The following is a 72,089-nucleotide window of genomic DNA, read 5'->3' as shown; positions in this document are numbered from 1 at the left end:
GAGTGCCCCTGAGTCTGAGAAAAAATGCCTGATTATAGACTGTTTTGTATCACTTCAGGGTGTCAAACAATAGGATACCATGACAGCCAGGACTTATCAAAGTCCCCTGCAGAATAATTCCCCATAAAGAGGTCGTGGTGGGGAACTAGGAACCATTCCATAGCTCAGAGCTAGAGGGAAGAAAAAATGGTACACAGAAGTAAAAGAGGGTTGCCACCTACCACATCCACCCCTTCAGATGTCTGCCCAGGAGGCTAAACTGGGAGACAGATGAGACACCAGGCTTGGCGTCTCCTGTTTGGAAGGGCTAACTCTTAGAGGGTTCATCCTGGCTTCCTCCAGCCAGCACCCGCCGAGCAAAGTTCGAGGCACTGGAGCCTTAAGATTACAAACACTGGCTTTGGAGGCCATGCATCCAGAATCAGAATCCACCCATTTAGCTGAGCTACCAGCTTCAGTCACCTTTTTTAGGTCCTGAGCTTCTGTCTCTATTTCAAAAACGGGAATAATAAAAACATGCAGCTTCTAAGGCCAGGGTGCAGATCGAATTTTATGGAAAGGACTTAATATGTGCTCAATAAGAAGCAGTTGATACCATTATTGTTTATTATTATTATTACTACTACCAAGGAACTATCAGCAAGTCTGAGTCTCCTATAAATGTTAAGTCAAGCGCCACCAAGCTTCTATTATGTGGCAAGCACTGTGGTTGGTCTTGGGGACACAAGAGCAAACAGGACAGATACAATCTGCCCTTTTATGAAGTGTATGGGGTGTGTGTGTGTGTGTGTGTGTGTGCGCGCGCGTACTGGCCTGCACATTGTTTATAAACAAAACAAAACATGTAGCAAACATTTTAAAATTGGGTGACTTCACACGAAAGTCCAGATTTCTGGCTCTTTTTGAAAACATCAGAAAATCTGAGAGGAAGTGAGATCTCTCTCCACAGGCCAACCTGCTCCTCCAAAGCCCTCACAAGTCCCAAAACACAGCACCAGCCTTCCGCCTGAGACGGGCTCGCTGGTCTCTCTAATCAAGAGAGTAGAGCGCGCTCAGGCTACACGAGATGAGGGGCCCCGGGGGACATGAGAGACAAGGAAGCTGAGGACACAGACCTAGAGGACCAGAACTGAAATGCAGGGAGGGAAAGGAGGACTGGCATCCACCCTCTGTCCCTGGGTTTATTTGTCTCTCGGCTCAGCTTGCTTTGTTTGGCTGGACACAGAAAACCCTGGAGGGGAATTCTGATTCCAACTTGCTCTATGCACAGCTAATTATTTGGGGCTCCCAGAAGGTTGGAGAGAACAATGACTTCCCCAGCGGTTGCAGTTGGACTAGCTTAGTTCCTTTTCTTCGCCACAGGGGTCAGAACCATGTAAGGGGAGCTACTTGTTTTGGTCTTAAACCAAATCTGCCCTGGGACACAGACAGATGTTCTGACCTGAGACCAGGAAAGCCACTACTTCAATGCCTAGCAAAATTCTCCTCTCTTGCCTTCCTAGTCAGCCTACAGATCCATAATATGCATTTTCCCTGTTTAAACTGTTTACTTCTCTCCTTTGCAAATAAGAAGTAATGTTCAGAAAAAAAATACTATATGCCCCAAAATTGCATCCCTCCTCCCAAGTGAGATATTTCACGTTTCCTAGGAAGATGGGATAAAGACAAGCAGGGGAACTAACTTGGATGGATCAGTGAAACTACAGAGGCTCATTTGTATACAACCATCTAATAAGTATCCACAACTTCATTCTAATAGGAAATGCATGACAAGTCCCTTAAAAACAAAGAAATAGGAGAGAAAAATACATGCTCCATAGTCGTGAACACTATAACAAACTGGAACAATCTTCCAGCAACCGCACAGAGATTGTTCCTACATCCACCCAAAACTATTATCGTCAATGGTGTCCCCTCATTTTAAACGGAATGAAATGGATTTAGTTGGCTGCTACAGGCTGTTTCTAGCCTTCCCGCATCTAAAGACATTTTCATTCTCAGCCATTCCAATAGGGATTCATTTGGATTTCTTGTCAACTATCCTTCAAAGACAAGGTAAGACCTATTTTCTGATTAAACATACACTCAATTTTATTTGTTTACCCAGTCATCTAATACCTATTTATTGACTGCCTCCTAAGAGCCAGGCAGTTTGTTAGGTGCTGAAGATATAAACGTGAGTCAAAACAAAGACAGGCCTTGCCTTCAAGGAATCCAGGGGAGGCAGATAATCAAAAGACCTTGCCAATATAAAACTGACCTTCGGAAAGGTGCCCAAGGAGAGGTATCTGGTACCAGAGCGACCTATTACATAGAAGGAGTCCAGTTAAGGGGGTATAACAGAGGCAAAGAAAGTGTCCCAGAAGAAATAACACTTGAGCTGAGATTTATAGGCTGTAGGTACCAGATAAGCAAAGGCCCTGTAATGAAACTGAGTAGAGTGAATATAGGGACTGAATAAAGGCCAGCCTGATTGGAGTGGAGAATCCACAAGGGACAGAGTGATGAAGAAGAGTATTAATGGTGACCATGCAAGGCTTTATGGTTCACATCAAGAATTTTGAGCAATGGGAAGCCATTTTGGGGATTTTAAGCAGGATGCAGTGGTAGTAGTTGATATGACCATATTTATGCTTTGAAAAAAAAATGGATTTGGGTAGAGGGGAGGCAGAGTGAGTTCAGGTAGGCCAGTTAGTCTAGAATTTGGATGGTATGGTGCTGGAGGTGATGGAGTAGAGGTGACACATTCTAACAATACTTTGAGACCAACCCAATGTGCCAGATGCATCTCAATGGCCCAAGACAGGTACTAACTATTAATATACTTCCTGGTGCTGTGAAGCTGAGTAAAGATGGTTTTTTTTTTTTTTTGGCCACACCGCACGGCTTGCAGGATCTTAGTTCCCCAACCAGGGATTGAACTGGGGCCCAGGCAGTGCAAGCACCAAGTCCTAACCACTGAACCACCGGGGAATTCCCAAGACATTTAGAAGGACCAAACCAAATAGGACCTGCGCACATCTAGACTCCCTTATCCCCAGCAGCAGGGTACCACTATGCGCTCTGAGCCATCATAGCTCTGTATTTGAATTTACAAATTCTGAGAAAGACTCCACAGGAAAACCAATTAAATAGGCAGGGAAGAAAACACCACTGAGCGCTGGAAAGAAAGATGATAACAAGCAGGTCTCAGTGGAAGTCAGTAAAATGCTGAATTTCCATTCTAGTGTCATTAGCACTGTTCCTGATTTGTTTTTTTAATATTTTGGTTAATCAAAACTATGGGTCAATCAACTGTTCCATAATGACAGCTTCTGTGGTCATAAATCCTTGCTATCGCCTGCAGCTGACATGGTCTCAGTCCACGGGAGAATAAGCAGCAAAAGACTGTTTCTCTTCATTTTCCCCAAAGGGAGTTAGGCAATGCGTAGTAAAAGAATATAAGTTATTCACAATGTTTTCTTGAAGTTTATGATTCATGGTTTGGGAGAAATAATGGACGAAGTGGGGAGGTGGGAAACAGAATCCTGAATGAGAAAATTTCTTTTGAAAATGGAAGGATGAGTTTCTAAGGTAGACCCAACTCACCACACACAGGGCTTCGGGTTTCTCAGCGGTAGCTTCTGGTTCTTTCACAGAATGGTTCACTCACTCCTTACATTTGTTTGGACAATCCTTATTAAACTGTGGTCACCTGAGGAGGGCTCAGTGTCCACCGATCCAGTTTCTCTAGACTTTGGTGACGGTGAAGAGAGGGAGAGAAAAATGGAGAGGAAGTTTAGAGAGAGGTCAAGTCTAGCTGTGTGACAAAGTACTGAGAGAGTGGAAGGAAAAAAGTGTATCATCTGGTGGAGGAGAGAGGATATCTGCTTGGTTTTACTTTTAGGAAGTAACAGACATCAGTGTAGTAAAACATATGAAAGTGGATAGGAGCAGTAGGGTTGTTTGTTTGTTGGTTTGTTTGTTTTGATAAAGTTACTTCATATATCAAACCCCACAAAATGGAGGCTGCCCCAGTGGCCCAGCCCATATCATACATCTAAAGCTAGGTCAGCCCACACTTATAGGAAACACCTGTTAAGGGAACCTAACACACACACACACACACACACACACACACACACACACACACACACACACACACACACACACACACACACACACACACACACACACACACACACACACACACACACACACACACACACACACACACACACACACACACACACACACACACACACACTCACAATCCTCCAACTCAGCTTTAGAGAGCTCACCTCACCCTAGAAAACAGGACCTGCTCTCCTTACAAAGAAATCACTGACCTTCTAGCCCATCATGCCATTTCCGCGTCACTGTTTCCAATCATCGGTAAAACTCGCCCTTGCCCAAAATCCCTCAGGAAGGGTGCTCCACTGCTCTGCACTGTAATCCCCCAATCCATGAATTGTTTTCCCTTGAATAAAGGACGTCAAACTCATTACTAAATCATTTTAGTTTTGTCATTTGACAGTTTGTTTATAAATATGGCCTGGATTAGATATATAGCTCTCTTTCACAGTTTCTAAGAAATACAAGTAAAGGATTTCAACAATTTTGAAACTTTGCTCTCTTGCCAAACTAGGCTTCCTTGACAGGAAATGCTGAGACGAAATTATGTGCATCTGCTCTTTATAAAGGCTAGAAACACATTTATTGACTCTACCAGATGCAGGCACTGTACTGGGCACTATTAATGGTAGACATAATTGAAAAATCCTTCATGATCCAGCCTTGGCTTACCTTCCTAGTTTTACCTCTTGCTACTTCTCCTTCAAAACCAAGACCACAGCCATTCTGTTCTGCAATTCACAGAACATTTTGTTCTGCTTCCCCTCTTTATTTATAAACATATTTCTTTCTGCACTGAAAGCTCTCCCTCATTCATCCAGCTGCACTGAGCCTCCCCACCTGCACCTGGCCAATGCCTGTCTCCGTTAGGATGTCACTTCCTCAGAATGCTGTCCAGAATTCCGAGGTGAGTCAGGTGCCCCTACTCTGGGCTCTCAATGGGTTTATCTCAACCTAGTCTAGGTAGCATTCAATGGTAATTAGATGGTAGGAAGCTTTTTGATAGCAGGGACTAAGTCTTTGTCATTCTTGCATCCCCAGGCCCTAGCACCCCATGAGACACAAAGTGCCCACTAAATCTCCGATGAATGAATAAAGATATGCAATACTTGATGCCTAACTTCAAGGAACTTTCAGTGTAATTAGTAAAGATACAACCTTTTGAAATACAACACAGCACAAGGCATATAAAACAAGTGCCTCTTGTGTAACAAAGTAGGTATTCAGAGGAAGCAAAGATTACTTTTGGCTGGGGTGATGAGCGCAACAGCAGTAAGAACAATTCCATGTTTATAACACAAGCACTGTTAGTTCTTTTCATAAATATCCCTGTAACATGATACTATTATCCCCATTAACAAATGAGGAACACAAGGTTCAGAGAGGTTAAATGGTTTTTCAAAGTTACAAAGCTAGTAACCAGCAAAGCCGGGATTTGAATTCTGAACACAAAACACTGAGAATGAATCGGAAGGTGAGTAACCCATGGAAAAGGGAAAACATAGATAAAGGCACTTTGGAGCCATGCATATCCTGGGGACTAAAAAGAAAGATCAAGCTGATGGTATGTAGGAATACGGAGGACACCAACGCTAGAGAGTGAGTAACTAGATTGTCAGGGACCCTGCATGCCAGGCTAAGGATCTTGCATCAGTTTATGGCCACCAAGGAACCACTGGTAGCTTTAGAGTAGAGGAAACATGATTGGAGGTGAGTCTTTGAAAGATTTATTAAGCAGTGGGACACAGGCTGGACTGGGAGACAAAAGGGGGGTTTGCAGAGAAGGAAGAAACTCAGAGCCTAGTGAAACTCTTTAAAGGCACTGATCTCTGGGAATGGAGTAGAAAGGATAGATGCAAGCCATCCTGTGAGAGAAGAAACAAACAGCCACTGAGAGCTGAGTTACTGTGGGTCTGAAAGAGAAAGAAACTAAAAGAGACTTAAGAGTATTAAGCCAAAATGACAGGGACACTAATGAGGAAGTCAGCCAAAAGAAGAAGTACCATAGAAGGTACTGGTTTGAGAAGAAACTTTAACATGCTGAAAAAAGACACTGCAGGGAAAATCTTCAGGAAACAGTTGGAAATGTGGGACCAGAGAACGACCACCGTAAGAAATGCAACTTGGGGCCCATTTGCCTTAAGGTGCAAATGGAAGCAATAGAAAATGTGCCTATGTCTTCAAGGGCTGAGGAATAGAAAAAGGGGGTTGGAAAGTGTGCAACAAATCTTAGTTAACACACACATTTAGATGGCAGGAATATGAAGATTAACAAGTAAAAGATGTTAAAGAATAAGATCTAAATGCCCAATATGAACCAGGCACTATGCCAGAAACTTTTTATATGTTATTCGATGAGGGCTGTACTATCTTTATCTTATAAACACTTAGGTTGAGGAGTAATGTATCTTGCTCAAGGCCATACAACTGGTTAGTGACATAGGTGGGTTCAAAACTATGTTTATCTGACTTGGGGAGCATCTCAATCATGTCATGCTGCCTCCCTGAACAGGGCCGTGGTATGGAGGCCACTGGAGGGGAAGAATTTTCAGGAGTGGACAGGATGAACTCAGGCAAGGGCAATGAGGACTGAGAAGAGGCCACTGAGTTTAGAGACCCACCTCTCAGTGAGAGCTGTGATATAAGGCCTAAAATTGAACCTCAATATTATATGCTGCCTTGACATCTGGGGAAAATCAGGATGGCCTCCAATGGCCCAACCACAAGTTCCTCTTCCCATTCTGCTCCTGGGGATTAAAGTCCCCTAGCCAAGCAGCTCTCCTTATCATGCGGACCAGGCACAGTTCCTGTTAACCCTGAATAATGGGGTTCAGTTTCCTGTCAGCCTCTGGAATGATTCAAATAAGCCAATTACATCTTCTTGCAGGAACCAAGGGTCACCCACCCCCTTGATACTACCTCTCACAGCCTCTGGTTTTTCACTCTGTTCCCAAGCGCAAGCATCTTGGGACTTTGTGTGGTGTGCAGCACCCTCTTCCCCTAGGCTGTGAGCATATGTGACTGATAAACTGCTGTCAATCTCCCCTGTCCAGTGTTGGAGGTTGTGGGTTTGGCCATCCCCATATCCCTAGGGTGGAAATCTCTCCCTCACCAACCGGGTAAAAAGACAGTGATTAAAACGATAGAAGACTCCAAAGTGTTCCCTGTGGACATTACATGGGTAAAATGCTTCAATTTAACAAGTATTAACTTTACTACAAGTGAAGAAATCTGAGAAATGAATGAATTTTCTAGTTTTAGACAAGAGGAAACTGAGGGACAGACAGGTTAGACGGCTACCCTGAGTTACACAGTAGTAAATTCTTTCATTTTAATGCTGTATTCTTCTCCAATATTTTCTTGACAAGCTCCTGTCCAGATGCTGCATAAGAATCACATGTATCCAGAATTTACAGAAAGCTATTATAAGCAATAAGAGAAAGGCAAAAAGCCTAACAGAAAAACAGGGAAAAGATATGAATGGCTAACTCCCAAAAGTAGAAATAGAAATGGACAATAATGGGGAAATGTTCAACCTCATTATTAATCAAAGAAATTCAAACAAAAATCACAATGAACCATTTCTTTGTATCTTTCAGGTTGACAAAGATTAAGAAGATTTACACTATCCAGCGTTAGTGATGTTAAAAGGAATTGAAGACTCATATGCAGATGGGATGAGTAGAAATTAGTACCTTTTTGAAAGACAGAGGAGCAACTCCCATAAAATTTTTAATTATATTTTCATACAATTTAACTTCTAGGATTATATCTCAAAGAAACAACTTGTCAAGTCCATGAAGATGTATGTATGAGGATGTTTGTTCTATTGTTCTTTGCAATACTGAAAACCCAGAAACAATCTTAATGTCCATCAACAGGGCATTGGCTAAATAATTGTGCTTTACCTATAAAATGGATTACTATGCAGTCTTTTAAAACGATGATGTAGATGCATATTTATCAACACAGAAGGTTAAAAACATATTAGGTTAAAACATATTAGGTTAAAAAAAGAAAAACTAGCTTACAAAACTGTGTGTGGAATATTATACATATAAAATTTTCTATATTTCTATATACATGCATAGTAGGATATTTGGAATGATAGTTACACAATTTAAATATCAAATATATACAACTATCTAATTTTCAGGTGAGTCTTACTCTCTTCTTTAGTTTATCCCAAAGGCACATAACAATAATTGGGGGGGGGGAACTTTCTCATTTTGGGGGAAAAAATACTTTGAGCAATGAATATTTCCCTTCAAAAAGAAAATGTATACTTCAGGAAGAAATTACACAAATCCTACAGCATGTTTTGGTTTTGTATTTATATTTGTTTTCCGACAGATAAATGTGAAATCCTGGAAAGAAGGGACTCAACCATGCACTGGGTTTCTCATAGGAAGTACATATACTAAACTGAGGCTTTTGTGCCCCTAGTGGGAGGCTGTGGATAAAAAGTGAAAACCAGAAGAAGCCTGGGTTCAGTAGGTGCTGGTGAGCCCCTCTCTGATTGAAAAGGACATCTGAGTGGTGACCAGTGCGATTCCCATTCCGAGTTCTCAGCAGCGGCTAATTTTTTGCCTTTGACCTTGCAAACTATTCACACCTACGCTTTGATAAGTCCCACTCTTGGAGCTTTCACCTCTTGACAGCAAATGATGGTGCTTCAAAATCCCATTTGTGCCTGTTGCTGTTAGAAAGTTTTGTGTAAGGCATATGTGACCTACAAAATATATTTCTCAAAACTTTAACTCTCTGAGAAATCAGTTACTGATTTATCTCCCAATTCTATCACCCAGAAGAGGGCAAAAGGTGACAAAACAGAGCCCACAGAGAGTTTAATTCAGAAAGACAGACACTTAATTTAGTTATTCTGAAAAATAAGAAACCCTACTATGTCACTTTAGAAATTTCAAAATAGAGATCTCTGTGTATCCCATTAGGCATCTGTCATGCTCCCAATAATATTACTTGTGACAGCTCTAAGAGAAGCAATATACATTGGCCTCATAGGTCTTCAAGAATGCACAACTTAATCCATCTGGAAATAGTTGTGTGGTTGACCCTAGGGTTCTTTATATTAGAACAAAGTCAGACACGAACTCTGAGGCAGTTCCGGAATATTATATGGGGTGAATTACAGGCAGTCACACAACCTAGCATTGTCCTTTAAAGAGTTTTTATGAGGCAGAGCCAAAGGCTGGCAAACCTCTCCTTAACCACAGAGGAAATGTAGGCTAAAAAGAAAAATAAGAAGTTTATGAACTATTAAAAAAATAAAGCTGCAGAGTTAGGGAGTTATGGATTAAGTTCCAATCCATTAATTCTTTTATTCCCTGATTTAGAGGTGGCTGAAAACGTGCGGCCCTCTGGTGGGTGACAGAAACACTCCCGTGCACAGGGACCAGAAAGGAAAGGCTGGCATAGTAGGGGGTGGACCCACTTGTTCGGATGATAATTTATACGGGAATCTGGAATTCAATAATCTCACATCCCCCAGGTAAGGGAAAGATCCACTCCCCAATTTCATTTGGGAGTTCTATTACATTAAGCAATATTCTGTTTGGCCAGACATGCCATTCTTCTCCTAAGGAAATTAATTTCTTGACTCTTCCAGCTAATATAATCCCAATTCAGTGCTTAAAGTTTTCTCAGGGCGCTACTAGATGAAACAAAGTCTAAAGCACCTCTTGTGGGACCTCACAAGGCCCAGAAGGAAACAATAGAGGAAAAACAAGTTGAAGAGGGGAAGGTGGGGCTGGGCAGGGGGTGAGGAGATTCGGTGTTAACCTTCCCCTCAAAAGCCACATATGTGATTTGTTAAGTGTTCTATAATCTTAACTCTTGGCTGAGTAGAGCTGTTTTATGATTTCCATAGGAAATTTATTTTTAAGCAAGTAAGGCCTCTGAACAGGATAAATAAAAGATTACAAGAAAAAGAAGCACAGTGGTTTCTGGTTGTTTAAAAGGCAACTCAACAAGCCTTCACCTGCAAAAGGAAAAGGTCAGGATCAATAAAAGGGCCTTTCCTTTAGAAAGAGATCTGTTTTCAATTTAACACAAATAAACCCTTATGGTGGGCCTTCTGAAGACCAAGGAAACATCAAACTGTATAAGGGATCTGGCCTTGCCAGGAAAATAAAATTTCTCCATTTGAAATTCTCCAACAACGTCAAAACAAAACAGAACAAACCTAACCCCCACCCTACCCCCTTCCTCAGCCCTCTGCCTGACAGCCAAAGGCTGATTACCCTGAAAAATAGAAACAATTCCTCAAATATAAACATGTTACTACTTAGGTACAATTTTATACTAAAAGTGGCTTTTTAGAGACATCATCTAAGTGTGATGCTACAGGGGAATCCCACGTATTAGGAGAGTCTGGCTTGGAAAATACTGCAGGATACTGATGAGCATCTTTGGTGACAAAACATCCACTCTTAAAGGTACTTTGGTCAAACCACCGTATCTTGTTCTTCTAATAGGCCCAGTTGCCTTTGTGAAGTATTGGCTCAGCTACTGTGAAGAGGCACTTTTAGTATCTTTTTGAGAGATAGGCAATGAATGACATTTTTTCTCAGCCTCATTTTCCTTCACAAATCTGAATGCTTCCTGCAGTGGTACTGTTGTTCTGAACATCAATCCTTTCTACACACACATACACACATCACATACACCACACACATATGCACACACACCATACACACATACACAAGCATCATATACCATACACCAACACCACACACATCCCCCCCACACACACAATTCCAATTGATGAATTCATAAACCTGACAGTCGCCCATTGCTGTAACCTCAGTTCTGTCCCATTCCTAGCTCTTACTACTATACCTTCTCCCCTTGTCCCTTTCTCTCAAGAAAGCATATTAGAATGCAAGGGAGTCAGAATCTTAACCGTAAATCTGCTCTCAAGTGTAAGAAAAAAGTAAGTCATTTTCATCCTTAAGCAATTTAAATATTATTAAAGAAACCATCACTACCCACCAGTGAAATTCAGCATCAAAGTTAGCCTTCTGCCTGGAATGACCTCCCCCCACCCTCCCCCACACACTCTTCTTCAACCGTATAAATCCTACCAGTATCTTAAGGTCCATCTACTTGATAAATGAAAATCCTTCAAACTCCCCTCGCTAGACTCTACCAGAGCTTACAAACGCAGCTTCCAAGAGCCAGGGGGGTTAATTTGTTTGCTGCAAGCCAATTTTCAGACATATGCATTCACTGCTGAGCAGTGAAGACACGGCAACCAGAGAGCACATACCCCGCCTGAAGGGGCAGAAGCCAGTCAGCCCCACCCATTGCTGCCATATGGGAATGCAGGCCCGCGGCCACCAGATCTTCCAATGTTTTAAGAGAAGCCAAAACTCTGCATTTTATGTGAAATATCCCAATTGTAAATGTTGGCTCAATTAAGAAAGTTAAGAGGACAACAACTCTGTGATCTGCACTGGGCCCGTGAAACCACTAATTTGCAACCTCTGGTCTCTATCAAACATATGAAGCTTAACAATGAATGACACATGTGTAAAGAGGTGTGATGTACATGTGTCTTAGATCACCAGTTAGAAAGACATAGACAACTTTATGTAACATGTAACTTGAAAATAAAGCAGGGCTTTATCTAGTTGTCTTCAACTTTAGCTTAAGTTTCAAATAATGTAAGAAGGGCCTGAGATATTTATATTTTAAAAAGAAGGACATTGGTAAAAAAAGTTCAGGAACACTGAGCCTGATGGTAAGGCACTGGAGGGCAGGGACTATACCCTTACCTCTTTCATTCAGCACATATCAAGAGTGCTCACTATACAGGTTTTAATGGAACTGATCTGAGTATTTTAAGGAACCAGATTCCAGACAACCATTTCATGCATTAGAAATTTAATTTTGCAAGATTGCCTATATAGTACCAATATATTCCCCAACTGTCAGCAAAGGATCCTGTTCTTCAGTCAGATCTTACATGCACCTAAATATTTTTACTTTATAACCTTAATAGTTCTAAATTCATCTAACAGAGTAAAGAAAAATGCCTGACACAAAAAATGTATTCACAGCATATTAGTTAAACTTAAGTAAAAAGAAATAAACAAAAGATGAAACTTCCATGCCTCTTGTCTCTCTGCAGAGTAGAGTGCCCTGTGGCTTGGGCTTCTTTTATCAAAAGCATACCCATACCTTTTTGTCACATCAACTTATTTGGTTTTCCTTGTGTAATGGGGTGAGTATTGTACAAGGTTTCAATGCCTTTTGTTTCCAACTCAAATTGTCCCTTAGAGGCTCAAAGTATTAACAAAGTGCTTCGCTGCATGGAAGTGCTGTCTGCATTTGTCTGGCAAATATGATGCTAGCTAGAAAGCCTGATGGGTCTGTAACTGTCACAGGCACAACTGAGCTCCAGGCTGCTTCCACCAGAAAGCGAATTCAAGTTCATAAAGAAAACTGTGGACAGGAAAGCCTTCTAGCAAGATTCCCAGTAACCAGAATATGGACATGAGATCCAACGACTAATAAAACATGGATTGGGGAGAGGGTATTGATGAAGCAGCAGCCTAAGGAGAGAAGAGGGAGAATTTGTGCCTGTTTTTATAGAAGGGAATGTAGTGATGGGCCCAGAGAAAAGAGAAAGATTTCTGCTATCACCTGTAGTCCTAGAACAACTCTAGGAATTAGACCACATTACCCTTGCATCTACAGATAATGGAAACAGGCTCAGAAAGGCTAGGTAACTTGTTCACAGTCTTTCCCAGCCAGTTAGTGGCCTAACTGGAGTTCGGCCAGGTCTTTTTGGCTCTAAGGCTCAAGCCTAGGAACTTCCCTTGTGGCGCAGTGGTTAAAACTCCGTGCTCCCAATACAGGGGGCTGGGGTTCGAGCCCTGGTCAGCAAACTAGATCCCACATGTATGCCGCAGCTAAGAGTTCACATGCCACAGCTAAGGTGCCGGCGAGCTGCAACTAAGGAGCCCATCTGCCACAACTAAGACCTGGTGCAACCAAATAAATAAATACAAAATAAAATAAAGCTCAAGCCTAGTCACTATATAACACCAGCTTCCAAAAAGTCACCAAGACAGTCATCAGCACTCAATTAGTTATGCTGTGAAACTACAGATTGGGGATAGGGTATTGTTCCTTTTTTTAGCTTAATTTTGTTAAAGACATAATAGACCAACCATAAAAAACAATCTGCCAAGCTATAGAAAATCAGCCCTGCTGCTAATAAATGTGCTTTACTCAAACATATATCAAGTGCTTAATATATTTAAGATTCCCCAGATACTAGAGAGATAGAAATTCAAATACACTCAAGATAAGCTCAAAGGTAACCTTTCTTAAAAAACTGCATAAATGGAAAGATATTTTCATTGAATGGAATGTTTGTTCACTCAATTGCCAAATATTTATTGAGAAACTACCTGGGTCAGAAATTGTCCTAGGTTCTGAGGATGACAGAGTGACAGAGAAGACAGAGAGGGCCCACGCCTGCAAGAAACTTGCTTTGCTTTAGAATCAGACTAAACAAAGCAAAGGGGACAGAGAGGAAGAAGCCATTTATGGTTTGCAATAAACGCTGTGAAGCAAATACTAGGGTGCTCTGACAGAGAATAAATGGAGGACATCCTTTAGACAGGGAGGACAGGAAGGGCCTCCCTGAGGTGATGATGTTCAAATGATAAGTTCTGAAGCGGGAGAGGAAGTCAACCATGTAATGGGTTGAGGAAAGAAACGGTGTTCCAACCAGAGGGTTAGGAGTATACAAAGAGCCAGTGAAGACAATGAGCTTAGTTTATTCTGGGAATCAAAAGCAGACCACTGCGGGTAGGTGCAGCAAGCCAGGGTGGGCTGGGTACTGTGAGCAGAGGGGGAGAGGTGGGTGGGAGCCAGTCAGACCATCATGGGTCTCATACATCACTGGAGTGAGCCTGGATTTTATTCTAAGCTCAATGGAAAGCTGTTGAATGATTTGGTCTAAACTAGGGACCACTGTGAACAGATGGATGGTTTTATTTTAGCTGATATGTGAAGTGTGCGTGAGAAGGGGACTAGTGTGGAAGTGGGAGACGAGGCTGTAGCTGGAAAGATAGCACTTGGATGTTCTGCTGGATGCCTGCCATTCGCCCTCCAGATCTTCCCTTCACCCCTTCCTATCCTGTTGTCTACCTCAGAGGCTGGCTTATACGGATTGCAGCCAAGGGTTCCCTTGCCTTCTGACTTCCAGTTGTGTTCAGCCAGTGGGAAGCCCCAGCCAGAGATTAGAGGAAGGTAGGAGGGAGAAGCTGGGAGATTTACTCCCTCAGCTCCCCACCAGCCCAGCCCCCGGGGTTTATCATGGGTGGGCTGGTTGTCTCCCTCAACCAAGGCTGCTGGTCCTATCAGGTGGTCTCTATCCGGTGGCCTCTCCTACAGCTCTCCCACAGGGACCCAGTGGCCTTCCCTCCCCATGTACCTTCCCTCTCTTTTCGCCTTCAGTCCTTGGGTAGAACCAGAAAAGGCTGCTACTAGCCTCAAGGCACTGCACTTAGGGCCTTGTGATTTGAAACTGATACCTTTATTAAACTCTAGTCAAATTACCCAATTTGCGTATGCCATCTGTTTCCTGCTGGGTTCCTTACTGATACAGGGAAAGACAAGTTTTGATTTAGAAAAATTCAGTTACTGTGATCCTTGACTAACATCCTGTTCTGCTGATGCTCTGTGTCTGTGATGTTAAGGGTCACAAACCCAAGAACGTCAGCAAGAAATCATACACCTCTTTACTTCCTTAGGAAAACCAATAACATAAATTGACCAAAGAGATAAAATGCCAAAATCATGGATGTGAGAGTTCAGAGAACAAAATAGAATTTATGGTCACCGATACTTGACTTCAGGCCAGTTACCAAGAGCTCTTGCTTAAATATTAAGTTTATATTTCTCATTCAATTTTTCATTTATTTAATTAATGTTTATTGAGTGCATAGTACTCGGGAGACACTATTTTAGAGACTAGGGTTAAAGCAAAGACCAAATCAAAATACTTGCTCTCTCTGAGCTTACACTCTAGAGGACAGTCAGGAAATAAACAAATCAACCATCTCTTACATGCTCATTAAAAAAAAGCTAAGGAGGACAGAGTGGGAGATTTATATATGAGAGAGAATATTTCCTTTCTGAAAAGGTGATATTTGAGCAGAAAACTAAAGGAAGAGATGAAACAAGCAGTGATGATACCCAGGGGAAGCATGACCCAGGAGAGGAAGTACCAGAGGCTGAGGCAGGAATTGAACAACAGTGAAAGGCCAGTGTGGCTGGAGCAGAAGAGGTGAGGACGGCTGGTAGCCTCTCCAGTCAGGGAGACAGACAGGACAAGCCCACTAGCTTCATCTAGAATTTTTGGCTTCTATTTTAGTAAAAGAAGCCATTAGGATTTTGAGCAGAGTAGTAACAGGAAATGACTTAGTTTTAAAAGGATCATTCTAGCTGCTGTGTTGCAAATAAGGTGGCAAGGATAGAAAGAAGGAACACACTTCAACTAAAGTCTAGGACTGAGATGCTGTTGACCTGAACCAGGGTGGAAGTATTTATGTTTGAGAAGCCTTTCAGATATCCAAATGGGGATGTGTAGGCATTGGATATACAAACAATCAAAGTCTTGGAGTTGAGAGAAGGGGGCTTCTGAGTTTGGCTGGAGATAGGGATTTGTACAGTACATGCCATGAGCCTGAATGAGACCATCTAGGGAGTGAAGAGAGGGAGAAGAGACCAGTTCTAAGGATGGAATGTGAGGCATTATAGGTGGACAGGTCAAAGGAGGAGGAGGAGCCTGTGAAAGAAGCTGAAAAGGAGTGGCCAGTAAGGTAGAAGGAAAAACCAGGAGAGGTGGTATCCCCAAAGCCAGCTGAAAAAAAGTATTTTGAAAAAAAAGAAGTGATCAAATGGTCATGTGTTGTTGATGGATCAAGTGAGAACAGAACTGGGCGTAGAGCAATGGATTTGGCAAAGAAGGGGCTTGCAGTGACTCAGACAATGTTTTGAGAAGTAGTGGAGTTGAAAGACTTATGAAGAGAACATGTGTAGACAATTCTTCTGATATTCTCTGATGTCAATGGGGATCAGAGAAATGTGTGATAGCCAGAAGGCGTTAAGCAGGTTTTCTTTTTTTTTCTTTCTTATTAAATTTGAAGATATTACACCATTTTTTAACACTGCAGGGAATTATCTAAGAGAGAAGAACCGGGATGACACAAGAGAGAGCAGATAATTGCAGGAACAAGAGGGGATGGGGTCCAGGGCACGACAAAGGCCATGGGTGGGAAAAGAACAATTCATCCTCTGTAACAGAACACGTGGTCAGTTGCAGATAGGCGGGTGGCAGCTGGGGAGGTTTCTTCCTGTCTGAGCTTTTCTCAGTAAAACAGCAAGTAAGGTCGTCCACATAACATGAGAAGCAAGGAGGAGCCACTGGAGGTCTCAGGAGAGAAGAGAGTGTGAAATAGTCATCCAGGGCATGTGGGTGGAGTAGGGACAAGCAGTAGGATGGTGCTGGCCAGTGTGTTGGTCTCTAAACTGCCTTTTATATGAATCCATAAATTTTGTTAATATTAATGAAAAACATTACTATTAATCTAAGGTAGAGGAAAAAAAGTAAGATACTCATGTGAAGAAAATACAGAAGATACAGTCATCTGAAGCTACAAGAAGAGAATTCCAAATGTTGCATTTGGTGGTGTTCTCCTAAAGTTACCATGGGAGGTTCTCATTCGACCTGGGTAAAGAGAATGGGTAGTCCAGTCACTGTGACCGAAAGTGAGATGAACTAAAGGGCTTCCCACTTTCCCCAACAGATGAGCAACTCAACATTCAAATATATGGAAATGATCTTTATTTTAGGTTCTTTCTCGTTTAGCCTTTCAGGTTATGAGAATTTGAAAAATAAGTCTGAAACTCTACTTTTAAAAACTTGCTTGTAAATTATTATCCCTGGCATGGAAAAGCCCAGCTCTCAGAAGAAAAAACAAACAAACAAAAAAAACTAATGACCCCTGACATTAGAATTTAAAATGTCCTGCATGCAAATCCAGTTTCCCTCCACTCTTTTGTAATGCAATAACCAGCGAGAATTAGAATTGCAAAAATGCCAAAAGAGCTACATGAAAATTATACAACAAAGTAGTTTCACAGTGATATTGAGAAAGGAATATGAAATGAATACAAGATAATATTGAGAGACAGAATCTGGAGTTATGTATATGTAAGTGAGTGCGTGTATGTGCACACCTGTGTATGAAAAAGCAAGATAAAAAAATATTTATTTCTTTGCTTTGTTCTCTCTGACCAAAGTTTAAAATAAAAACACTACTTGGGTCATAATGTGACACATGGCTCCTATTTTAATTCTAAATGATTTTTCATTAAATGGCTTTTGAAATATTTACTTGTAAATAAATATAAAGGAGACCTTTGGAATTCCTGATTTAAAACAATAACAAAATCAAGGCAATTATCAACATAAACTTTCCAATGCTCTCTGATACTATTTTCTTCCAATTATTATTTCCTATCTTCCTAGTCACCACAGAAGACCAATATACAGATGTTTTTCTCTGGGCTTCAGTAAAACACTTGAACTGTGACAATGAAAGTGAGGTAAACCGTTTCATGACCCATAGCAGAAACATATTACATAATGCAAACAAGTTTTGAACAATCATTTGGATCATATGATACATCAGCTGCACAAACATTTACATGTCTCCCCCCTGCCTTAATTCTTCATCTTTTTTTTTCCTTTTTGTGTCCCTCCCACCCACATAATGAAAGAAAGAGTTTATCTGCTTGGGCCATGAGGAGATAAAAAAGAAAGCCAACATCTAACAAATTTCTCCTTATTTTTCTTCTGGCTTCCATTAAGCCAAGGTAATTTTGTTTAGATCCTGGACTCAAATATCCAAAGACAACTCTGTGATGAATTCAAAGGGCAGTGCAACCAAGGGTAGACACTTCCAGGTATGTACAGTGAGCAATTTGGTGTAGCACAAAGAGTAATGATGTGGCATCAAAACACCCTGTGTCGGTGACACCACCACACTCCTACAGAGTATCTATTCTCCCTTTTACTGCTATTAATAGAACACTGATTTTTTTTTCTTTTGGAGTGACATACATAAAAATACTCATCTCCCAGAACTCCTTGCATCTAGGAATCATCAAAAATATATTAATTGACCAATAAGCTCAATAAGAGGTGGCAAGGTGGGGCCTCCAGGAAAGTCTGCTGGAAAGGGAAGACTCAGATGACATAAACAGTTTGTTAGCTTTTGCCTTTTGCCTACTGCCCCTCCCTTTCCGCCTGCCTCTGATGGCCAAAGATGGAGCAGCCAGTTTGTAACCATGAGGCCAAACGTCCCATGGCAAGACACAGCCAGGCAGAAAGACAGTAGGAGCTGATGACTCTGAATTTGTTGAAGTATCCTGGAAAAAGTCAACCCCTCTTTAATCAAGCCACTTGTGATAGTTAAATTTATCTGTTAATTTGGCTTGGTCATGGTTCCCAGATATTTGGTCAAACATGTCTGGATGTTGCTGTGAAGGTATTTTTTAGATGAGATTAACCTTTAAATCAGCAGACTTGGAATAAAGCACATTTCCCTCTGTAATGTGGATGGGCCTCCAACTAGTTGAATATGTTAAGAAAAAACTGATCTCCCCAGAGGAAGAGGAAATTCTGCCAGCAGATGGCCTTCATACATGAGCTCCAACATCAAATCTCCCATGGGTCTCCAGCTTGCCAGCCTCCCCTGCAGATTTTGGACTTGCCAGCCTCTACAACCATGTGAGCCAATTCCTTAAAATAAATCAGTCTCTCCTCTCCTCTCCTCCCTCTATCTTTCTACACACACACACACACAAACACACATACCCACACACAAAATATATACGAGATATATAAATGAAAGAGAGAGAGAGAGAGAGATCTCCCTTATTGGTTCTCTTTCTCTGGAGAATCCAGACCACTACACCAGTATAACTGGGTGTCTGTTCATTGCAGCTAAATGCAATCCTCTCTGGCACATTTGAGATCTACCACTTCATGAGCTGTGTAACTGTGTACATTCCTTTGTGACCCTCAGCCTCTGGATCTGTAGAAGGAGAATATGAGTGATACTGACTCCACAGACTGGTTATAAGAGCTGCATGAGACAGTATCTGTAAAACTTCCGTGTAAGTTGTAAAACCCAACAGAAATGTTAGGAAGCATCATCATGACAGGCTCACTGTGCCAATTCATGACCATAATTATTCTTCATTCATGGCTGCATTACTTTACAATAATAATTACCTTTAAATCTGACCATTAAAAAGTCCTTATATTATACGTCAATTATATCTTAACAAAGCTGGGAAGAAAAGCCATTATAGATCACTTGGAATTTCAGAAAAGCACAAGGAAGAAAACATTCAACCATACCCCCCCCACACACACACAAAGCTACTGTTACCTACTAATAACTATCATTTATTGAGTTCTTATTATGTACCAGGAAGTGTGCGAAGCACTTTAATGCATTATCCCTACCCTATGGAGGTAGGTACTATTTTGGTGTCCATTTTGTAAATGACAAAACTAAGGATTAGATTGATTAAAAAAAAAAATTGGTCCAGGATATACAGCTAGTAAGTGGCAGAACCAGGATTCAAACTCAGGTCTGAATGATGTCAAAGCCCATGCACTTAACCACCATGTTACAAAGAAGATGATGGGCTATGTTCTTTGATAATGTATTTGCTAATACAGAATGGAATGAGATCAGGTAACCCTTACATAAGTAAAAACAGTATCAGCACATTGCCCAGCACATAAAGAAATAAAGATTCTTGTATTACAGGGCTATTAGCTCTCTTACCCAGGATTGCATTTTAATTTGAAATGAAGTGGAAGACTGTTCCATATTAGCTACTCCTTCTAACACTGCCTTTTACTTCAGATAAACATATCCTTCTGTCAGGTACCCTGAAGTTTATCTGTAGAAGTCTGGGTTTATCCCTTTCAAACTTCCCAAACATCCACGATCTCAGTTTATTTGCCCTATAGTGCTCTGAATCAAGAAGGGCAAGTATTATTAACTCCGCTTTCTAGGTGAAAGAACTGACTCCTGGAGGGGTTAAGTAAGTTGCCCAAGGTCACACAGTAAATGAGTGGTACAAGCAGGATTGGAAAGCCTATCTCCTGACATCCAGCCCAGTGCACTTTCCATTCTGCCGTGCTCCCTCCACCTGTCACTCCCACCATCCCCGAGGGACTTAGAGTCGATGGGGCATGCTATCAACTCCTCAGGGCAAAACTGTCCTCTCTGGGTAAGAAAATGTGTGTGCGTGCACACACTAGATACACTGTAATTGCATCTGCCAAAATGGTTCTGCAACAGTCCAGTCAAAGATGTATAAAACTCCCAGGCTGCCTTTCAGAAACAGATCCAGAGGGCCAATTTCATCATGAAACAGGATTTCCTCAGTTGTGAGTAGATAGGTGGTTGGGTCAGTGGACAGACTGCATTAACAATGGCACAGTGGACTGCAGGGTAAAAGCTCTTCTAACTTTCATTGCTATTAAGTTGTGACAATGCAAACCCAGACTGGGAAAGAGGCATGCCCAAGAAAGAACATGAAGAAAAGTTTCACCTTAACCCTTCTGTGAGTTTCTATTTCTAAATTGCAGGGTATTAAACACAGTTCTTTGGAAATAACAAATGAATATTTTGACTCATTCTATATGATATTTATAAAAAGTAAACAGCAAGGGAGTATTGATTACAAAGAAAATCCTAGCATGAGACTAAGGTCATACTCAGTCATACTTGAAACTGAAGAAAGTACAAATGGAAGTAAAGTACCACATTGTCAAGTCAGCATCAAAGCCAGGATTCTCAGATGGAAACATCTGCCTTTCATAAGCTAGGCAAGCAGTCAGATATCTGCCTCAACAGCACTGGCCTCAGCAAAGCAGAAGTTAACTTCCCTTCTCTCAGAGGGTCAGATGAGTGGACATCATAAGGCAAAAAGAGGAACTGTAAGATTTAAACCTCAAAGATAAAAGACTGGCACTGGGGATGGAAGTTCCTAGGAAATTGAAACAAGAAGGTTCTAAACATGCTGTCAAAACCAGCGCCAGCAACCTCGCATTAAGTGAGGAGTGGCTCTAAAAGCTGTACCGCCTAGAATGGTGTTACCTTGAAAATCATCAGAAAACCTCAAGTATCTTTTTTTTCTGCTACATTAGCAAAAGGAAGTTTAGAAAGTTTAGACGCCAGGAGAGTGGTCACCTTCTCAAAAAGGAATTTGCTGCAGACTCACAGATATTCCAAATGTGGACCAAGTTTCTTTTCAAACAAGAATTAATATCTGTGCTTAAAACAGTAAGATTTCATCTAATGATTTGAAGCCCACTAGTTTTGCCTAGGGAATGCGGATAGTGGAAAAGTTGAGGGAAAAGCCAGAAAAAAAGAAAGAAAGAAAAATAGAGACAGAATCAAATATGCTTTCACTAAAAGTTCTGGGATCCATGTGATCCAGTCATAGTACCATGTTACAGAGAGAGAAACACAATCCAGGATCCAGAAAGTTCTTCACGTTTTCACATAGACACATGACAAAATGTAAAAGGGAGGAGCCCATTTTTTATAAAGCATTTAAAGCACATAAAACACTTTAAAATTATTCTCTTGAATTGCTGCCTTTCCCAAGTTTCTTCACATGTTTGGCAGGGGCTCACAAGAGAGCTCTTTCCTGGCCCTTTACCAAACCAAATACTCTCACCTAAGCTGGGCAGACTGTCCTGCTCCCTCTCTTCACCTCTCAACTCTTTATTATGTAGTTCAACACAACCTCTCAATTTCTTTAGTTTTCTTCCACTTTCTGTAGTTTTGAGAGGACCTGGAAGTTTACCAAGGGAGCACAAATTCTTCCTGTGTAGAAGTTAGGGAAACAGTGAAGATCATGAATATCCATACACTAATAACTTTATCCTGTAACACATTATTACATTTTGTCCCTTGGAATTCCACTGTCTCAAACAAACTCAAAAGCTATTACTTAACAGAGGAGCCATTTCAAATGGTAGACCAGGAATTCAAGACTCCAAGAGATGCAAGAGATTCAAGTCTGACTCCAGAGATATGGTCTTCCTACAACATAAAGACAGCAACAGGAACTAGGGTTGAAAAGAGATCTTTTTCCCTACATCATTTTGATCAAGTCAATAAATGTCACTATATGCCAGGCACTGAGCTAAGTAGTAGGAATACAGAGATGAATAATTCACAATCCTTGTCCTCAAAGAGGTCACAGTCTAATGCAGTATTTCTCAAACTGTATTCCTTAGAACATGTGACCCTTGTAAAAGGGCTCCATGGCCCAAATACTTCAGGAAATGGGCAATACTCAATGTCCTTTTGGATATTTTCCATACCCATCCTAATCCTAAATTTAAAAAACTTTGTTTCTTTACTCCAACATTTCCCAAACTTAATTCATCACTGAGCCACCTGCTTTTGCAAAACACACATCTTGAGATGAGCTTGCAACTGTTAGCAAAGATTTTACCTTAAGCTTAAACAGATAAATAATTGTCATTTTTTAACATAAAATAATGATTATGGAAGCATTTTCATATAATGTAAATTGTATTTAACCAAAAAATGCAAGTGAATCTAAATGTTGTCTAAACTGAGAGTGTCTCTGTCTGCTCACTTCAATGAGAAAGTGAGAAATGAAAAAAAAACAGGCTGTGTGCTGGAATCTATTTTGCTGGTGCAGGTAGTGGGAGAGGTGTCTTGCTTTCATGAGTATTAGGAAAAATTGTGGTAAAATCAAATCCTTGGTATCTACCGGGGTTACAGTCAGGAAAACTTTCTGGCATCCAGTGAATGGATGGTGACAGTTCCCTCATCAGTCAGTTCCATAGCATGGTTCTATAGCCAGCTGCAGTGTCAATGGACATTTTCTCCCCAGGTCAGTTCTGCAGTATAGTTTTGGGCATTGTTCCCAGAAGCTTACCTTCAAGCCTGATTCTCTGGGATTCCCAATGATTCTTTGAAATGTCTCATATACTTTAATAAAATCATTTTCTATTTAAACTAGCCAGGGCAGATTATAGTGTTGCAACTAATACCCCTGACCATATTTCCCTTCTCCTACTTCCAGGCAAATAATTGTTACAGCCATTCACAACCTAACATTTCCCTTTCAGGAAACTATAATCTAGCAATATTTTTCTGTGGACTCTCCACTGCTCTCCTTTACCTCCAAGCCCTAAGTAGTGAATGAGACTGACTCCTAGTTCTGGAATCCCACCTGCATTCCTTTTCCAATTCAATCTTCTTTCCTGGCCTAAGGCTAGACTATTTATTGTATGAAATATACTCTGGCAACATCTTTGGCAAAGTCAAAGCCTAGCTCTTCATTTATCTTTTGAGTTGTAAGTACATCCCTGGACACACCAGTGCTTTGAATCCAATAATTACCTCTCTATCCCATTCTTCAAAATCATTTCATCTGCTTTTTAGGGTTATACTTTGCATAGCTCTTCCAAGTGTTAAGTGTTAAGAAATCTGTCAGAGTAATTTCAAAATAGGAGCTGAGTGGTCTGGGTGTTAGAGCACACGAGAATGCCAGGAACTGTCCCATTTCCTTTGGTGAGTGACTGAGTAACTCAGGCAAAGTGTAGGGGCCTCCATGGCACCTCCCACTAAGAGGAGGGTCTCAGAGCCTTCTCAGGCTTCCAGTTTAGGAGCACAGGGTCAAACCAGGCCACTGAACAAGGTTGTTTAAAAAGTGCTAAAGGAAAGTATTTAAATAGTCATGAGAGGGAAAAAGCACATTTCTTGATGCAGTAATTAAAAAAAGATTTAGATCCAGAGTGTGAATTCCCATAGAATCCTACTTAGCCCCCTTATCTATGTCAAAGCAAACAGTTTCACATAGCCAGTGCTTCTCATTTATCTTAATGCTAAGGATTTATTTCTTATGCAAAACTGTTCATTTTTACCAGCCTGGAACTTTAAAAAAAATCACATTCTCTTCTTCAAGAATTTTCATTAAGCCAAGGTGTCATCAAGCCTAAAATCTGCAGACACAATTTTGGCACTTTTCTGTAGGAAAATCAGAAGAGTGCCCAATCCAGGCATCAGCGGATTAGTGCAGGCACTGATGACAGATTCTTAACAGTGTTGGAAAGAGAAAAAAAACAGAGGTGGAACAGAATGATTTATAAAGATTTCTGTTCTAACCCAAAGTTGAACCAATAAGTTTGTCTAGACTATCCCATGACTATCTGTGGCCCAGAAGCTGCATTCTTCAGGGAAAAAAAAGTTACAGTTGAAACTCAGAATGATTTTGTCCCCATGATATGTACACAGGACATGGGTTAGTAATTTAGTACCCAGAAGCATGCAGATTATCACTGAGATAAAAATTAAGCATACAGATGACAGACTATGTGTCTTGTTCACATCTCGTTTGTTTGTTTTTTGGGGCACCACATATTTATAAACTCACTAACTAGAGGTAAATCACTAATCAGAACAAAATTATCAGGTTACCTATGGAGTGTCATAGGAAAGTAATGAGAGAATTTCAAGGGAAAATCATCAAACTTTAATCAAATATTTCAGGGAAAAAAGATAGACATTAACAGTTCTGATCTGCTCAGCAACAGATCAAAGAAATGTCAAGAGTCAAAACCCAACAATTAACCCAAGATCAAAACCCAGAATATCTATTTATTAGTGCACTCTCTAGGTCTGTGTCCAATTAAGCCTAACGTCTCCTTAGATTTGATCCCCCTGATCATATGGGTGTCTAATACCTGTCAATGCAATTTCCTTGATCACTAATGAAACACTCTTTGCTTATTCCATTAGTCTTTATAAAAACACTATATTAAATCGTTCTCCCTAGCATTTCCCCCAGCTACCATTTGTGTGCCGTAGCATTTATGCTTTCCCTGAGTCTTAGCCTTTAGATGTCAGTGGCCATTTGGTACTTCTTTTTTCTCATAAATTAAACCATTCTAGCATCTTGCAAATGACCAGGCAACTGCTTTAAGACTTCCGCTGTAACTTTAGCTTCCTACCGAGATCTCTAATTAAGCTGCAATATCATTGCTCCTCTAGTTTGCAAGATAATCATCTAATTCCCTTTTGTTAAACTATTTGGCCTTTGGCCTTATGGTTTATTCACTTGGGAACTAGATTACAGCTTCCCAGATGGGTTACAGTGGAATTACTGTGACTTGTTACAAGCTTAATTAATGCCAAACAATGCCAGCCCAACTTCTGGCTTAATACCATCTCCTTTCATATAGTTGCACCCTCATTTTGCCTTCAATAACCTTCTTGATTAGTGTTTTTCCAAGTGTTTCTACACGCAGTCCTCCCGTTGGAAGTAAAATATTCCTACAAGAATATAGCTGCTCAATTTTAAGACTTTAAAATTTTCAGTCTGGGTTTGCAGTTACATGTTTGGTGGACGAGCTTAAGGAAGGTATGAAAGTGGTAAAATTATCTTCATGATGACATCATAATTGAGAGAACAAAGTAGATTTTATAAAACTCTTTCACATACTTTATTTTATTTTATTTGATCCTTAGGAGAACATAGTGAGCTAGGCAGAGTAGAGATTACTATGCCCATTTTATTGATCAATGGTTTCCAAACTGTGTCAATGTATACCAAACCCGTGACATTGTTTCAACCAGAACAGCTTCTTTTATATCATTTTATTTTTTTTAACAATCTAAATAAGACCATCATTTCAACAAACAGTACACTGGTTTTTAAATAAGGAAAGTTTTACAGCCTCTGTTACAGAAGAAGGAACTGAAGTTCAGCACAGGGGTTTACCAAAGCCAAATAGAGAATAATTGAAAATAAAAGGACAACACCCAGGTTTTCTGCCTCCAAGGATGGACATTTGTTTCCAATACACTTATATTTCCCAGGAGGAAGAATGCCAAAAGAATAGAGAAAGCATTTGTGAGCCATTCTCATCAGTTTAATTTTTTTTTTAAATAGTCTTGCTGTTGATTGCCAAGCTTAGGCTTTAGACAAGCTAGAGAGCACTCAGTGATTCATTAAGTTATTCCTTTACCAGTAAGCTTGCCCTTTTCCAACCACGATGCTACACTGGGCACCCAAAGGCACAGAGAACTGGAAGACTGTTTCTGCACCAGTCACAAAGCACACCAGTGTGACATCCATGAAGGAATTAAGACCCAGAGAAAATCATTGAAAATGTAGAACAAATGGTATATCAGATCCTAAGGAAAGAAAGATTAGTAAGGAGGTTAACACTAAAAGAGCAGAAAGAGTAAGAAAGGGGCAGGGGTGTATGAAACACAGGAAACAGGGCCCATCACCTGCAGTTCTTCATTACTTTCAACTTAAAAAGGAGACAAATTTATAGCCACTTGACCTCTCTAGGCCCCAATCTCCTCATGTCAAAGTTCATATGATATTACTAGCTCTCTTGACTTTGTAAAGTCTACTGTAAAAATATCACAAGATAAAATAATTTGATGGCCTTTAGAAAAGTATAAGTTCTTCTATAAATAAAGTAACAGGAGAGGGTACTGTTTGGCTGAATGATGAAAGAGGGAAGGTAGTAAAGGTAGTAAACCACTTGTGTAACTTATCCAAAAATTGTTTTATTATATTTTAAAGGCATTATCACTTTTAAAAACAGAATACTCAAGATAAAATTGCAAAAAAAAAAAAAAAAAATTAGTCCCAAAGTTGAAGAACTTGGTCAAAGGAAAATGTTAGGACTCCATGCAGAGGGGTTCCACCACTGGTTCTCAGCCCCCAAACCCAGTGAAAGTTAAGTTCAATCATTCAAAATGTATTGATGCAGAACCTACTGTGTGTCACAGTCTATTCTAAGTTCTAAGAAGAGGTTGGTGAGCTAGACAGACTTTGTCTCTGTCCTCATGGAACAAAATTCTGCTGGTGGTGAGTAGAGGAAGGGATAGGGAGACACTAATAGCAAAGAAATAAATGTGTGAACAAGATAATTTTAGTATGTATCAGTATTAAGTCCATAAAACAGATGATGTCACAGAGAGTGACTTACAAGGGGTGGGGGAGAAACATGGACCTTTAGCTCAGGTGATGAGGGGAGGTAGCATGTGAGACTGGAATGATGAAAGGGAACCAGGACAGGAAAATCCCAGACCAGAGCTGTCCAAGGGAAGCTCAAGGACTGAGGCTGTGAGGCAGGGACCAGATGCAGAACTGACTTGCTAGAAAGAGAAGGGTATTAAGGAAACACCACCACAGTGAGAAAATTAACCCTATCTTGATAGAAAGAAGCTGGTTACAAGCTTAATGCTAACCTGAGCAATCTCTCGTTAGTACCAAGTTCAGTTGCTATCTGCTTTGGCTAATTGAGTCAGGTTAGAAGGGGAAATTTGGAGCCAAACTGAAAGGGGAGAACATGGGAGAACTAACCATACTTTTTCCTTATGGGCCCTTCAACAGGTCACTAAAGGATCAAGAAGCACCAACCTGGCTTCTTTAATCGAACATTGACAAGTTAGTGAAGACTTGATATGGTCTATAATCCAAAAGGGTCAGAGGAGTAAGGCTTCAGAGGCTACACATGTGTCCTGTCAGTGGGGGACCTTGGTGAGAGATTAGATGACTCCAGGATTGGGACCACCCTACAAGGGGCCAAGACTGGCTATCTCCATCCTCTGAAAGTTACTGCATGCTCTCAGGTGGCCTGATCTACCCAGATACCTTCTGCCAGGTGTTTATAACTGGGGCCTCCCCTCATCCCTTCAGACTTGGGTTGGGGGTGAGGGTGGGGATAAGAGCCCCTGCTAGTACCAGGTCACTGCAATCTCCCTTGTGCTTCTCCTAGTAAGATGGGGATCTGAACAAAGGCCAGAGATGTAGTTGGAGTGGACTCCAAAATAGAGATCACTGAAACTGGAAATTTGGATGAAAGTTTCTAGAACACCATCATCAACAGACAAGAGCTGCAGATGAATGAATAAACTTCAGGAAATGCTCAAGTAAAGGAGCACAAAGAAAAGCTGAAAAATTGGACAGAGAAAAAATAATTGGAAAGGTAAGAAGCAGAAGGAAAGACAATATATTGTTCAGAAACCAAAAGGAGAATGTTAAGAAGGAGCAGGTCAGAGAGCGAGACTGAGAACAGCCCTTGGATGTGGTGACTGAGATCTTTGGTAACAGGGAGGTGGTAAGCATAGGAGTTGCTGCGGTGATGGAATCTGTAGTCTGGGGGAAGTCCATGAGCCCATTTCCTACACCACAGGCAGACAGCGCACCGTTAAACCCCCGCGGAGGGAAGTGCCTCCTTGATTCATTCTCCCAACATTCACTGTACTCTTGATATAAGCCAGGCACTGGTCGAGATTTTATTCACTGCTGCTGCTTTGTTCTCGGCTGCATCTGAAAGCTGTAACCTTCGTGTCCCCTGAGTTTCATCCCAGGGAAAATCACAGCAGTTGAGCAATTCCCCAGGCACATGGGGACGGAATTTGAGAATGACAGAAAAAAAGAATTCCCATCCTTCTTCAGGCCTCTGGGGTTGTGCTGTTGCATCCTGTAGTTGCAAAAGGGTGTATGATGGGCAGTAGGTGATTTCAATTCAATTTAAAGCGACAAGTATTTACTGAGAATTTATCATATGCTTGGTAAGAGGAAAAGTGCGGTAGGAGACAGCACTAAGTGAGAGTTTCCCTTTCCTCCAGGAGCAAACAGTTTCAGGTTAGAAACAAAACCAATGCACAGGCAACAAACAGTGGGGAAAAAAACCACAATGCACTTTTTTTTTTTTTTTTTTTTTTTGCGGTACGCAGGCCTCTCACTGTTGTGGCCTCTCCCGTTGCGGAGCACAGGCTCCGGACGTGCAGGCTCAGCGGCCATGGCTCACGGGCCCAGCCGCTCCGCGGCATGTGGGATCTTCCCAGACCGGGGCACGAACCCGTGTCCCCTGCATCGGCAGGCGTCCGCAGTGTTCCACTGCGCCACCAGGGAAGCCCCAACACAATGCACTTTTAATTAGCGACAAAATATAGGAATATCTATGTGGATAGAGACAGAAGAAAAATTCAATGTCTTGTTTATTTTTGTTGTTGTTATTCATGTGTATGTGTTTTCTAACATTTCTACCTTCAGCATGTATGAGTACCAAAATCAGAAAAAAACAAAAGCAATATTAAAAAAAAAACCAAAAAACTCCTTTTTAGAAGGAGAGCTTGATAGTTCAAAATAAGACAGCCCTGGGCCGAATCCTAGGCATGTTCTTCCCAGCAACTTGACCTTGGGCAAGTTCCTTAACTACCAGGTTTCTAAATTTTCTCATCTACAAAATCCCGTAGATGGGTGTCTTCTGGTAAGAAACCAAGATACGACACCATAACTCTTGAGTAACTTTTCGGAATTATAAAAATCTTGAAGTTTCATAAATTCACTTTAGTCAGCATCTTAAACTAAAATCCCTCAAGTTACTAAGTTACTCACAAGGATTTCAGGAAGAAATGTAGTGTTATATGCTTTGGAATGGAGAGGGTTCAAACTCTAGCTGTGCTACTTACCAATTACTGACCTCAAGTAAGTTATTTCACCTTCCTAAGTCTCACTTACTTCATCTGTAAGATGGGAATAGTAATAGAACTTACCTCATAGGGACATGATGAAGACATGCATATCATCAAATGCTGTCATGGTAACTGGCACAGACTACGTGCCTAACTGATGTTTATATACAATTGTAATTATCGTCTGAAAAAGCTGGTGTTGTTCCAGACAAATCTGAGAGAAGACAGGTATGAAGAGGTATATGTCTTTTTCATCTTTATATCACTAGTGCCTTGCACAGGGCACATCACAAGGCAGAGATTTGATAAATACTTGTGAATAAAGAATGAATGAACGAGTCAATGAGCTGACTTTCCCATTCCATCAAGGGCAATGTCTATATATTACTAAATTGATCTTTAAAAAAATACATTTTTAATTGTTTAAATTCTATTCAATGAGTTTAAAAATTAATTTCAACAAGTTCTCTGAGTTTATTCAGTAAGGGTTAGGAGAAGCCAGAGGCATTTTTACAGCTTAAAAATACTACCTGGTTATTCAACGTCCAGTGAGACATTTAATCCACTGGGAAAAAATCAGAGGGTTTCTTTCATCTTTCAGAATCCTGTTAATCCTCTTAAAAGGGAAAGTCAATTTAAAAAAAGAAAGCAGGGAAGAAATGAGGGAATAGGGAAGGAAACAAGATAAAAGAGAAGAAAAAACAAAAGATGGGGAAGAGAAAGGGTCTTTCTATCCCAGAGACATATTTTACTACCCACCGCTGTGTGATAAGCTATTTTGTCAGCATCTTCTAGCTATGAAGGGATAAAGAGAAGGGGCTTCCAAGTAATGACCCAGGTAGGTGAAATCTTATCACAGGTGTAAAAGGAAATGCTTTCTTATACTGAAAAAATACATATTTATATAAATGGCACCAACTCTAAGAAGGAAGAGCTAAGTATCAGGAAATGTGAATTAGCAGAAAATCCCTGGTACAGCTTATTATACATACTAATGTTTTCGGGCATATTTATCCATCCGTATGAGCACTGCTTAAATGTTACTTTCTCAGAGATGCACTCTTTCATGCCTCAGCCTGGGGTGGGTCCTTGTTACATGATCTAATAGTATCTGGTACCCTTACACTAGAGCAGTTCCCACTGTTGTAATTAGGTAGTTATTTGGGTAACTGTTTAATATCTGCATCCCCTGCGAGGATGCGAGCCAGTTCTATGAAGTCAGTGTTCCTGTCTGCTGTTCACCCGGAAATCATCCAAACTTGCACATGTCTTGCATGAAATAGATAAACAAATATATATATATATATACATGTATAGTTGATCCTCATTATTTCTGGATTCTGTACTTGTGAGTTTGCCTAGTCACTCAGATTTATTTGTAACCCCAAAATCAATGCTCACGGCACTTGTACAGCCATTTATGGACATGTGCAGAGTGGTAAAAAATTTTTCACTGGACATACCCGTTCACAATAGAGGCCAAGCAAGATGGTACTCTGCCTTCTCATTCCAGCTCTCATACTGTATACAAGTGTCTTTTTTGTGGTCTATTTAGTGCCATGTTTTTTCACATTTTTGTGCTTTTTCTTGGTGATCTCACTGTTTAAAATGACCCCCAAGTATAGTGCTGAAATGCTATCTAATGTTCCCAAGTGCTGTGATGTGCCTTCTGGAGAAAATACAATGTTTGATAAGTTTCATTCAGGCACAAGTTATAGTGCTGTTGGCCATGCAGAGTTCAGTGTTATTAAATCAACAATGTGTATAATAAGGTGTCTTTAAACAGAAACAAACAGAAAACAAGGTATATACTGATCAGTTAACAAAAATGTTGCAGCTGGAGGCTCATAGGAACCTAACCCCAATTTCCACTAAAAGCAACAGTTTAGTTCACTAATTCAATGTTTGTGGCAACTTTATAAAACATAACTACTGAAAAAATTGAAAATCAACGGCATATATACTGAACATATATACGTATATTTAATAAGTTTGTTTGTGTGTGCATAAATATGTATGTTTGGTTATTCTTAACCATTTTGGAGTCATACAACCTGTTCTAAAGTTTATAAAGACATGGATACTGGGGAATAAGGGGCAATGTGGAAGGAAGTATGTACATATATATGGCCCTATGCTGCACAGCTCCAGAGTAGGGGTGAGTGGTGCTGGCATTCACATTGAAGTCTAAGGGATCACGCTCACAGCAAAGAGTTGTTCAATGTGGTGACAATAAAAACACACACACACATACACACATTTGCATATGATTCTGGGCATACCTGACCTCCTATCATGTACCTCAATTAAAACCCTGACAGATAGTTAGAAAAGACAGAGAAATATATATATATATATATATATATATATATATATATATATATATATATATATATATATATAATATATAGCATATTTTAACTTTACTTCCAATGTTTTACATCAATTAAGATTTAAGTTATTTGCATTTTACCCACTAATAACAAACACTAGACAATTCCAAATTATATGCCTCTCCAGAGAAAGAGAACTTGTTTTGAAGCACTGTCTTCAGACAATTCTCTAAGGTGAACTAGACACAGGTAGAAAACTAGAGTTGAATGAATATACATGGCAAGAGAAATATTGATGTTAACCTGTTCTGTTTGCTTTCCTAAGATTCTCTGGATTATCATGTCTGTATGGCAGGCAGTAATATAAATTTAAGCTTTTCTTTGAGATACAGCCTCTTTGGAGGCAGTAACTACTAAGTACCTAACTCTGTGTTCTTTGAATAACAGGCAATATTTCTTAGTAAAGCTTCTAATTAGATTTGTTGGATGAGGATGAAAATAGAAAAAAAAAATCCCCATAAATGGTTCTGTGGAACTTCTGAGAGTAACTAGAACAATTACACCATTAATAATTCAATGTTGGCTGAAAACTATACAATTGTGAGTGATTTATACAGACCAGACTTAGCATATGTTGTACCACAGGTGGATGCAGGGTCACCAAGAAACCACCTCACAGTTTTCCCAGAAGTGTAGAGTCAGAAAGGTCACTTGTGGTAAAAGATATTTTGGATGAGTCTTTTAAATCAATGTATGAATTAAAGACAATTTACATATAAATAGGCTTTGAAATTAAATGAATTTTTAAAAGATTTAAGTAACTGCAGAAAAGGTCAGTTAAGCATTAACTATACATAATGTGATTTTTGAAAACTGCTTGCCTTATTGGTTTATTAATATTTTGTATTCATTGTCAGTGTCGTTCTAAAAATTGCGTGCACAATTAGCAATGCGCCAAAGTCAAAGACAGGCCCCCAAAGAAAGGAAAATGTATTTCACAAATCAGTATTTGGAAGGACAGGTCTAAAAACTGGACATGAAAATAGTCAAAATTAACCTTTGCCCACATATTAATACACATTAGATTCAAATATATCACAACATATTCTAACAATGCACAGCATTGTTCCAGTAAAATTTACCTTGACATTTAGCTTCATTGATAAATTACAGCTCTTGGGACTTTGGTGGCGCAGTGGTTAAGAATCCACCAGCCAATGCAGGGGACATGGATTCAAACCCTGGTCCGGAATGATCCCACATGTCATGGAGCAACTAAGGCCATGCACCACAATTACTGAGCCTGTGTTCTAGAGCCCGTGCTCCACAACAAGAGAAGCCACTGCAATGAGAAGCCCGTGCAGCACAATGAAGAGCAGCCCCCCGCTCACCGCAAGTAGGGAAAGCCCACGCGCAGCAACAAAGACCCAACACAGCCAAAAATAAAAATTAATTAATTAATTAATGTTAAAAAAAAATTACAGGGCTTCCCTGGTGGCGCAGTGGTTGAGAGTCCGCCTGCCGATGCAGGGGACATGGGTTCGTGCCCTGGTCCGGGAAGATCCCACATGCCGCGGAGCGGCTGGGCCCGTGAGCCATGGCCGCCGAGCCTGCGTGTCCGGAGCCTGTGCTCCGTGGCCAGAGGGACCACAACAGTGAGAGGCCCGCGTACCGCAAAAAAAAAAAAAAAAAAAAAAAAAAAAAAAAAAAAATTACAGCTCTTCTAAAGCACAAAAGCAGTAGATGGTCTTCTGAGTTATCAGAGGAGGATCATGATCGTAATCTGTAATCCTGATTTGCCTCTTTGGGAATATAAACCTGGAGTTTCTTCCAGCTGTAATGAAGGGATAGAGCATAACTTTTAAAGAAAGAAAGAAAAGAAAAGGAAGGAAGAAAGACACCACATAGAACTCTACAATACGTCAGGGAGGAAGACATTTTCCTCTACCCTTCTAGGTTCTTCTGGCTAGTTTAAGAATTAAGTTGATATGAAACAGATTAACAGGAGAAAAATCAAACAAAAGTTTAATAACACGTATACATAGGAGGGACCCAGGAAAACTAAATAACTTGCTAAAAATGGCCAAAACCCTCACCTTAAATAGCAGCTTCAGCTAAAGACAAATGAGGATGTTGAGGGTACTGGTTTGGGACTTCAAAGAGGAGGAAGGTAATTCACACGGAGATAGAAAAGCAAATGTTTGGTAAACAAATATTTACTGCGACATGCAGAGAAAATGAAATGCAGAGTGACTCTGATCTCTAGACCCTGCTGAGTTTCTTCCACCACACCTAGCCCAAAGTCTTTGCAGATATCTCTGAAGATAGCTTTATTTTGGGAAAAGGCCCTCTATGTAAATTCTTTTAGGCAGTTAGGGGGAAAGTCAAAATTTCTTCCTGGGTGTTTTGGGCCTTGATTGTTTTCAGCTCAATAGAATCCACATGCCAAGGAGACATTTTGGGGTGGTGAATTTTGCCCCACTATAAATACAAAGAGTGAATCCTAAAGTAAAATAGATACTTTAATAAATAATAATGTATTCATACTGGTTCACCAAATTGTAGCAAATGTACCACACCAATGCAAGATGTTAATGACCGGGGAAACCATGAGCAGTGGGGGTGGGGTATATGGAAACTCTGTACTTTCTGCTCAGTTTTCCTGTGAACCTAAAACTGCTCTAGAATATAAACTCTATTTTTTAAAATTATGGACCAAATGTAATTAAACACTCAAAGGCACTTTCTTTAGATAAATGGCTTACAAGCTATACTCAGAGGAGCCCTATCAGTCCTAGGAGATGGTTCACTGACCACTTGGTTTGGGGATGTTTGGGGAAATTGAGCAGGAAAGAAGAGGGAGCAATGAAAAGGAAGCCACTCAAGCTGGAACCTCAACTTCCACCCATTTCAAACAAAGCAACTCCCCTTTCATCCGTTGTACATACTGTACACATTGTACACATATTGTACACATTCTCCACACTGGAGTCCATTAAAGAAAGGATTCCTCAGTTAAAGAGAAAAATAAATAAGTAAAAGACTAAAACCACTGATATAAGTCCAAAAAAATACCTACCTAATCATCCCATACACTAATACTCTGAGCTACTGAATAAATAAGTAAACATTTAACTCAAATTTCCCACTAAACCATCAACCTACGATTGGGCTAAGCAGAAGCTAAATACACATCTTGTAAGAAATCCAACCAATCAGTACTCACTGAGCATCCACCATGCACCCAATAGTCCACTAAGTTATGCAACAATGCTTTGCAGATACAAGCGAAATACAAGGCATAGTTCCAGCCCTCAAGAAGCTTAGAATCTGACAGGGGAGATAAAACTAGTACTTATAACAAAACATGAAAACAAGAGAAGATGCCTGAGGCACCCAGTACCCAACTTCATGAGCTAAAAATAGATTTCAGGTGAAGAATCAAAAACTGCCAACCCTGAATAATGTGAGGGCTAGCACGAACAAGACAATCCCAAGGTAAATCTCACTTTCCTAAATCTTTGTCTCCCTTTAAAAAGTCAAAGTAAATTCTAACAAAGTCAGATAATCAGCAGTAGACAGCATCCTTATTAAATATGTAAAAAGAACAGAAACAGAATGTAAGCAATACTTCACTATTTTGTTGTCTTCAACTGCATATATGCCTCTTCTCAAAATTGGTGTCTCCCCATTGTTACTCACTGATGAGTCAGTTTCCAGATCTTGCTGATGGCGGTCTGGTTCCTAACAAAGGTATAGTGGGCCAGAAGATTTGGCGACCTCTCTCAGGGGCTGTTGGGAGATGTCCCGACAGCAGAAGAAGCAGGCTCCAATCCCATAGCTTCCTGCCCAAGACCTCTTCACCCTACTTCTGAGTAAATAAACACATTTGATGGGGGTTTCCCCTGTAATACCCAGCACTACACTACAGAGAAAACACTCAGCTGTTAATGATAGGCACTGGGATTTTTTTTTTAAAGCCTGTATGTGTTTTATGCTATAAATTACCCTGTTTGTGGGTGTAAGAATAAATATCCATGTAATAGATGTGAGTATACACACACACACACACACACACACACACAGAGTGTGTTACAGTTAAAACCATGCTATCGACAGCCACTCAAATCCAGACAAATTTATGGTTCTAAATGCAGGCACACACTAAGGATAAAGACAGGAAGATTACAAATACTGCAACAATTACCAGAATAAATAAACTGCCTGAGGAGCATAAAACATTTGCAACATAGCCTTGCTAGTTCACACTGACCAGCAGACCTGTTGCAAACTGGCAACTGGGAGATAAAACATGATTAAAAATGCAAAGATGCTGCACCCAAATGACAGGCTTTATTTAACAATGGATTCTGGATGCACAGGCACCAATGCAATCTAAAAGAAAAGTGCTTCTTGGTAATTCACTTGCCCACTGAGGCCCACTACTGATAAACAATACTGAACTGTCTTAAAGTAGGGAGAGTTCTTTATAGCCATTACTAATTCCATCTTGATGCTATCCTTCAATAACACAATTTCTTTTTTTTTTCACTCTGAGAATTGATTGTTTGTTTTACCAAGAAGAAATCAGAAACCAAAAGTTCTTAGTAACTTGCCTAATATATTAGCTATGAATAGCTGAATAGTGATCTAAGTATGTACAGGAAAATGAATGGCTGTGCTGAAGGTGGGCAGATATCCTTTTACTGAAAGTAGAATAGCAGAGACTGAAGTCAGGTTAAAAAAATAAAAAGTAAAAGATTCTAGTGTCTGTAAGACATAAGAAGGCCCAGTGGAAGGAAGCCAGTCCTCTCATTTCCTTGCTGTCTCAATATAATCTATGTTATTTCTTTCATATACATACGTATACATATATAGGACATTTAAAATTTTGTTTTCTTAAACCTAAAAAATCAAAGTAAAACAGACGTGTTAGGTTTCAGAATCAGATGCTGTGAAGAGGATTCAGGATTTATTAAGTGATTATGGAAGGGCTCCCAAGAGAAACTCCTGAGGGAGTGACAAGAAGCAAGAAAGGGAAAAGCGGGAAGCCACACAAAGGTAGGATCCGGGGTACAGTTTCTGCCTGGGCAATAGACCTGTGCTTTCACACTCCCTCACCACTCAATAATTGGCTAAGGGCTGCCCTTCCAGCTTTCAGCAGGCCTAGTGAACCAGTACCTCCAGGTGGTCCTACAAAAATGGCTGCAGGGGCAGCCACTGGAAGAAAAGTACACAGAAGCTGGGGTGGGACTCACAAAAGTGGTGAATGGTACCTAAGGTGATCTGGGTGGTTCTCTGGCACCTTCTACTGCAACAAAGCAACAAATGGCCAATACCTCCCTGTCATAAAAATTTCTGTTGATTTGTTAAAATAAAGGTGAGAGTAGAATAAGCTTAGAGAATTCAAACAGTACAGAAAGATAGAAAATAAAAACTCCTTTCTCTCCCCCTTACCCCTCATTCTTTTTTCCAAAAGTGGTCCTTACTTAAAGTTTTCTGTAAATACTACTAAAGGAATAACACACACACATATACTATGTATCTATTTAAATATTAACAAATCGAAGAAAAAAAATCATATGAGCATCCTAATAGATGCACAAAAATCTTTTCACAAAATTCAACATCGATTTATGATAAAAACCCTCCAAAAAGTAGGCACAGAAGGAACATACCTCAACACAGTAAAGGCCATATATAACAAACATACAGCTAACGTCATACTCAACAGTGAAAAGCTGAAAGCATTTCCTCTAAGATGAGGAACAACACAAGGATGCCCACTCTCGCCACTTTTATTCAACATAGTTTTGGAAGTCATAGCCACAGCAACAAGACAAGTAAAAGAAACAAAAGGAATCTAAATTGGAAAGGATGAAGTAAAACTGTCACTGTTTGTAGATGACATGGTACTATATATAGAAAATCCTACAGACACCACTAGAAAACTACTAGAGCTCATCAATGTATTTAATAAAGTTGGAGAATACAAAATTAATATAAAGAAATCTGCTGCATTTCTATACATTAACAACAAACTATCAGAAAGAGAAATTAAGGAAACAATACTATTTACCATCGCATCAAAAACAATAAAATACTTAGGAACAACCCTACCTAAGGAGGCAAAAGACCTGTACCACAAAAAAGTATAAGACACTGATGAAAGAAGTTGAAGATGACACAAGCAGATGGAAAGATATACTGTGTTTGTGGATTGGAAGAATTAATATTGTCAAAATGACCATACTACCCAAGGCAATCTACAGATTCTATGCAATTCCTATCAAAATACCAAGGGCATTTTTCACAGAACTAAAACAAATAATTTTGAAATTTGTATGAAAACACAAAAGACCCCTAATAGCTAAAACAATCTTGAGAAAGAAGAACAGAGCTGGAGGAATTACACTCCCTGACTTAAGACTATACTACAAAGCTACAGTAATCAAAACAGTATGGTACTGGCACAAAAACAGACACACAGATCAATGGAACAGGATAGATAGCCCAGAAATAAACCCATGCACTTATGATCAATTAATCTATGACAAAAGAGGCAAGGATATACAATGGAGAAAAGACAGTCTCGTTAATAAGTGGTGCTGGGAAAATGGACAGCTACACATAAAAGTACAACATTGAAACATTTTCTCACTCCATATACAAAAATAAACTCGAAATGGATTAAAGACTTAAATGTAAGACCAGATACTATAAAGCTCCTAGAACAGAACATAGGCAGAACACTCTTTGACATAAATGGTAGCAATATTTTTTTGGATCTACGTCTTAAAGCAAAGGAAATAAAAGCAAAAATAAACAAATGGGACCTAATTAGATTTAAAAACTTTTGCATAGCAAAACCATTGACAAAAAAGAAGAAGAAAAAGACACCTACTGAATGGGAGAAAATATTTGCTCATGATATGACCAACAAGGGGTTAATATCCAAAATAAATAAAAAACTCATATAACTCAACATCAAAAAAAAACCAAATAACATACTCAAAAAATGGGCAGAAGACCTGAATAGACATTTTTCCAAAGAACACATACGGATGGTCAACAGGCACATGAGAAGATGCTCAATATAATTAATCATCAGAGAAATGCAAATTAAAACTACAATGAATATCACCTCACACCAGTCATGAATATGGACAATATAGTGTATTATAATGATCAAACTTGCTAAAAGACTACATATTAATTGTTCCAACCACTAAAAAGAAATGATAATTATGTGACATGACAGAGGTTTTAATTATTGCTACAAAGGCAATCATATTACAATATATAAATGTATCAAATCAACTTGTACACTTTAATTTTACATAATGTTATTAGTCAAATGTATTTTAATAAAAAAGAGTATATTAATACATTACCTATTATCAAAACATCCTTGCATTCTGGGAATAAGCACCCTTTTTGATAGGGCTAATATTCTTTTAATAATGTGGTGAATCATATTTACTAACTTTTTTTTATTATTCAAACAGAAAGTCACAACAATTATAATCATCCTCATCAGTTCACTCAGTCCCATGTAATTAAAATTTTTTCATCTTTATGTTTGTTAGCACTTTTATGAACCCATCAGTTTTCCATCAGAGTTCTGAAAATGCTTATTCATTCAGTTCAGCAGTATAGTCAGTTACCAGAAACCTGTACTTGTCAGTCTTTTCCATGAATTCCTTGAAGATGAAACCCTTTTACAGGAACATTTTTGCAAAAGAATCAGAGTACACCCAGAACTGTCTATAAATGACAAAAGACTTAAAAATGACAATGGTTAAAGATTTGATGAAAGTCCATAATAATGCAATTGACAAGGAAATTTACTTATTTCTGAGATATACATTTGAAAGTAATAACTACAATTATGACTTATAACATTATACCAGAACATATAAGATTTTTAGGAATTTCATGTAATGTCTGAAACATTGATATTAACATATTTCCATACAAATAAGCCAAAGAAAGTTTAGTATTAGTTTATTTGATTTTTGAAATTTATTAATTTTTTTATACAGCAGGTTCTTATTAGTCAACAATTTTATACACATCAGTGTATACATGTCAATCCCAATCGCCCAATTCAGCACACCAACATCCCCACCCCCTCGTGGTGTTCCCCCCTTGGTGTCAATACATTTCTTCTCTACATCTGTGTCTCAATTTCTGCCCTGCAAACTGGTTCATCTGTATCATTTTTCTAGGTTCCACATACATGTGTTAATATACGATATTTGTTTTTCTCTTTCTGACTTACTTCACTCTGTATGACAGTCTCTAGATCCATCCACGTCTCAACAAATGACTCACTTTCATTCCTTTCTATGGCTGAGTAATATTCCATTGTATATATGTACCACATCTTCTTTATCCATTCATGTGTCAATGGACACTTAGGTTGCTTCCATGACCTGGCTATTATAAATAGTGCTGCAATGAACATTGCGGTGCATGTGTCTTTTTGAATTATGGTTTTCTCTGGGTATATGCCCAGTACTGGGATTGCTGGATCATATGGTAATTCTATTTTAAGTTTCTTAAGGAACCTCCATACTGTTCTCCATAATGGCTGTATCAATTTACATTCCAACCAGCAGTGCAAGAGGGTGCCCTTTCCTCCAAACCCTCTCCAGCATGTGCTGTTTGTAGATATTCTGAAGATTCCCATTCGAACTGGTGAGAGGTGATAACTCATTGTAGTTTTGATTTGCATTTCTCTAATAATTAGTGATGTTCAACAGCTTTTCATGTGCTTCTTGGCCATCTGTATGTCTTCTTTGGAGAAATGTCTATTTAGGTCTTCTGCCCATTTTTTGATTGGGTTGTTTGTTTTTTTGATATTGAGGTGCATGAGCTGCTTGTATATTTTGGAGGTTAATCCTTTATCCGATGATTTGTTTGCAAATATTTTCTCCCATTCTGAGGGTTGTCTTTTCATCTTGTTTATAGTTTCCTTTGCTGTGCAAAAGCTTTGACGTTTCATTAGGTCCCACTTGTTTATTTTTTTCTTTCCATTTCTCTAGGAAGTGGGTCAAAAAGAATCTTGCTGTGATTTATGTCATAGAGTGCTCTGCGTGTTTTCCTCTAAGAGTTTTATAGTGTCTGGCCTTACATTTAGGTCTTTAATCCATTTTGAGTTTATTTTTGTATATGGTGTCAGGGAGTGTTCTAATTTCATTCTTTTACATGGAGCTGTCCAGTTTTCCCAGCACCACTTATTGAAGAGGCTGTCTTTTCTCCATTGTATAGTCTTGCCTCCTTTATTAAAGATAAGGTGACCATATGTGCTTGGGTTTATCTCTGGGCTTCCTATCCTGTTCCATTGATCTATATTTCTGTTTTTGTGCCAGTACCATATTGTCTTGATTACTGTAGCTTTATAGTATAGTCCGAAGTCTGGGAGCCTGATTTCTCTCCAGCTCCGTTTTTCTTTCTCAAGGTTGCTTTGGCTATTCAGGGTCCTTTGTGTTTCCAAACAAATTGTGCAATTTTTTGTTCTAGTTCCATGAAAAATGCCATTGGTAGTTTGATAGGGATTGCACTGAATCTGTTGATTGCTTCGGGTAGTATAGTCATTTTCATAATATTGATTCATCTAATCCAAGAGCATGTTATATCTCTCCATCTGTTGGTATCATCTTTAATTTCTTTCATCAGTGTCTTACAGTTTTCTGCATACAGGTCTTTTGTCTCCCTAGGTAGGTTTATTCCTAGGTATTTTATTCTTTTTGGTGCAGTGGTAAAGGGGAGTGTTTCCTTAATTTCTCTTTCAGATTTTTCATCATTAGTGTATAGGAATGCAAGAGATTTCTGTGCATTAATTTTGTATCCTGCAACTTTACCAAATTCATTGATTAGCTCTAGTAGTTTTCTGGTGGCATTTTTAGGATTCTCTATGTATAGTATCATGTCATCGGCAAACAGTGACAGTTTTACTTGTTCTTTCCCAATTTGTATTCCTTTTACTTCTTTTCCTTCTCTGATTGCCGTGGCTAGGACTTCCAAAACTATGTTGAATAACAGTGGTGAGAGTGGACATCCTTGTCTCGTTCCTGATCTTAGAGGAAATGCTTTCAGTTTTTCACCATTGATAATGATGTTTGCTGTGGGTGTGTCCTATATGGCCTTTATTATGTTGAGGTAGGTTCCCTCTCTTCCCACTTTGTGGAGAGTTTTTGTCATAAATGGGTGCTGAATTTTGTCAAAAGCTTTTTCTGAATTTATTGAGAAGATCATATGGTTTTTATTCTTCAATTTGTTAATATGGTGTATCACATTGATTGATTTGCATATATTGAAGAATCCTTGCATTCCTGGGATAAAACCCACCTGATCATGGTGTGTGATCCTTTTAATGTGTTGTTGGACCCTGTTTGCTAGTATTTTGTTGAGGATTTATGCATCTATATTCATCAGTGATATTGGTCTGTAATTTTCTTATTTTGTAGTATCTTTGTTTGGTTTTGGTATCAGGGTGATGGTGGCCTCATAGAATGAGTTTGGGAGTGTTCCTTCCTCGGAAAGTTTTTGGAAGAGTTTGAGAAGGATGGGTGTTAGCTCTTCTCTAATGTTTGATAGAATTCACCTGTGAAGACATCTGGTCCTGGACTTTTGTTCGTTGGAAGAATTTTAATCACAGTTCCAATTTCATTACTTGTGATTGGTCTGTTCATATTTTCTATTTCTTCCTGGCTCAGTCTTGGAAGGTTGTCCATTTCTTCCAGGTTGTGCTCTTTGTTGGCATAGAGTTGCTTGTAGTAGTCTCTTAGGATGCTTTGTATTTCTGTGGTGTCTGTTGTAACTTCTTTTTCATTTCTAATTTTATTGATTTGAGTCCTCTCCCTCTTTTTCTTGATGAGTCTGGCTAATGGTTTATCAATTTTGTTTATCTTCTCAAAGAAACAGCTTTTAGTTTTATTGATCTTTGTTATTGTTCTATTTCATTTATTTCTGCTCTGATCTTTATGATTTCTTTCCTTCTGATAACTTTGGGTTTTGTTTGTTCTTCTTTCTCTAGTTCCTTTAGGTGTAAGGTTAGATTGTTTATTTGAGATTTTTCTTGTGTCTTGAGGTAAACTTTTTTTTTTTTTTTTTGGTACGCGGGCTTCTCACTGCTGTGGCCTCTCCCATTGCGGAGCACAGGCTCCGGACGCACAGGCTCAGTGGCCATGGCTCACAGGCCCAGCCGCTCCGCGGCATGTGGGATCTTCCCGAACCGGGGCACGAACCCGTGTCCCCTGCATCGGCAGGCGGACTCTCAACCACTGCGCCACCAGGGAAGCCCGAGGTAAACTTTTATAGCTATAAACTTCCCTCTTAGAACTGCTTTTGCTGCATCCCATAGGTTTTGGATCATCGTGTTTTCATTGTCATTTGTCTCTAGGTATTTTTTCATTTCCTCTTTGATTTCTTCAGTGATCTCTTGGTTATTTAGTAACGTATTGTTTAGCCTCCATGTGTTTGGATTTTTTTTCACTGTAATTGATTTCTAATCTCATAGCATTGTGGTCAGAAAAGATGCTTGATATGATTTCAATTTTCTTAAATTTACTGGGTCTTGATTTGTGACCCAAGATGTGATCCATCCTGGAGAATGTTCCCTGCGCACTTGAGAAGAAAGTGTAATCTGCTGTTTTTGGATGGAGTGTCCTAGAAATATCAATTAAATCTATCTTGTCTATTGTGTCATTTAAAGCTTCTGTTTCCTTATTTATTTTCATTTAGGATGATCTGTCTGTCCATTGCATTGGTGTAAGTGAGGTGTTAAAGTCCCCCACTATTATTGTGTTACTGTCGATTTCCTCTTTTATAGCTGTTAGCAGTTGCCTTATGTATTGAGGTGCTCCTATGTTGGGTGCATATATATTTATAATTGTTATATCTTCTTCTTGGATGGATCCCTTGATTATTATGTAGTGTCCTTCCTTGTCTCTTGTAACATTCTTTATTTTAAAGTCTATTTTATCTGATATGAGTATTGCTATTCCAGCTTTCTTTTGATTTCCATTTGCTTGGAATATCTTTTTCCATCCCCTCACTTTCCGTCTGTATGTGTCCGTAGGTCTGAAGTGGGGCTCTTGTAGACAGCATATATATGGGTCTTGTTTTTGTATCCATTCAGCAAGCCTGTGTCTTTTGGTTGGGGTATTTATTCCATTCACGTTTAAGGTAATTATCGATATGTATGTTCCTATGATCATTTTCTTAATTGTTTTGGGTTTGTTTTTGTAGGTCCTTTTCTTCTCTTGTGTTTCCCACTTAGAAAAGCTCCTTTAGCATTTGTTGTAGAGCTGGTTTGGTGGTGCTGAATTCTCTTAGCTTTTGTTTGCCTGTAAAACTTTTGATTTCTCCATCGAATCTGAATGAGATCCTTGCTGGGTAGAGTAATCTTGGTTGTAGGTTCTTCCCTTTCATCACTTTAAGTATATCATGCCAGTCCCTTCTGACTTGCAGAGTTTCTGCTGAGAAATCAGCTGTTAACCTTAAGGGAGTGCCCTTGTATGTTACCTGTCATTTTTCCCTTGCTGCTTTCAATAATTTTTGTCTTTAATTTTTGCCAATTTGATTACTATGCGTCTCGGTGTGTTTCTCCTTGGGTTTATCCTGTATGGGACTCGCTGTGCTTCCCGTACTTGGGTGGCTATTTCCTTTCCCATGTTAGGGAAGTTTTCGACTATAATCTCTTCAAATATTTTCTCTGGTCCTTTCTCCCTCTCTTCTCCTTCTGGGATCCCTATAATGCGAATGTTGTTGCATTTAATGTTGTCCCAGAGGTCTCTTAGGCTGTCTTCATTTCTTTTCATTCTTTTTTGTTTATTCTGTTCTGCAGCAGTGAATTCCATCATTCTGTCTTCCAGGTCACTCATCTGTTCTTCTGCCTCACTTATTCTGCTATTGATTCCTTCTAGTGTAGTTTTCATTTCAGTTATTGTATTGTTCATCTCTGTTTGTTTCTTTAGTTCTTCTAGGTCTTTGTTAAACGTTTCTTGCATCTTCTCATCTTTGCCTCCATTCTTTTTCTGAGGTCCTGGATCATCTTCACTATCATTATTCTGAATTCTTTTTCTGGAAGGTTCCCAATCTCCACTTCGTTTAGTTGTTTTTCTGGGGTTTATCTTGTTCCTTCATCTGGTACATAGATAGCCCTCTGCCTTTTAGTCTTGTCGATCTTTCCGTGAATGTGGTTTTTGTCCCACAGGCTGCTGGATTGTAGTTCTTCTTGCTTCTGCTGTCTGCCCTGTTTACTAACTTTTAATGTCAGTTTTCATAATGAGTCCATGAAGGAGAAGATTTATAGTCTTCTACTTTGTGCTGTCTTTGTCAGACTTTGGTATCTGTGTGATGTTGACTTCCTAAAACACATCAGCAGTTCTCCTTCTTTGTTTTATAGATAATTTTGTTTATTTTTATAATTCTTTGACTACGTGGTATATGTACATAATATCAAATTCAAAAAAGTACAGAATGGCACAAATTAAAAAGTATCTGCCTTCTATCTGTCTTCCAGCTGCCTAGTTCCCTTCTCCAGAGGCAACCATTATCAGTTGCTTTTGTATTCCTTTACAGATATTACACATACGTACACATGCACACACATGCCCCCACACACATATAGAGATTTACCCATGCGATTATATAATAGATGCAGTGCTCTGAATCTTGCTTTTTTCCCCCTTAATATATTTTGGAGATTATCCCATAGCCATACACAGGACCTGTGCACCCTATCTAATGAATGCACAGCATTCTATTATGCAGATATAAAATTACTCTTACCAGTTCTCATTTTAAATAGCATTATCATTATCTGTTTCTTAAAAGTTCAAAATAATTTGCCTCTTAAAGCATAAAGACCTGAGGCTTTTTCAGATCTTTGATAACTTCAGATTTTTCCAATGTTATTAAAGTTTTTCTCTTTTTTCTTGGGTAACTTATTTACCTATTAAAAAAATCCATTCCATCAAGATTTTCAAAGTTATATGCAAAATATTTTGCAAAGGTTCTCCTTTGACTCTTTCAATGGCTTCCTTAGCCACATTCATTTCTCCCTTTTCACTTTTAATTTTGTATTTTTGTGCTCCCTATCTTCTCCTTGATCAGGGTATCATGTGGATTATTTCATTGTGTAGCACTATTTTCAAAGAAACAGCTCTTGGGTTTATTCATAATACTTAAACTGGATTTGTTTTTAAATTAGGAAACTTAATTTTTGACCTTGTCTGTATTATTTGGCTCTCTCTGTATTCCTTGTTTATTTTATTGTTTTTTTCTTAAATCTGATGTTTAATTTCTTTATGTTATGTAATGAATATTTCCCCCCAAAATCTGTATGTTGAAACTGAATCCCCAATGTGATGGTATTTGGAGGTGGGACCTTTGGGAGGTGATTAGGTCATAAGAGTGGAGCTTCATGAGTGGAATTACTGTCCTTATGAAAGAGACACCAGAGAGTTCTCTAGTCCTTTCCTCCATGTGAGGAAATAGCAAGACTACCTCTGTGAACCAGGAAGTGGGTCCTCACTTCCAGAACTGTGGGAAATAAATGTTTGCTGTTTCTGCCACCTAGTCTGTGGTATTTTGTTATAGCAGCCTGAACAGACTAATTAAGACACTTTATTTTTTGTTATTTTTTTTTACTCAGGTGTTTAAGGCTATAGATTCTCTTCTAAACATGGGTTCAGCTGTAGCCCATAAGTTTACATGTGTTACATTTTAATTTTCAATGGTGTATATATATATTTTTCAAGTTGGGTTTTGAATGTGTCTTTGAATTAAGAGTTGCTTATCAAAGTATTTTAAATGTCCAGATTATAAGATTTTGATAATGAATTTCTAGTTTATTGCATTGTAATCAGGTGATGAGGACTTCTTGAAATTCCCTGTGATGTCTTTGTAACCTATAAAGGCCATGCATTGCAAATTTTCCAAAGGCCCATGAAAAGAAGATACATTCTCTGTTATCAGGGTCTAAATTTAGATATTACTATCTAGTTCATCTTTATCAATTATTTTGATCAGATTATTTTTTATCTACTTGATTTTCCATAGATTCAGCATTTAATATCCCCTATTATTATGTTTCTGTTTATTTCTCCTTGCATTTCTGTAGTTTGCACATTGTATATTACATTATCATTTGATATATCCTGAACCCCACACTTTAGAGGGCCTCCAAATCACAAACATATCTCCACCAAAAATGATGAGAAAACACATCAGGACCCTGTTACTCAGGATTTGGTGCTTGGTTCTTGTACAATACAACTAGTAACTTCTATTCCTGTGCCTAATGAGGTTTAATGCCCTGGGAAAGTGCTTCTTGAACTCTCTTGCTTGATATCATTGAAGAAAAGGTGACTGAGTCTGAATGCCAGAAAGAATTGTGGGTTGTGGGCTGTGCAACTGCAAAACTGCAGGCAACAGAGATGCACACTGCTATGTGGCGTGGGCAGGATTCGAGCAGTGGGAGGGCTTAAATGAAAGAAAGACAAATTAATTTGTCAGATCCTTCCACTCAGCACAAAGGCAACAGAGTCTTGCCTTAAAAAAACTAAGTTCCCAGTTGTGCTACACGTATTTTTTTCTTCTTTTATCAGAATCTTCTGGTGCCCTTTCATAGTTTCAGAGGTCTCACAAATTCCAGCAGTACATAGTGGTTTATGTACATTTTGCAACATTAAATAACACGCACTTTTCTAAAACTTGAATATATGAAGGTCACAGCATGACATGTATGAAATCTGGTATCAGTTCTTTACACTGATATTAGATAATAGATTGCAACTAGACAGACACTGACATAAAACCGGAAATTATTTTATTTTTATAAGACTAATAAGATTTAACTAAAATGTCAAAATATGGTAAAAAGTTAAAATCTAGAATATTTAAATTGACTTAACATGTTTATATTAGTTAATGTACTCTACATTTTGCCCTTTAATTCTAATAAGTAATTTTGAATATTTTACAAGAAATGTAACTTTTTAAAAAACATTCAAAAAATAACCTAACTTTTTTATAATTAATTGAGATGCTTAATGAAAATAAATTCAAATTTTACACACTGTGAATACAGATGCAGTTTAGTTTTTAATTCTTTAGCTCAGAGGTCAGCAAATTTTTCTGTAAGGGACCCGGCAGCAAACATTTTGGACTGTTGCAACTGTTCATTTCTGCCATTATAGCACAAAAGGTACCATAGGTGATATGTAAATGAAGGAGTATGGCCAAACTTGGCACCTAGGCCATAGCTGCAGACTCCTGCATTAAATCATTACCGCCAATGGACACAATTATGTTAAAAAAATTTTTTTAACTTGATTATAACACCATATTTATTTTACTGAAACGAAGATAAGAAAAATCACTTCTTTGGAATAAATATGTAATAATGTATGAATTATTTCTGCCTTTAATCCATCCAAATATCATCCCTAATAACAGAACATGTGCAACAATAATCAAATTCAGTTATCTTTGATATTTTGCCAATTTTCAATCATATAACAATGATAGCTTTACCTATACTTTTGGATTTTGTTGCTAAAGAGTTATATTGTCATGGTAGAAGCATAAAAAAGCATTTCTTTTACAGCTTATTAGCTGGATTTATAATTTTTAGATATTTAGACAGGGGGTATGTGACCTCCATTTGTACTTTTTCCCGGGGCCTCACAGACCTCAGGTGTAGGCCTGGATACAACAGTGATCAAGGGAGTAAGCCCCTGCTGTCCTGAATTACATTCTAGTAAATTCTACTTCACATCCATTGACTCTGCTTAGGCTTGGTGATCATCATTTCTCACATGGATTACTGCAGTAGCTTTTTTATTGCTCTCCCCACACCTATTCGTGTCCCCCACTTCAATCTATTTTTCACACAATAGTCATATTTTAAAACCGTAAGTTGGAAACTATCACTTCTGCCCTTAAAGACCTTCAGTTGCTTTCCATTACATTGAGGATAAAAAAGAATATGATGCCCTCTAAAATCCTGCTCCTCCCTACCTTCCAGCTTTATCTTGTGCTCTCCCTTATTCAGTACTACATAGTCACACTGGTCTTCTTTGTACCTCATATACGTTGAAGTACTTCTTGCCTCAGGACCTTTGCATATGCCATCCCTCTGGCTGCCATGTTCCTCCTTGCTCCACCGCCTTTTACAGTACTGACTACTTTCTATTCTTTAGAGCTCTGCTTAAACATCATATTCTCAGGGATGACTTTCTGGTCCACCTGATCTAACATATGTGACCCTTGTTATTTTCTGTCATGGCACTGCCCTGTTAATTTCCTTCAGAGCCTTAGAAAAAAACTTGTAATTATATGTGTTTACCTGTTTGCTTATGTATTTGCTCTCCTGCAAGTTCTTTTCAAGCAGAGACAATTTCTATTTTATCACTTCCAGTGCCCACCATAATGCCTGGAACTGGTAGTTATAGAAAAGATATCTATAGAACAAACAAATAAAAGCACATTCTGGACATATCCAACTTGTATATGAAGCCTATATTCCCACAGGGATGGTGGCAATGTCAGAGTCCCTTGAACTAATGATTTTCAAGCGCACTCAGAGCCTTTATTCATGACGTCTCTCCAAGCTGAATTTCCTTCTGCCACCTCTCTCCTCCTTCTAAATGTTTCTCTCATGGACTCAAGTACACTTCCTCCAACAAGTCTTTGATACCCTCTTTAGTCCCACATAATAAATCTCTCAACTTTTGCATGTATTACCTGAATCATTCACTCTAGCATAATCTTACATTGCCTAATTCTTTCTAGATTGAAGTTCCCTCAATGGGACATTCAGAAGGGACCATGTGCACTTAATCTTGTGGGCAGCACACAGTGAAGCTTCCAAACATACTGAAATTGTTCTTCGTAATAGTCTGGGTTCCCCACCCCACCCTAACACCCAACTCTGGAAAGCAGAGCCTAAAGCAAAGTCTTACTAAAAGGTGGTTTACCTGGGGCAAGGGCCCTAGATAACAGGAGTGGGGGACCAGAGAGAGTGAAACAGGGAAGAAAGGTGTCTTAAATCATATTCCCTAGAAGTAGAGCCTGAGATGGGCATTTCTGTGCAAGTAATTGATTAAAGGAGTGCCCTCAGGAGAAAGTTGTGAGGAAACAAGGGAGTGGGATGGGCCAGAGAAGAAGCCAAGAAAATCTGTGGCTTCAGTTGAAGTCTAGCCTTGGCCTGATCCCACAAAGAGTTCTGGAATATGAATGGCACCATAGTATCATCCCACTTGGACAGCTTCAGTTAGTCAGTGGCTATGGATTGCCCTTTGTCAAGAGTTGAAGAATCTCGTGGGTATTTCTGGGGAAGGTGGCTCCTCTCAACAGAAGGTAATTCTCTTGAGAAGGGTTCATCTGTGAGGCCTTTGCATCCAATACTATAAGCAGCTGGGTCGTGATGTGCTGACTCAGTAAAGTTGATCTTGGTGGGGCTCCAACAGCATCTTATGTGGAGTGAAATGCAATAGAAGGGTATATTCTCAAGTTGATCACCACTGTGGGCAACTGGGGCTCAGTCAGGCTGGAACTCTCTGAGAAACCTTATGTGCTTCAGATGTATATGTATAATGTGAACAAAGCATGGAAGAGGACAGTAATTCTTCACCAGTTCCCATCCCGCCCTAGTCAGGGATTACTTCATGTTTTAATAACTCTCACACAAGGTATCAGAGAAGCTCTAAGGCAGAAAATGGGGATACCCAATTCAGCTTAGGCAAGAGGCTTCGTGTCACACCTGCCCTAAGCTGGTTTCCACAGCAATGGCCTGAGTGAAAAGTGAGACTAAAGAATATGAGTTGGCTCAGCCATAAAAAGAAACGAAATTGAGTTATTTGTAGTGAGGTGGATGGACCTAGAGACTGTCATATAGAGTGAAGTAAGTCAGAAAGAGAAAAGTAAATACCGTATGCTAACACATATATATGGAATCTAAAAAATAAAAAGTGGTTCTGAAGAACATAGGGTCAGGACAGGAATAAAAACACAGACATAGAGAATGGACTTGAGGACATGGGGAGGGGGAAGGGTAACCTGGGACAAAGTGAGAGAGTGGCATGGACTTATATATACCAAATGTAAAATAGATAGCTAGTGGGAAGCAGCCGCATAGCACAGGGAGATCAGCTCAGTGCTCTGTGACCACCTAGAGGGGTGGGATAGGGAGGGTGGGAGAGAGATGCAAGAGGGAGGAGATATGGGGATATATATATATGTATAGCTGATTCACTTTGTTATAAAGCAGAAACTAACACACCACTGTAAAGCAATTATACTTCAATAAAGATGTTTAAAAAATATATATGAATTGGGCCATAAGAAGTATACAGCACATTAATTAGGTTCCTTAGATCTACGGAGAATATGGCTAATCTGTCCTACTCTTATGTAAATGCCCTACCAGGAATTTTCACGGAGCTAAAGCTGTCCTTTTTACTGCTCCTCTTAGATATCTTGGACTATCTGCCTGATAGGCATTTTCAGTCACATCACCGTGGCCTTAACAGATCAAGATTAGGTGAAAGAAAAAGGATAATTAAATTATCAATCTCATGGCAGTATCAAGCTCTCTGTATTTTTCTTGGTCACTGCCATTGATGATGATATTTCATTCTACAGTGATGATTAGATATGGAAAATTTCACTTAAAAATTCAGATATTGTCTATAGGAGAGCAATGATGAACTCATCTAGGCTCTATATACTGTTGTTGATCATAACGTGTGTGTATTGCAAAATGGTCCCTGAACACCATTTTTAATGGCAAACAGTGATTCCTTCCCCCAACAAATTAAACAAAAATGATAAGTTCCCACACTGAAACAAATTTGCAAGATAGCACATTTCCTTCATTTCACAGAGTCATTAAGAAGTATTGTTCATGGGACTTCCCTGGTAGCAAAGTGGTTAAGAATCAGCCTGCCAATGCAGGGGACACAGGTTTGAGCCCCGGTCCAGGAAGATCTCACATGCCACGGAGCAACTAAGCCCATGCACCACAACTACTGAGCCTGTGCTCTAGAGCCAGCAAGCCACAGCTACTGAGCCCACATGCAACAACTACTGAAGCCTGCGTGCCTAGAGGCCTTGTTCCACAACAAAGAGAAGCCACCGCAATGAGAAGCCCACACACCACAACAAAGAGAATCCACCGCAATGAGAAGCCCACACACCACAACGAAGAGTAACCCCCACTCACCGCAACTAGAGAAAAGCCCGTGCGCAGCAACAAAGACCCAACGCAGCCAAAAATAAAGAAATTAATTAATTAATTTTTTAAAAAAGGAAGTATTGTTCATGATGGTTAGAAACATATAAAATCCAACCTTCCCGTTTAACACAGCCCAGCAAGGACTCCAATGCACAGTTCATTATTGTCATTATGAAAGAATTTCTGCCAACAAGTTACAGTCAGGTTACTATCATTCAATCATGTCCCTAATAGGAATAATTTCACGCTATTTGGCATATACTAGACAAGAGAAGAACATAAATAGCTGCTGGAATCATTAATGATTTGTGCTGACTTTCATGGTAAAAATGACAATATATTAGTTTAACATAACATTAGTTTAACATAAAGATGTTAAAAAAAATATATGAATTGGGCCATAAGAAGTATACAACACATTAATTAGGTTCCTTAGATCTACGGAGAATATGGCTCATCTGTCCTACTCTTATGTAAATGCCCTACCAGGAATTTTCCAGATGTTGGATCCAGATGTTGGATCAAGCCATGGGCCATTAACAGGGGAGTGTTCGGTGTTCTCTGAATGTTTTCAGAATAAATACCAGCTGGTTTATTTTCAGCTTGCAGACATAATCCCATGCATCCCCTATCAGATCCACCACAATCCTGTCAGATACACCATAAATTAAAAGCTCATGGGCTCATTACGGGCTCTTATCCTTAAAAGCAACACATTGTCCTGCCGAGACCGAAAATATTAAATGAGCATTTACGGAAACTGAAAAATGCATTGCCTTGAAAAAATAAGATCCCCCTTAAAACTATATATGGTACTCAAATATTCAAAATGTCCTTCATTGTCAATTCTGCATCAACGTTTATAAACAAACAAGCAAACAAATTCTTGCCCTGTCAAGAAGGCTTTCAGGCCAAGTCTCTTAGGAATGGGGTGTGGGTTTATCAGTACACTTAATATGCTACATTCAGAAGAACAGAGACACTGGCATCAAATAAACAAGTTAAAAAAAAAATCTCACTCCAGGAAATTTAACGTATACTACATTAGTAACTAGGACGACTCATATTTCTCAGCAATTGCTGCACAAATAACATTTATATTGAGAAAAAGCTCCCATCTTTCCTGAATCTTCAGAACAAATGTAAAGCTTATTTAAATTCCTTTTCTGTCTTGCCTTTGTACAAGGCTCCTCTCCCAAAAAGAGCAAACCTACTGGAAGACAAAAGGATGTTTGCAGAACAAAACTGAAATAGATAATTAAAAAACGGAAGAGTTCCTGTTTTCAACAGTTGATTGCATGACAGTCACCATTACTCAGGATCAGGTTATCCACCTGGAAAGTGTAAGAAAACAAATCTTCTAATTAGCACTTATTGGGCAAAGTGCTGAGTTTCAAGAATCAAAACCTTGATCTGTGGGATGGCTTTTCGTGTGTAAAAAGCGCCCTAGTAAGGCGACCAGGGCCCGTTGTTGCCCCACATTCTATTACCATGAGTTGTGTGTGCAACACGACTCCTGTAATTATCGCCTATATGTACAGTAATTGTTAATGAGCACATTTGTAACCAGCCGCCACCAAAAACAGGATGGCATTCTTACATCGTGATTAGGGGTTTTATGAGCATTTTGGGGCGGGGGACACTTTCTCACTGAAGACTCTTCCGCCCCATTCACGCTCATTCAGCTCTTTCTCAGGGAAGTTAAAAGCTGCAGTGATAATCCCTTAAGTATGACTTGGAAGAGTATAAAAGGTGCAGTGTATAAGCAATTGGATGAGGAAGGCTTTTATGTGGAAAGTCACTGAATGGGTGGCTGAGGACAGCGTGAGTGGGGAAAGAGAGGGGTGGACTTTTCTTCCTAAGGTGGTGAGAGAAGCGGGTATGACCAGGGCAGCTCAATTCCCCTTCATCATCCGATTGCTGCGTTGTCCCTGCCCCTTGTTTCACCTTGTTTCTCAGGGCCAACCAGCTCCTTCCTGCCATTTTGCTCTCAAAGGGGGAGGGGGGAGCAATGCGATTTTTGGTAGGGACCCAGTTTCTTGCTGAATGCCAGCTCAGCCAGCTGGCACCGAACAGGCCAAGCCTTCTTCAGAGGGGGTTAGCAAAACCCAAATTAGCATGCTCCATTTTAAAAACTTGCTTTTATTTAAAGACTAATTCATGACAAACAGTGGCTCCCCCACTGAGGTCTGGTGCCCCGGGAGCTGGCACCCAACCAAACACATGCAACTAATTGCCACCCTTGGATGACACGCAACTAACAAGTTCCATTTTGAGGCAGTAGATTCACTAAGAATGTAACCCCGGAAGGCAGCAGACACAGAAAAGCTCCTTTCATAACCCTGTTCTAGGCTAACCATGGCAGCAAAGCGCCTGAAAAACACTTTTGTTTCCCTGTACCGAGGATTTATCTCCACTAATGGCTGCAAACATGGATAACTTAGAGGAAGGTGGCCAAGGGCACTGCGATCCCCCATCATGATTATTTGAAGCAGGGGTTCTGCCCTTCTCTTAGGAGAAGGAAATAGGAGAAGCTGCCCACTATCTCAAAGGTCTGTGTCTTGCCCCATTTGCAAATCTATGGACATCCAGTACTTCCCCCCACCTCATACTTTGGTTTAGATGCTCAGACCTCCTTTATATAAGCAAAAACTCCGGAGCCAGGATGTCTAGGTTCAAATCCCAGCTCCACCATTTCCTAGTAACTGGCAAGTAATTTAACCCACCCATGCCTCAGTTTCCCCAACTATAAATTGGGATAACACTATACTAGCACATACCTTGCAGGGTTATTATGAGTGTGGATGTGTTAACATAACAATGTGTGAAGGACAGTGTGTAGCATATCATCATTCCTTTACGAAGGAAGCCCTCTGAGTCTGAGATAGCTCAGCCTTATGAAGGAAAATTTACCTTTGCATATTCTACATTTCAGTCAAAGTGCACATCTCCCCATAAACTTCCCAGGGTTACGCCTCTAAGCCTTTGCTCACTATTCCTTCCTCTCTCCCCCACTGCCCAACCCTGCATGACCAAACCCCGTCTATCCTCCAAAGCCCTCCTTCAACTCCACCTCTACCAGGAGTCTTCCCTGCCATTCAGTTGCAATGAATCCCTTCAGTCTTGGCATGCCCATGGTATTTCCACAAACAAATGAAAGTATTTTATGTGCCTGTTATATTTCCTCTTCTAGACTGACAGCTCCTTCTGATCATAATCTGTGAGTAACTGGCACATAGTAGGCACTCAATGAACATTTGGTGAATAAGTAGATGTCTGAGTAAAAAATTTGCTCTGTATAAATGAGTAGCTTTATACCATGGTTATGCTAGATACTACTTAATGAGAAGGGAAGGAGAATCATTTCCTAAGGACTTTCATGGTGGCTTTGGCCCAAATTGAGAGTTCCATTTAACTTGTCATTGACTTAGGCTCACAAATCAAACCCGCAGGAGGATTTGTCAATAACCATATTAGTCTTCTAGGACTGACATAACAAAGTACCACAGAAGTGTACTTCTCAACAGTTCTAGGGGCTGAAAGTCCAAGATCAAGATGTCAGCACATTTGATTTGCCCTGAGGCCTCTCTCCTTGGCTTGCAGCAGGCCACCTTCTTGCTGTGCACATGATTTCTTCTCTCTGTGGCTGCATCTCTGGTGTCTTTTCCTCTTTTTATAAGAACACCAGTCATATTGGATTAGGGCCTCACCCTTATGACCTCATTTAACCCTTATTACCTCTTTATGGGCCCTCTCTCTAAATACAGTCACATTGGAGGTTAGAGCTTCAACATACGAATTTTGGAGGGACAAAATTTAGTCCATAACAATAACATATATTCAAAACATGAGTATTCTGGAAGTTACTTAAGTCCTCGGGAGATGGGAGGTCAGGGAAAGCATGCATAATTCATTGCTCCTTGAGGTGAGTCTTAATTGCATTCAGGCCCTGATTATACTAGCAAAACATTCAGCCAGTGGAAGCAGATCTGGCACTCAAATACACACTGTCTTATTTAGATGAAAAACTCAACTCTCTTCAGAATTTGTGGGATTCAGTTGGGGGGCCCAGATACTCTTCCCTTAGAGACAGAAGAACATCAGCACCCCTGGCAACATCCACAATAACACTGGCTGCTTTTAAAGCTACAGCCTCTCCCCAAAACACGTAGAAATTTCCAGCTAAACCCTTGTGCATTTTCTAGGATAAGGCTCACTTCACTCCTTCTAGGATACAATTTATCCGAATCCTGTCTTTTTGAATACAGGCACAGAGCTTTACATAGCCCTGGAAATCCCAACCAGGTTCTCACGCCAGCATTCCTTTCTTAGGCATTTTCTCATTCTGATTGCTGTTACCAGCATATACAGTTACTACTAGATAGTTTAACTTTCTCACATTGTTTCAAATCACTAATTCCCAATTAGGCAGATCCCTCACATCAATCCATAAGTTAATGGCCCCCATGGTATTTGTTCATAGCCCTCTCCTAAGACACTTAATACTTTTTACCTGGTAGAATAATGATTTATAGACATATGTGTCTCTCTTGCCAGATTTTTGAACTTCTTAAGGTTAGAATTGTGTTGGACCCATTGTTTCTTCCCAACCAGTGTCTAGCCTGATATGGCACACAGCAGTCACAGTAGGAGTTGCCTGTAGTTCACACAGACTTTTTGGGCGTGCAATAGCAACTCTAAGCAGCTAAGTATCAGAAGCAACACATCACAAAGTCATCCAGCTCCGTTACGGGTGAAGTCAACACCTTAGAGAGACCAAATACCTCTCTCCATTTTTAATCCAAAGCTTCTAGTCAGTTGACCCAGAAACTCCCCACACCTCTACCATGACTTACCAGTTTGTCTAAAATAATAAAGAGGAAAATGAGAGGCTATTAGCTCCACTTCCATTCTCCAGTCAATCACCATTCTAAATTATTAATCAGTTGAAGTATTGCCAAGAAATATTCAGGACCCTTTCCAAAAGTATAAAGTAGTCATTTTTCAAGTGAACAATTAACCAGTTTATTCATCTAGAAGTCACAGAATTTATAGAAAAGCTGATTCCTTCCCTTTTTTTGTCTTTTTTTCTTCCTTTTGGATGCTGCAGGAGGTAAGAGAGATATAGATGAAACTCAAATATAGCTTCCTTTCCTTCACTCATTTATTGACTTGGCGTTACAGAATCCAAGTTTATAAAAGGTGTTTTAAAATATTTCCTGACCATAAGCATCTGTAACACTGTCCCAGTAGTATGACGCTCCTGACTAATCATTGCTGGCAAGGACAAAGTGATCAATTGTCACCACCCTTTCTTCTGCATGATTGATTTGGTAAAGTACAGGCATAGCTCATGATTTCATGGAGTTTATATTCTGGGGGAGGAGACAGTCAAAAAAGAAGGTAAACCAAAAAATAAATAAAACAGCAGTGGTAACTTTTATAAAAGAAACAAAAAGGGGCTAAGAAAAGGAGAAGATGTACCTTAAGTAAGATGTTAGTAGTGGGACTCATAATCGATGGATCAGAAGAATTCTGAAACTGGGGACCTAGTATGTAATCAAATCCAAGGTATGAAAGTGGAATGGAGAATTTTAAAAAGACATTTATTTCTAGTTACCAACTGACCTCAGAGACTCCAAATTTCTAGGGCATCTACTTCTCTTTTATTTTAGTCACGTGTTGTTTCACTACTATTATCACAATTTCTTAGGGGTAATTTTCTGAGCAAGAGATATAGTGTGCAATTGGCGTTGTCAGTCTCATCTGATGCTCATTAACTATCCCAACTTTTATGTAAGTGATGTACGTTTAAAGGGAGTGTGGTATGTAGCTAAAAAAAATTTTTTTTCTTTTATCCTTTTTGGCTTTTTTTTTTTCCCCCGAGGGAAGGTGAGCAACAATATTTAGTTTCAACTATATCTTTAGAAGGTTGCTTAGGCATATTTTGATAGCCTTGTCAATGAGAGTGGAGTTCTGGACAATTAAATATCCTTTAATTTTTAAGTATATACTCTGGGGTACATGACCTTCCTAGGTCCTAGGGACCTTTTCTTTGGGAGGCTCAATACAATATTATATATGATACATTACAATAAATAAGTGTTCGATGAAAAATTTTTGAGAAGATTTTTGTATTTTTTCATTTGAAATCATTTGGTTACATACAATTTGGTTTATTAAATTTTAAAATTGGTTAAAATTTCTCAACAATCATCATGCAATTCAGACGTTCTTAAGAAGTGAGAAAAGCAAACTCATAAAATGTCTCTAAACATAGACTCTTTATAATTACTAAATTTAGTAATTAATAGCAATAGCACAATGTTCTATTTTGTTGACATTTTATTAAATATCTAATTGTCCTGACTCTGCAATTTCTACATACTTCAAATCCAAAATCATTTTCTTTTCCTTTTAGTTCTCAATATTTTTCTAAGCCCTTGAAAAATGCATTGGCCCTAGTCATTAGGCCCAGGTGTCTAAAGGTTAAAGAAGCTACAAAGTGTGTGTGCATCCCAGGGTCTCATAATAGTGGTGGTGATGCTGTGGGGGGTTATCCCCCCAAAAAACTAATGCCATTATAACCATGTATGATCCCAGGTAGCCTAAATGAGTGTACCAAAATCCATTAAAAAAAAAAAAAAAAAGCCTGCCCTGATTTTACTGTGATTTATGCACTTTCCTCTGAAGTTCCACTCAGCTTCACTTATAAAGATCATCTTGCTTCTCTAGCAAATTCTCATACCTTAGGGCATAAGAATCACCTAGAGTTCTGGTTAAAAATGGAGACTCCTGGGTCCTGTCTCCAAAGAATCTCATTTATAGATCTAAGTGGAGCTCAGAAATCAGAGTTTTTAACCTTCTGAAACCCTGAAGTGTTTATTGGTTGCTAAGTCGTTGGTTGATGCCTTGTGGTTGATGATAAGAGCTGCTGGATCAGTTGAATTGAAATGCTGGACGAGTCGAGTCAATTTAGGCCAGGCTCTGTCAACCCTGGCTCATATTAGAATAACCTGGAGAGCTTTTAAAAACAGTTACCCCCAAGGATTCTGATTTATTTGATCTGGGGTGGAGCTTGGGCACTGGTATTTTTTAGAGCTACCATGCAAACAAATCAAACAGCCTAATTATCATAGGCCATGATAGCCTAAGGGTATCAGCTCTCATAAGGGATTAACTCACTCATTGAGGTGATGCTAAGGCCTAAACCTCCTAAAATGAAAACACAGCAGCAGAGATTTAGCAAAACTAAAACCCATCCAGACCTCTTATTCCCAGTTTGTTTCAGCCTCAACACACCCAAGTCGGCCTTAGAGCTACAGCACAAAAAGGTGAGCCCTTTACTTTGGTTTTCATCTCCTGGCAGAATGATTTAGTAGCTCTATTATAAAAGCAACTCCATTATCATTACAGTGTTTGAATTATAAACGAAACCAAAAAAGATGCAGAAGGAACAGTCCTTTAATCAAAACTGTAAAATAGAACAATTTCTGGCTGCACTTAAAAGCAAACTCCGAAATATTAAGAGTAAACTCTCCAGCCCTTTGATTCCTGCCTCTTTCCTGTAAGAGCGACACTACACATTTTTTCAATTAAGCAGTTTGACAACCTGAAGAAACTTACAGTGCATGATTTAATGAGCATATACTGTATGCATGGTAAGCGGCAGGCTGACAGTTTGCTCATTTCAAACGGACAAGAGAGCACTACACGTTAGTAAAAAGGTTTTTTGGGGGGGCCTCTTTTCATTAAGTAAGCTTTACAGTTAAAGAACATTCTAACCGTATTGGCAAAGCTGTCACTAGTGGTCCCAGGGTGACCTTACTCTCTGTCACTCTCCAAGTCCTCAAGTCTTGACCAAGAAATTATTTTTTAAAAAACAAAACACAAACACAAAATATAGACATTCTGATGCTCTCAGGGGTATGTGGAGCCTTCTGAGTCATGACTCTCTCTGTGATTTCACATAACACAAATTCTAACCCAGTGTGTGCTGATTCTTCACAATGACAGCTTTATAAACTGGAATACTTCTTGGAAATAATACCAATACTGTTAAACTCTTCCATATTTTAGAAGCAGTGTAATGTAGTAGAAAAACCATGGGCTTTGGTGACGTAGAGATAGGGGTTCAAGTTTTGACTAAAACCTTTATACGTGGCGTTAGTCAAGTGACATCACTTCTCTGGGGCTCAGCTGCCTAACTTATGAAACACAGACAGTAACATCTACTTTGTATGGAGAAGACTGTAAAAATGCTTCACGGTTACTGACAACATAGTGGCACTTAAATAAATAGTAACTAGATGACCCATAGAAGTTCAGACTCTGGAGTTTTAACTAAGTTAGCTACAGTCAGACTCCTTAGATTTCTACCATGAACCTTTATTGGAGTTATATAAAGACAACAGTAAACTAACATTTATGTACCAGTGTGGTCTCAATCATTCCTACCAAGATTCTGAAAGGCAGATGTTATTACCCCATTTTTATGAAATCTCAAATACAGGAAAGGATCTTCAAGATCACATGAGAAATTTCTGACATGTTTTAACATTTCTGATCATAAGAATATGCAACTTCCTGTGTTTCCCTCTTTGCTCTGCCTGCCAGAAAACCCAAGAGTGAATTTATGTGCTTAGTATATATTCACAACCCTGTCAGCAACAGTGACTGGTGGATTTCTTTTCTGATTTTCTATGTATATTTTATTAATCTTATTTTAAATTGGTTATAAACCATCACAAATGAGGTACTATTTCTTAGCTAGCTAATAAAGAAGCTAGTAATAACTAGGATTTGTGTCACGTGATTCCAGGCTAGGGACCCTCACATATATTTGACATACAGATATCCACACTCTCCAACTATGCTTTTTTTCACTTGTGTTGAGCTTTGATTCCACAATTTTACGAAATGGTTGTTAGCCTAAAGTGACGAGTCACCTGTGTCTCTTGATGCAAAATTGAGATAGTCCTCAAAAAATTCTAGATTCAAAAATACGTAAAGTAATCTCATTGGAATTTTACCAGGTATATACACTAATTTATAATTCTTATCTTAATGTAATAACCTATTTATTATTATCAAGCACTAACTCTGGTAATACCTTTTGTCTTAAAGTTTAATTTCTCTGATATTAATATAGGCACTCTAGACTTCTTATGCTATTTCCATGGTGTATCTTTTTCCACCAATTTACTTTAAACTTAACTGTATTTTTATATTTAAAGTTTATCTTTTAACAGAAAATAGCTGTTTTTTTAATCCATCCTGATAAACTCTGATTTTTAATTAAATTATTTAGTCCATTAACATTTAATATAATTAAATATGATTAGCATGATATGTTTGCATTTAGAGCTACAATTTCATTGTTTGGTTTCTGTTTGCCCTCTCTGTTTCTTGTTCTCTGTTCTTTCCTGCATTCTTTTGGGATCATTTTAAAGGTGTTTAGGATTCTACTTTAATTTATCTATTGGATTTTTAGTGATAGTTCTAAAGCAGTAAAATATACATTCTTGACCTTTCACAGTCTACTTAGAGTTCACTTTATACCACCTCATATAAAATCGAAAACCATGCAACTGTATAAGTCCATTTACTATGCACTCCCCTCATTATTTATGCTATAATTGTCTTATGTATGACATCTACAAACAGCACATTATAAGCACCACAAGGCAGTGTTATGGTTTGGCTTTTAAAAGTTCTGTGTATTTTAAAGACACTGAGATGAAAAAAATACTCTTTTATATTTACAATCTCTGACATTCTTCATTCCTTCCTGAAGATTTAAGATTCCATCTGGTGTTATCTCACTTCAGCCTGAATAACTTCCTTTAGCATTTCTTGTGATGTAGGTCTGCTGGCAATGAATTCTCTTAGTTTACTTTTATCTGAAAATGTCTTTAATTAGCCTTCATTCTCAAGGGATATTTTCACTATATATAGATTTCTGGGTTAACAGGGTTTTTTTCCCTCTGTTCAAAAATATCATTTTAGTTTTTCTAGACTCTGTAGTTTCTGATGAGAAGGTAGTGCTAATTTAAAGCACTGTTTCCTGGAAGGTAACCTGCCATTTTTCTCTGGCTATTATCAAAATTTTCTCCTTATTGTTGGTGTCCAGTGGTCTGAATACGATGTGCACAGGCATAGTTTTCTTCAAATTTATCCTGTTTGAGGTCCACTGACTTTCTTGATCTGTAAATGTATGTGTTTCATCAAATTTAAAAAATTTTGGCCATTATTTCTTCAAATATTTTTCTGTCCCATTCTCTTTCTTCTCTCCTTCTGAGACTCCAATTACTTGTATGTTAGACATTTTTACTTATGTCACACAGGCCCCTGAGGCTCTTTTCATTTTTTTCTGTTCAGTTTTTTAAATCTTTTTCTTTCTGTTCTTCAGAAAGAAAATTTCTACTGCTCTATCTTTAGGTTCACTGACACCTTCTTCTGTTACTTCCAATGGATGTAAGCTCAGTCAGTGAATTTTTACTTCAGATATTGTATTTTTCAGTTCTGGAATTGCCATTTGGTTCTTTCCTATAGTTTCTATTTACTATGTTTTTACTCATTATGAGTGTATCTTTCTGTCCTCATTGAGTATGTTTATAATAGATGCTTTAAAATCTTGGCTAATTCCCACCTTTGGGTCATCTTGGAATTAGTCTCAGACTAATGCCTTTTCTCTTCAGAAGGGGTCATCGCATTTTCTTGGTTCTTCATATGCTATGTAATTCAGGGTTGTATCATGGGAATGTATGAATGTGAATATTATGGAGTAAAGACTCTAAAATCTGTTAGACTTCTTTGAAGAGCACTGGTTTGTTTTAGCAGGCAATTAAATTCGGTTATACACAAATTGAAAACCGTCTCTTGGGTGGCTGCCCCACACGTTCGTGGTTCAGGGGTCAGTCAAAACTTTGGGTAGTATTTATACATTGAGTTGGGAGCCTCCCCTGTCTTCCTCTCTCCTTTCCAGAATTCTAGCTTCATTTTCCAGTGGCTGTCGTTGCCCTAAACCCTGTTCTTTGGGTCTTCAAACCAAAAAGAATGTGGTTTTTCTACTGGAATTAGTCACCCCAAGTGACATTAATTAACCTCAACATGTCCTCAGTCGAAAAGCTGTAAAATGGGGAACTCACTCTGCAATGGCCCCTGCTTCCAAGTGTTGAATCTCAATTCCCTTTCAGAATCTACCTGCTTATTTTCACTCTCTAGGGCTTTCAGGTAATATTTCCCCCATACTTTATAGTTGCTATCTGTGAAAATGCCAGGTTCAGTAGAGTTCACTTAGCCATACGAGAAATGGAAACAAGTAAAAACATATAGGAAATATTCCTTTGCATTTAGCACTTTCTCTCCTCAAAATACTTAACCTCCATTCACTACTTCACCTAGTGATATTGGGTTTTGGTTTTAACTAGAAACATAAGTCACACTCAGAGTTTCCTTGATCATCCTGCCAAATACATGAGAAGACTTGGAATGAAAGTACAGCATAAAGTTAAATGATAAAATATAAAACATCAATCAGATCTGGCTCTTACACTGGCAGCATGTAATCTCAAAGCAATGAGGCTTGTACAGGATCATGACTACCAAAGATTATCTACATGGTACTTTGCCACGTTATTTATTTTACCTTAGTTTTTTGGTCTCAGATATCTCTATATCTTGCCTCACTGAAAACTGCAATAGGTAATATCCTAAGAGAAACAGAATATTGAAAATGATATCCTTAAACACCAATACAGAATTCATAAGTGCACATTTCCTGCTGATAATAGTTCTTACCATTTTTTGAGTTTCTGTACACCAGGTATCTTGCTAATCATTTTATAAAAATTGTCATTTAATCCTTTACAACCATTCTATGAGGTAGTTCCTATAATTAGCCTCATATTACGGAGGAAGACACCACAGCTCAGAGAGGTTAAGTGAGCTAACTGAGATCACACAGCAAATAGCAGAAATCTGAGTCAGTCTTTTTTTTTTTTTTTTTTTTTTGCGGTACGCGGGCCTCTCACTGCTGTGGCCTCTCCCATTGCGGAGCACAGGCTCCGGACGCGCAGGCCCAGCGGCCACGACTCATGGGCCTAGCCACTCCGCGGCACGCGGGATCCTCCTGGACCGGGACATGAACCCGTGCCCCCCGCATCGGCAGGCGGACCTGCAACCACTGCGCCACCAGGGAAGCCCTGAGTCAGTCTTTTTAAAGAAAAGAAACAGCAAAGTGTGGGGCTTTGGAATCAACAAGCACATGCCTTTTACTATGAGGAGAGAAAAGAGAAGTGTTTCTAAGCAAAGAGAAGTAAGTGGAGATCTTAAAACTCAAAGTTATAGCCTATAATTCCTCCTTCCACTAATTATTAATATTAAAATGCCCCTCTTTCAGACATATATATTTCATATTGACAGCTTTCATGTTAAAAAGAGCCTTGCTTCAGGGCTCAAAAACACTAAACAGAACCATAACATAAGGATTGAACAATTCCATGCAAAGCTCATAGTAAAGAAACACGTAACACCAGGGTTCCATTTCAGCTCATTTCATTTACTGTCCTTAAACCTTCTGCATCTTCCAGAAAAACACTCTAGACAGGAAGGTGATTCACCAGAAAGAAATCGGGCACATTAAGAAGTGAAGATGCCTGACTCATCCCTCCATAATCTGCATTTGGTGAGTATTTCTAGAAAATATAGCAATGTGTCACAGTTCTACAAATGTGAGGAGCAGTCTTTTGCATAAATCCATGAGTTTCAAGCAACTGTGGAATGAGAGAGAATAGAAAACAGGGCCAAGAGTAAGTAAGCAGACAATGTAAAGTGGAAACAGGAGACTGGGTCTTGACTGAAAGCATACAAAATCTTTGTGTTCTGACACATGGGGCTATTCAATATTTATATTTATTACACATGCTAAATTGTCTGTTGAGACCTCGGAATGGGAGATACTATGAGGGGAGTACAGATGAGAAGGGATGAGAGAAAAGGAGAGGGGTATACACAAATGAGTTCTAGGGAGGGATTAAATGAACACTGTCCACTGACATCATCAAAACTGGGGAAGTTTTGCCACATTAGCACATTCCCTTCCTTTATTGCTATTTTTTTTAATGTATATTAAACTTATCCAGTGAAACCATCCAAAGACATACAAAGAAGAGTAATTATTTTGCCCTATCCTCAGGCCTTTTTATAAGATTTATTCTTCACTGTCCCAGCAAATGCCACTAGGATTTCCTCTGACCAAGAACAATCCCTTGCTATTTCAGGAGATACGTTTCATATCAGTGTGTCCTCCTGCTACTACTAACGTCATTTCATCTCCACGATCATTCTCAAAACCATGCAAAGCATAACAACTTGTCTTTGGAACTGCTTAACCTTACTTTTTATACATAAAAATTATTAAATATGTGTAACTGTCTGGTGGAAGGTAGAATAATATAATAGCATGTCAATCAGGTAACGGTAAAGCTACACTTCATGAAAGGGAAGGTAATGCTTTCTCCAGAAAGTGAAGTTATCACTTCTTTATTTAACTGACATAATATTTATACCCCAAGTTTTAAATGGCAGCTACAAATAGAAGTCAGGAGAGGGTAAATTCTCTAAGAAAATTGAGCCCCCAAATTTTACCATTTTAAGAGTTCTATTTTATATGTACATAGAAATCTTACTACTATTATAAGGATACCCATAGTTGGTCAGTTATACTTAACTCTATGAAAAATTGTTAAATTAAGTAAACTCTACCTCTCTGAATACTCTTACCTCCTCAGAGCGCTCAACAGCAGGGTGCACGGAGTTTTACAGAGGGTTTTGGCAAGCAGGCAGTCCTGGGATACCTACACCATAAATGAGAAATTCAGATGATCATTTCTGCAGTGATCTAGATGGCTTATAGTACAACTTCATTAGGGACATTCACCGTGATAACTGAGCGAGCATGACAGCATTGGTACTGTTAAAAGGGCAGAATAAAGGCACATGTGCAAATTCTAAGTATTGTCATTACTCTGCACAAGAGAGATCACGATTCAAGAGTGGCTTAAGTGACTCCTACAAGATCACATAAAGTAAGGAGCAGAATGGTGCTTTGACATTCCATCTTCCCATTTCTAGTCCTGGGCTGTTCTGGCTGCATTATTATTTGCCCTTCCCCAGAGCCAGCCAGTCCTGGCACAGGAGTTTTCCATTTTGCACAAAGATGAGGCCAACCCAGAAGTCAGTAGGAAGAGTACTTCTCTGGTTTTGTGGCGGTCTGTACCGAAGCATCTGTCTGAAAGGTATTTTATGGGTCAATCTACTTCCTTTCCTTTGAAACCTTGGTGTCCATGAGAATCTGAGGGAAACTGACAGTGGAAGGAACAAGGGTTTTTGGTCCTACTGACCTGAGTTTGAATTCTAGTAATACATTTACCATCTCTGTGTCTTATACAGCTGCTGAACTTCACTGAGCCTCTCTTTTCACTTCTGTCAAATGGGCATAATAATATATCAAGGGTACATCTATCGAGAGAGTAATTTTTTTTAATTAATTTATTTTTTGCTGTGTTGGGTCTTCATTGCTGCACGCTGGCTTTCTCTAGCTGTGGACAGCGGAGGCTACTCTTCGTTGCAATGCACAGGCTTCTCATTATGGTGGCTTCTCTTATTGTGGAGCATGGGCTCTAGGGCACCCGGGCTTCAGTAGATGTGGCGCATGGGCTCCATAGTTGTGGCTTGCGGGCTGTAGAGCACAGGCTCAGTAGCTGTGGTGCACGGGCTTAGTTGTTCCACAGCATGTGGGATCTTCCCAGACCAGGGCTCGAACCCATGTCCCCAGCATTAGCAGGCAGATCCTTAACCACTGTGCCACCAGGGAAGCCCCGAGAGAGTAATTTTTTTAAATGAGGATAAAACATCAGATAGCACAGGGGACAGGGAGAAGTGGGCAATCACCTGCTGCATATTTTGAAAGAAGATCCGAAAGGATTGGCAATGGACTGAGGGGAGGAAGATAACGCCTAATTCCTTGATAATACGTAGAATTAAATTAGAAACCATAACAATTTAACTTACTGATCATCAGAAGCAGTAATCTTCTCAAATGCCAGACCAGACAAAGATAGTGGCAACATACGTAACAGAGAATAAGTAACCAGAATGTATAAGGAACTCCAAAAATCAAGAACAAAGATGAACAAACATATAGAAAAAATGGTGGTTCAAAGAAGAAATCTCAATGGACAAAGAGCGTAAAAAAAAGAAGCTCAGACTCACTAGAGGAAAACACATATTAAAATAATGGAATTCCATTTTTCTTTTACTAGAATAGTAAACATGGAGAAGACAGACAAAATTCAGTGTTGTCCAAGAGGTGGAAAAAAATAGCATAATACTCTAGCTTACTTCTGGCCGAATCATGAATTGGTATCATCCTGGTGAGCAATTTTGTTATATTTATCAAAAGTAATACTACATATATCCTACAGCTTACTGATTCTCACTGCAGGGTATACTGGGCTCAAGCAACATGGACACAAGGAGACATCTACTAAAAAGATTATTGCAGTGTTTTTTTGTTTTTGTATAGCAAAACTTGGAAATGACCTAAAAGTTGCATTGGAAAGGGAATAGGCAAATAAAATGTGCTATATTTATAGGATGGAATATTATGCAGCTGTTAAAATCAATTGATTTTATAGGTATCAATACAGATAAATTTCATAAATACTGTTACATTAAAAAAGCAACAAGAAGGAAAGATTTAAACGTAAAATATTTAAACAAAATAGTATATATTGGTTGTTGGTATATATATGCGTGTACATAAAAATATAAACAATAGACTAGTTAAATATTACATCCTAAATTTATGGTAGGGAATTTTCAGCAGGAGGTACAGGCAGCTGAGAGAGTGAAGGGTGGAAGGAAAACAGGATATGGTAGTTAAAAGAGAATTTAGTTTCATCAATAATTTCTTTAAAAAGAAACAAACCAGAAGTAAATCTGACTAGACATAAACAGATGCTCCTTTTTAGATAGTAGAAATACAGATGCTTATTATACTACCTTTTGTGCTTGTCTGTATATTTAAATTTTTCTCAAAGGAAGTAAGAAAAAAGGGAGGGAGGAAAGAAGGGAGGGAGAGAGGGAGGGAGGGAGGGAAGGAGGAAGTAAGTTAGCTCATCATCAGTTCCGGTGTGCACTTAAACTGGTCACAGATGGTTGGTTTCTTTAAGGATGGATCTCAAAACTGTTTTCATAATCAGTGAGAAGGATAGCAATTCCTCCCAGGTTGGCTCAGCTCAGAGGACTGAATTTAAGTTCAGCCAGCAGAGGGAACCATCTGTCATCTGGAAAGACACTCAGCCCTCATCTAGGAGAACCCGTTCAGCACACACCAGTGCCTCTGGAACCAGGGGGAAGAGGGAACATGCATTTACAGACAAAGTAAACTGAGAGCACACCACGGACATCTTTTCAACCTTTCTAAAAGGTTCGTTGTAATTTTACAGAATCAAGGGAACAATACGCTTGATTAGTTCTTCAGCTGACTTAACAATTTTGCTTCTTCTGTTTCTCTCCTTGAAGCAAGTTTGCCATTAAACTTATATTTTCTAGGGCTTGAGATTAGATTCTTCCCCCTCCAAAAGAGAATTTTTGTTTTAAAATAAAAGTTAGCTTTAAGACAATTCATTTTTGCCAGTAATACCAAAAGACGCTTGTTGAGGCGAGGAGGTCATTCTTTAAGGAGGCTACAATTGTAAAGAATGTTCCGTCTCTTCCTGGAGGGAGAATCTGAAGAGGAAAAAAGCTTGCAGGAAAGTTCAGTAATCATGAAGTAAAAGCCCCAAAAGACTTCCTCCTGGGCCAATACTGTGTTTAAAAATGCCTTATCTGTACACTTCCTTGAGAGACCTTAAGGCCTTGAAGAAGCAGTTAGTCAAACCCTTAAAGGAAAATCTGGCAATCCTCCTATCTTTACATAATGCAGCCAGGAGGCAAAGGGCACCAATTCAAGGCCAGATATGCCTCAATTGCTTCGCCCCATCACAGCCCTGATATTTAAATTTCATCCTTCTATGTGTGTCATCCTACAGATGGGATTTGGGTTGGTTTCTAACAATAAAACAAACAAGGTAGAAAGGGAATGTTATGAATAAGTTACCAATGTGCTATTTTGTGCCTTTGAATTTGGATGATGGTAAACATGATTCTGCACATGGAAATTAGACTTTTCAGAACTACTACACAGAATCATTTAATTTGTCTGAGTAAGTACTTACAATAACGTGGCTGCTCTGCACTGCAAAAAACATTGGATTTTCAAATGAACAATGAAATATGTGATAACTCCTTATAAATGAAACTGCAGCAAAGGACATTCAGTAGCAGATCCTTTTGAGATACTAAAACAAAATAAGTTGGATTTAACATGAGACCTGAAGGATGAGAAGGAGGTAAAGAGGGCTAGAGGATGGCCTTCTGGGGAGAGAGAATACAACATTCAAAGGCAGAGTATATAGTGTCTTCATTGTTATTGAAAGTCGGTGCAAATTGTCCATTGAATGGACCATTTTAATTGAACAACTATGTATCCAATACCTACTATGCACCAGGCACTGTGCTGAGCCCTGGGACATAACAGTAAGCAAGACAGATATGAATCCATGCCCTCAGTCTTTCCTCCCGATACTTATTCCTGTTTGAAAACTGCACTAAAGTCAACATTCGCTTTGTAAACCAGTAAATTCCATCTTCAGTTTTGATCCCAAAGAGAGTCTACCAGCATGGAAAAACTGTAATGCTTTCTCTGGTCAGACAATGAAGGCTACATAAGCTAGTAATTCCCTTTCTGCCTTAGGGGTCAGGAAACCTACAACCAAATTTAGTTCTCTCACTCCATGGACCTACCAACATATACTAGTAAAGATGGTCACATTTCTGTCTTATGGTTGTTTTAGTACTTGCACACTACCTTTGATTTAGTAAACAGCCTCAAAGTCTTTGGGAAGTTGGTAAAAGACGGGGAGGAAGGGAAAGTAAAAGAGGAAAATAAGGGAGTTTCTTGAGGTCCAAAGTGCCTTTTGCAGTTTTCACAGCACCTTACACAGATGCTGAATGGAAAGCACTTAATAACTTTGCATTGATAAATGGATCAATGACGAATACAAAGCTTTCCTGGCTCAACTTGGGTTCCATTATGGGGGATGGGAGGAAGTGAAACTTACTTCTCTCTAATCTCCAGTTTGAAAGGGAAAGCTCAAAACAGTAGCTGAAAAGTTTAGCATGACTGTCACTGTGAAGCAGCTCAATAACCAAACAGAAGAGCCATGGTGACCACAAGAAGAGAGGGGTAAGAGAATTTTAAGGTATCCTTAGAGATTTATTTCAGGCAATGAGGTCCTTGTAATATAGAACATTACTCTCTCTTACTCTAGTGCTAGTCAAAACAAGAGAAATGTCATAGTTTAAACTGATGTCTAAGTAACAGGGAAAAATGTTAAGGTTCTTTATGACAAAATGGAAATATATTTGTGATTCTATTTCCTGATGTTCTCTCACTTATGTTGGGGAAAAAAACTGTTAGTCCTTTTGCTTTAAAACTCCCCATTGGGAAAATTAAACTATAATCTATCTGGTTAACTCCATGAAGAGGAGGAATAAATTTAAAAGAAGTTTAGAAGACACCCACTTTATCAATATCAAAGCACTGTGGAGTTCAGTCTTTTTCATAGCTAAATCCATCCCATTCATACAAGAAAACAACAAATGTTGTATTCAAGGAGGTATTAAAACATCTCATCCCTGTTGTTAGCTCAACATATTAATGAGACTTTCTGAATTAATCTCTGATCACAAACTGTCTGTTGATGTGATATAACTGCAGTAAATAGGTACAGCTTGCTTCAAGTAGCTAGCTAAGACCAGTTTCACGATGCTTCAGTTCTTTGACAGGTAGAAAATTAAATCATTTCTGTATTCACCAAAGATTAAATCATTTCTGTATTCTCCTAAGACTGAATCATTTCTATATTCCTCAGAAACTCTTCAATACTAACAAGTACATCACTTCCCCAACTAGTTGATAAACTGAAAAGAAAATATTATTATGGGATGGTACTTGAGGAAATAGTTAAAAGGGGAAACTCAGAAAACAAGATTGTGAAGATGTATGATGAGGAGATTGTCAAAACGGCAAGGTGAGGGAAGGAAGGAGTTGTAGCTCAATAATGTATGTTTTTAAAAGGTAAGCTATTCCTTAAAGCAATTACCAAAACGTGAGAGTTCCTTTCATGGTTCTCAACCTTATACTCTGAAAGGGAACTTCTTATAATGCAAGACTAAGAGAGCCAATTACTTCAGCACCAAGCTACATCCTAAATCTCTGGACTTGGCAGTTCAAAAAAACTCTTGGAAAGTGTTCTTATAAAATCTTCACTAACAGCTCTGACTTTATAAATGTAGATTCTAAAAGGATGAATGAAAACTAACCAATTAGATAGCAAAGTAGAGAAGAGAGAGCACTGAATAAAAGACCTACCAGCATTTCAGTTAACCTCCATGACTAACTAGCTCTGAGACTTAGATCATATTTATAATAAAAATCATAATCATGAAAAATTAATAATCACACAGCACATAGTGTACCAAGAGCTTCCCATACATTATCTAATGTAATTCTTATTACAACCTGAGGAACTTTCATGGAGTTGAGTAGCTTGTCCAAGACCACCCAGCTGCTTTGAGTGGTGGGATCAG

This window comes from Hyperoodon ampullatus (assembly GCF_949752795.1).
Source record: "Hyperoodon ampullatus genome assembly, chromosome: 10".
Lineage (NCBI taxonomy): Eukaryota > Metazoa > Chordata > Mammalia > Artiodactyla > Ziphiidae > Hyperoodon > Hyperoodon ampullatus.
This window is presented reverse-complemented; position numbering follows the sequence as displayed.